This window comes from Condylostylus longicornis, unplaced genomic scaffold (assembly GCF_029603195.1).
Source record: "Condylostylus longicornis isolate FDR11 unplaced genomic scaffold, ASM2960319v2 ptg000010l, whole genome shotgun sequence".
NCBI classification, from domain to species: Eukaryota; Metazoa; Arthropoda; class Insecta; order Diptera; family Dolichopodidae; genus Condylostylus; species Condylostylus longicornis.
Genome location: NW_026577979.1, coordinates 21,505,558 through 21,577,646, shown reverse-complemented (window position 1 = coordinate 21,577,646; position 72,089 = coordinate 21,505,558). Strand labels below are relative to the sequence as shown.

General features: G+C 26.1%; 1 protein-coding gene across 2 annotated transcripts; it reads left to right on the top strand.

Annotated features, from left to right (window-relative positions):
• The first annotated feature begins 23,669 nt into the window (after window positions 1-23,669).
• LOC129619116 (putative mediator of RNA polymerase II transcription subunit 26) lies at window positions 23,670-60,466 on the top strand. 2 transcript variants are annotated; one of them, XM_055534209.1, is made up of 8 exons: window positions 23,670-25,689; window positions 47,015-47,707; window positions 47,769-48,063; window positions 48,126-48,990; window positions 49,049-49,346; window positions 49,410-49,558; window positions 49,625-49,771; window positions 52,999-60,465. In XM_055534209.1, the coding sequence occupies exons 2-8, from the start codon at window positions 47,037-47,039 to the stop codon at window positions 56,415-56,417; spliced, it is 5,844 nt and encodes a 1,947-aa protein (XP_055390184.1). In that variant the 5' UTR covers window positions 23,670-25,689; window positions 47,015-47,036; the 3' UTR covers window positions 56,418-60,465. The 2 variants fall into 2 exon arrangements, with proteins under 2 accessions (XP_055390184.1, XP_055390185.1); XM_055534210.1 differs by lacking the exon at window positions 23,670-25,689 and adding an exon at window positions 42,694-42,850 and having other exon boundaries at window positions 52,999-60,466.
• The last annotated feature ends 11,623 nt before the right edge of the window (window positions 60,467-72,089 follow it).

Sequence of the window (72,089 nt, the reverse complement as noted above, 5' to 3'; positions counted from 1 at the left end):
TATTGTAGTCGTGTGAGTGTGTGTGCTGACAATTGCGAAATAAATTACGAGAGTGAGTGAGATAAGGAAACCCACAAATATTTAACATTTTCTATTTTTCTTCTCTTACTGCTTATTTTTATAATTGCTGACTAACTGGCTGACTGACTGTCTTTTAATTGTCTTTTTTACCTCTTCATACCTATTCTACCTTGAAAAAAAACTTTTTCTCTTATCACATTTACATTTAACTACGAATTTGTTTTGTTAAAAAAAATACTTGTTTGTTAATAAGTGCAAAAATATAATTATACTCGTAATCTGGGCTCGGACAGTGAGAGAATCAAAGAGAAAATAATAACAGTAAAAATTTGCAGTAAATATTTTATGATGACATAAAAAGTGTTAATAATTGCAGAATTTATTTAAAGTTTTATTAGTAATAATGTGTTAGAAAATTTGTGTCGAAACAAATTCGTAAAATTTTTTTTATTAAACAATAAGCGGAAGTATTTCAGCGCGAGATGGGAACTAGTACACAAAATTTTTTGAATATTATAAGGTCTTGCCGCATTGTCAAAGTCTCATTATTTTGTTAAGCTGTCATTATTACCAATAACGCTCATAAACAAGTATAAATGGTGTACCAACACATTTACTACATAAATATAAATATAGTTAATTTAAATACAGATCTATTAATATGTATGTATATATGTATGTATATGCACATATCGCAAAGGTATTCAATACACATTTGCATTTAGAAATGTGGTTTGAATGTTTGATTCAAATTATTTACTTAACACCTAATTGACGTGTAATCGACAAAATTTTATAATAACGGGGTGGTGGTTGCTATGCATAAACAAAAAATACGAAGAGTATGTATGAGTGTACGCAATTCGGAATTATTAAAATAAACCTTTTCCTTCTTTACTTTTGTTACCCATCAATTTTTAATGACTTTGTGGTTTCAATATAATATAAAATTTACTTAACTGTAAAATAAACAAATACTTCATACGTATACTTAATATTTGACACAAATTACAAATTCGTGGGCAATCTCGATAAAAATATAAAATTCGACTAATTATAATTGAAAATATTGTTGCCATGTTATATTGCATTAATTTTACTTGTTCCGTATGGTAATTAAGTAAGCTAAATCATTTTTTTTTCTTTTTACAATTTAGTGAGACGCAATTGTTAAAATAAATCGTTAGACACACAGTGCGTAGCATAAGACATGTCTTTATTAATTTATTTTTCTTTTAATACGAAACTAATTGAAAAGGAATCAAATATTTTAAAAGGAATAACAGTTTTTCTTGGTGAATGTGTAAATAAACTAAGAAAACCTAAAACTATCAGTTTGAAGATCAGATCTTAACTAAAGTAACATTTATAACCAATTTTAATTCGAACGTACGTAGATATTTGTAAATTTTTCAGAGTGTTAAGCCTTATAAATATTTAATTTTTTAATTAAGTTCAATATCTAAGAACATAATATGTAAAGCGATGTGTAAACAAACTATTAGTGAATTAAATTTTTACATATCAATTTAATTTTTAGTTGACAATAAATTTTTAAAATTTATAGTCAACTAAAAATTAAATTACTCATATTGTGTACACTATTAGAAAAAAACTTTTATAAAAGTTGCAAAACGGGGTGATGGTGTAATATGGAAGTAAATTGTACACCTGATAATAGAACTGGCAGACATTCTGCAGTATCGGATCGAGGTAAACTGGAGAAAAAATTCGATAATATTTCTTTGAAACGTAACAGGAGAGACTTGACACAGTTTCAATAGACAGTTCTTTTACTTAATATTTTCATTCTAAAAAATAATGAAGTTAGAGAGCCATTTTAAATATCTTGTCGGACCACTACTAACTGAAAAAGCACTTCAAGAAACTGGGTATATACTTAAGGATTTAAAAAAATTATTAAAAAATCGTGACCTTCATCGGCTGTAATATGCTTTTACAAATCAAGTGATATTCTTTTTTGTTAGTATGTACCACTGAATTATGGATATCACAATAGGTCCATGTTACACACAGTGAATACATTTACTGTTCGACTGTTTTCAGCACAATGATTGGATTCTTAAAATTTGAAATAGTCTTCAGTTGTAACACTTGTTATTTAATAATATTTCAAGTTTATTATTTGAATAAGGCATATCTAACAAATTTCACTATTTCGCATTGGAAAAATACATAATATATATATATATATATATATATATATAAATTTATTTAGCAAGCTGAACAAGCGATTTGTTATCTTTTTTATTGGAATAAGTATAAAGAATGCCGATATCAATTCGAAAAATCAAATAGAATGAAATTAATTTCGATAAAATATATTATGATAAGTATACGTAAATTAATTACAATTTAGAGAAATACAACAATGCTCAACAATGTGAATTTACTCTGAGAAGTGTAGAATTTTTTCAACAACTACAAGTATTTTTTTAACAACTACAGTGTGAATTTACTCTGAAAACTGTAGAATTTTTTTAACAACTACAAGTATTCCAATGAAGTTCTAATGTCAGAAACAAATATCAAGTGGCATTGTTGAAAATTTCTCTTCCTTGGACGTTGGCGAAAATTAAATTTTTATTTAATTTGTTAGACATTAAGGTATATTTTGCAAATTCGGCAGTATATTAAAAAAAATTAATGCCTCTGTTTAGTAAAATTTCTTAAATTTCAAATTCAGGAAAACATTCACAATATCCAAAGGAGTTTTTTTTTAAAGAAGACCTTACGCAATTTAAAAGTTTTGCATCTAATTATTTTCCCAAATTCACATAAACTATATATTTATTTCACATACATGTGTACAATCATATATGTATGTATGTATAATGCATAATTTTCATGATAACCTAACCTAAATGTTCTACATAAATTCGAATATATGCGGGATAAGTAATTAAGTGTTTGATTTTATAATATGTAAAGTGCCTTGTAATAAGTATGCTTATACATATACTTATGTATTATAATAACACATTGAAGAGGTTTTTCATAAAATTTGATAATATAATCTAAATTGGTTTGCATTTATTAATTAACTGTTTATTCTACATATGGAAGTTAGTTTAAGTATATAGGGATATATATATAAGTTGATGACGAATTTAATTAATAATAAGCATAACTAACAAATTATTTTAATAATATGAAAATAAATTAAAATTTAATAAAAAAAACCAAAACCGCATTGGTTGATTTTATAAAAATTCTGCAATAATCAATGCTTGTATTGAATTTAAAGGCCGGAGTAATTTAAGATAGTTTATAAGTATGGTGTTTCGTATGAAAATTTCATTGCAGAAGCGTAGAAAAACTATGCTATTGTCAATTAATTTTCCCCTTCTATATGGCTATGGTGAAGTTTGGAATAAGTTTGGCGCCAATGAAAAATAGAAGTATAATTGTGCAATAAGTATGTTTGTGCATGCGTTTAAATTTAAACGATTGATTCTAAAAAATTATACGCAATTATAAATGAAATTTGAACAAAATTTATTTTTCATAATTATTGTGAAATGCTATTTTATAGTAAATACTATCTATAGTATTACTATACTATTCATCCAATACTATTTTATAGAAATTATCGAATCTTATCAGTTCCACGATGATTATTTTCATTTAAGCTGTGAAAGAAGATGTGAAAGCCATACAGGAAAACTATAAAAATGATATAAATTGTTACGTCGGCGAAACACATATAAACTAATATAAACTAATAAATATACCATTATTGGGTTTAATATACATAGTATATTTTCAAATATTTGCACTCTTTTTGTTTAGCAGCAATCAACAGACTAAACTATGCAATTTTCAGAAGATACATTTTTGACCAACGACTTTATGAATTAGCATTAACGGAACATATGAGACTGTAATTGTGAACTTATGCTCTCAATCAGTTCGTGTTCATATTTGTGAAATTATTTTCTGTTTAGTTTTATGATATATATACATATATACATAAATACATATTTACTTTTTCTGAACTAATGATTATTCAGTGAATTATTAATATTTGCAATTTCATTATAAGTAATAAGCCGAAAATCGAAATTAAAATAAGTAATTAATTATTCGATTATTTTTCACGTGTCTCAACCATATTAAATACGAGTAGTACAATAAGAGATTCAAACCAAAGCAAATTTTTCGAAAATGATTACAACAAGATTTCTATATTTACGCAAAATTTATACCTAAACCTATATATGTATAACGGCAAGTTATCAAAGTAACGGATTTATCAAAGTAAATGCCAGAGCCATATTTATTGGTTATGATCGAGGTACTGGTTCCGGTAGCTGTCATACAACTTCCAAATTTATTTGGCTTTATCTCAGAAACTATAAAAGTTATGGCATTCAAATTTCGCACAAGTAAATGCATTAGTAGGGCCAATGTGTTTGATGAAAGCCGTTGAAATTGCTTGGCTCTTTCTGGTAGCTGCCATACAACTTCAATAGTAGTTTGGCACACACAGTACTGAAATTTTGCATAAAGTAATATGGTAATACGGCAACTTAAAGTCATAGTCTGTCCCATAATAAATTATGGCATATTTACTCGCATATAAGATAACAAATTCGTATTGATATTGCAGAGTCGACACGGTCAACTCTATTTTTTCTCGTTTTATACCGAAATGAAAACTCATACACAATAACTTTTAAGTAAATATATAAATTATTAAGCATATAATTTCAGTAAAACAGTTATTCTAAGTACAAAATTAATTAATGCATATTCCGAGGTTGCGGTGTTCAAATATTTTGGATAAAAACTACGTCATTTTAAAAATTTCTCTCCGCCTCTTCCTCTTAAATATTATTAACAAATTTAAATAGCTCTCCCAAAAACATTTAACTTCAACAATATATTTTTTTAAATAAACCATTTTTAACTACTTATAAGTAATTTTAATTTTAAGAGTTACTCAAGCATTCTAAAATATCACGATTAAATATCAGTCGTTCAAGGTCTTATTTATGTATAAAAATTATGCATTAATTCGTATCATTATTAGCAGTAGCGATGATAACAAATTAACCAACATCGAAAAAATTGATATTTAATTATAGAAAAATCATGATGAATAGAAGAATTAAAAGCGTCCAGCTCTTTGTATTTTCAAATTATATGTAAATTTTGCTTTTGTTTTCTATCAAATATTTAAGTTCAATCGGCATTATTTTTCTAGTATTACGTAATTTAATTGACTGTCGATAATTTGAAAAATTACAATATTTTTATGACACAATAGAAAAAAAATTCAAACAAAAAAAATTGTTTTTAAACTAAATTAGAATTTGCACAAAAAAAAAATTATTACTTAATTTAATTAGATGAATTCGAACAAAAACGGAAATATAAGTACCTAAACTGTGTTTAAGTATATTGCCGTTTTTATACTAAACAAATTTTCTAATATACTAAAACAAATTTTCTTAAACCGGTAAAAATTTCTAATGAAATGTATTCTTCTTCTCAAGTCAAAGTAGTTAACAATTTTGAAATTCGCTTACTTGTGACTGAACATGGTTGCCTTAAAATTTTATTACACTACAATTGTTTAGTACAATTGTTTTAGTACAAGTTTTAATATTCCTGTGGGTGCACAAGCAAGAATATTTTTGTTTTTGTTTTTTAATTCTACGTCAGCTATTTATCTTATCTTTCAACATGACCTGAATATTAATTATGTTGTACTTGCTTATTATACATTGACTTTACATATATAGACACTTAACTTATATAGACACTTAATAACCGACCGCATTGTGTATTGTCTAGTTAAATGAAAGTGTTACAGAATATTATAAAAATGTCTGTTAAATACTTCTTTCCAATTTTTAGGACATTAGTAAGCTTATAGTTAACATACTTAGAAAAATGTAAATTTGGCTCTTAGTAGAGTTTCGCTTTGTGCTACCCGAATTCCCTGAAATGCTCGCCAGTTAGTTTCGGTAACAACCAGAACTCAAATATCATATTTCAAGAAATTCCATCAATTTGTTCTGTGGATATGGTGAAAAATGTAAAATCGGCCCGCAAACCAGTTCTCGAGCCCTGATCTTTCCAAAAAAGTTATATGTTCATTGCTTAAATATGAGGAATTCATATATTAAATTTCAATGAAATCGGTTGATTATTTCTCTTTATATACACAAAAATGTATATTTGGCCCGTAGTAAACGCCCAGTTGCTGATGCCTGATTTCTTCCAAAAGTTAGGAATTTTTGCGTATGATCGAGCAAAGCTTATATATGAAATTTCAAGTAAATCGGTTGAACACTTTCTTCTAAATGTTCATAAATGTGAAACAGGCCCGCTAAAAAGTGCAGTTCCCGAGGCCTGATATATCCCAAAAGTTGATCAATCCGTGCCATGGTGGAAATAAACTTACATATAAAATTTCATCAAAATCGGTTCAGCAGAACTTGAGATACACGCGTGCACACACAGACCGACAGATCGACAGACCGACAGACCGACAAACCGACGGACCGACAGGTTGCTAAAAATAGTTTACTTACACTTCCCTACTATGGAGAAGTGCATTCCCACCGAAAACTCGATATGCAAAATTTGTTGCCATCACATAACCTACCTATTGTTTACACAATACGGTCGGTAAAAATATTTATAAATTATTTATTATAATAATTTGAGCATATTGGATGCTTATTATTTTTAGTAACTATAAATCATATGGATGTTCCATTTTCTTTTCAGTTAATTGTTTCACAGCTTGTTTAATTTCGATTTAAAACTAAACAATGTGCAACCAAACAATAAATTTTAAATATATTTATTAACATATTATCTAATATAATAAAAAACAACAAAAAGCAACGTGTGCATTTAATTATAATGTTATGATAAATATTTGACGCTATAAAAACCATAATATGAATAACTTAATTTACTTACGTAATACATACATATATAACAGAAAATATGCGTATACATATATATAGATAGTTAATAAATAAGCGCTCTGTTTCTTTCTAATCGCTATTATTGCAAATATTTAAAGATACGTAAGCTAAACGGTTATAATTCGGTTTTATGGATACACCCAGTCCTAATGTTGCCTTTTTCAGATAACTTTTAAAAAATCTACATTAAGGTACAAATCAGAATAAAATATTTATGTTTTTAGACATATTTTTTATTATTGAGCTGATTTTTGAGTGTGTGGAACATGAATAGTTCCGGACTTTTGCAGTGAATTTTGTAAATAAAAAATTTTTTATTGTTTTTAACTTAATAAATTCATGTTAGTCAAAATTTGGATTTCAAAATATAAGTAGGTTTAGATTTAATATTTCTGATTTTATGCCTCTTTTCCAAATTGTTTTAATTAATCTGTTTAAAATAATAATAAAATTTCGGAGCGATTCAGAGCATTAAACGGTTCTATAGATTAGAAAACGACTTCCAAATTTTTAAATAACTACTGTCTTAAAATTCACTTAGAGCCATTGGAACATAAGCATTGGAACGTTTTGTTTTGCTCATTTTTTGTTATTTTTTTATTATGTAAATAATTATGTGCAAGGAGGAAATAAGTACATGTATTATCAAATTCTAACATATTATCAAATTGCTAGAGAATTATCATATTCTAAAAAAAAAGCAATAAAAACGTAATATTTCATATTTGTGTCTCTTAAACCCAGCAATTGTTAATTATACACTTAAATCGTTAAAACAATTCGAATTAGAAAGTTCATATTTAATCTTAAAATTTAATAATTTTAACTAAAAATTTATTTAAGTCTAATCAAAACTGAACTAATTTTATAAGAACAAGTTTAACCTTTTCAAATATATAATTGTATATACCTTTCCACGTTTAAATTTGGAAGGATTAAATTGTTAAACTTGTATTTTATGATAGAGTTAAAAAAATAGGTCCAAATTATAGCCTTTTATCTCACCATATTAGATAAAAGATAAATTTACACGTGGCAACTAATAAGAAATTTCAAAAAATATTTAGCTCAATAAGAAAAAAATAAATATATACATATGTACATAAAACTATAAAATTTTATGTCATACTTATAATTTTTAAGGTGGGATTTTCCTTTTGGACAAATTTTTGACACTTTTCCCTTTTCTTATTTAGTACTTAAAAATTTAATCTTATATTATTCTTACAAAACGTTATTCATACAAAAGTGATGTTATACCTTTTATGTGCGTACTACTGCTATAAGTGCAATTAAAGGACTAATCTTGTACATAATGTAGATTGTAGACGTATTTTGAAAAAGAGATATGGAACAAAGCGAGCAGAACCGGAATTTTCGTTATTAAGTGTGAATAATTGGAAATGTCGCATTGTATTTGCAAAAACCCTTAAAGCTTTACCATAATTTGTGATTATCTTACATTAGTCATCAAAACATGCTAATTTAATTCATTATCAAAGCTATTTTCCGCTTTATGTAAACTTCGGGTAATATAATAAAACAGTAAACGTTATCAAATATTATTTCATTTCTTACATCAAGGGCGTTCAAATTAGGTTTCTGAACTTAAGGATCTCTTGATACGTTGACAGGAACAGAAACCAATTCCAGAGAATGTTAAAATTTATAAACTCAAATTTATTTAGTTTGTTTAATTAATTGCAATTTGCATACAAATACGCACTAACATAAATTTCAAATCATCAATACTTAAGTAAAGTTGGTATTTCCAAAGAATCTTCGAAATCAAAAGTTATTGTAAATTGCAAATGCTAAAAAATTTACATATAAGCATTATGACACTTACAGTGAATCAAATAAATTAAAACTACAAAAAAATTTAGCATATTTTTAAAATGAAAGTACTAAGTATTACGAAAATGCAGAGTAATAGTCCGTCATCAAAATATATTTACAGTAAACTGAGGAATTTTCAAAATTCACAAGTAATTTATTTTACATTTTACTTAATGCTTTTCGAATGATTGCATATTTAATTTGCATAATTACGTTAATTTTTTTTATATGTCTATAAAAATTGACGTAAATAAATAATTCATACGTTAAAATTCTTGCTCATTATGTGAATTTTTCGAAATATGAAAGATATTAAATTGATTTCATTTACTTAAAGGTTACAAACGGCAATAAGTAGTTTATTGTTTAAGATTATCAACTAAATTGTATCACACAATAAATAAACTTAAGACTTAATTAAGTATTCGAAAAACTTTGAAAATACGTGATTTGACTATTTGTGCAATCCTTGCTTGTTTACTTTTAAAAAAATTAGGAAACAAAGTGCTTGTTCAAATAATAAGCCCTCGAAAAAATTTTGCTACTAATTTAATTACTTAAATACAAATAGTATCTTATTCAAGTGTGCACAACATACTAAATAAAATTACTTATGTATAAAAGGAATTTATTTCAAAATTATTTTCTGTCTAAATGTTTACTTGATTTCTTCTTGTTTTTTACTTGTGCGCAATAGCAATATATTGAACCTGCAAATTTTTGCTCTTGAAATTTGAAAAAATATTCTTAGTTTTTGAGAAGTGACGGATTCTTAAATATAAACGATCTCAAGTAAAAACTTCAGAACTTATAGGGTTTGGATCAACAATTCAAGTACTTTTTTAGGTCCAAAACGGTAAGAGGCTTTTTAAATTAAACGCTCACAATTTTCTATCTAAACGGATACGTAAGAAAGTATTTAATCTTATGCATATTTCCGAAATGTGAAGACTTTCTGGGGATCTGTTCGCTATTCAATCGGTTAAAATAAAATATGATTTTATACCAACTCAAAAATGGAGATGTTAAACTGGATCAACTAAGTTCATGCTGAAAATAAAAACTTATAAAATTTACAATACTTAATCTTAAAATTTTATTTTTGAATTATATTAGAAATCAAGTGCAAACTTTATAATAACTCTACTTAAAAAATTCGATCGGGTATTTAATATAAAATTAAAAATGATAAAAATTATCTTTAAACAACAATGTAATCAGAATATTTTAAAAATCAAATGGAAAAAAACATTCACTCATAATAAAGTATAATACATACATATATGTATGTATGTGTATATGTATTTATATGACAAATAAGTAAATTTTTAACTCTATCACTTATTATTAACTTCTTTGTATCAAAATGTATACATAAGTACATGGGTGAAAATTTAAAAGTTAGCACATTTGCGTCACAAAAAAGTAAGCTTAAATAAATACTTTTTTAGAAAATAAATCAAATTTTAATTAATAAAATAAAAATTATAAAATCTTTAATTTTAAATAAAAAAAATTTTTAGATTGCAAAAGTAAGTATTTTTGGAAAATTTTGGAAAATTGTCGGAGCGCGTTTTCTGTTTTCATATAAATGAAACTTGTCACAGACCACATTTTTAATTTTCAATTTAAATTTTCATGAACTTCCCCCACAGAAGGATATATTTTAAATTACATTGCAAAATTATTTCATTATTTTTAAATAAAAATCAAAAATTAGTTTTTAAGTTTTAATTTATTTTAATGTAATTTTAACAGAAAAAAAGTGTGTCACTAGAATTGTTCAACTGCGTTACTTCAACTATGTTACATCATAAAATTTTTTAAAATTAATCATTTTTTTAAATATTTTGGCATCATTATTTGTTTTAAAGAATACGCAATAAGTCTGTTCGGGCTAGTGGTGAATGTTGTTCCAAACACATCGCTGGAGATAGTTTGAATTTTTTTTGCCGTGAATGTAAAACGCTTTTTTCAACTGTGTTACGTGGTTTTTGTTTAAATATTTTTTTTAAAAATTCAAAAAAGTGGCATATTATTAAGCAAACCAAGTAAACTAACCAACTGTATACTTTAAAATGCAAAAATATGTTGTAGTTTTATGTTAATATACTTTTTATTTTAAAATATTCTACTGCGTTACTGTTCAACTGTGTTACTAAATTTAAGTAACACTACTGAAGACATGGTAAGAAAGTTGATTGTTAAGGCAGTTGGTGAATAAATTCTTAATAATTTTACATACAAATAGGCGATAACATATTTTATTGATTATTATACAAAATGCCACTATCTATTTATATTTTAAATATGTATATTGTTAAAAATGCAAATGAAAAACTTAACCGAATATATACAACTTCATCGAGAGGAAAAAAGTTAATATCTTAGCATATTAAACAACAGCATGAAATTTACTGTTTTTGTTTTAATTTTTTTTGTTAATATACTGAAGACTGAATCAAATTTTTCAACAGTGTTACTATATTTTCCACTGCGTTACTGTTTTGTCACAAAAAAAATCAAAAAAAAATATTGTTTTAAACTTTTTTCTTCAAATTTAAGCTCTTAATTTTTTTGTTATGGACATTTTTAGAATAAAAAATTAATTTCTAAAGCAGTTATGTAAAAATTCCTGCAAGAAAAAAACTATTAAATAGTTTTATTTTAAAAATAAAAACTTTAAATTTAAAATTAGTAACACAGTTGAAATAACTTATAATTTATTTTTTTATAAAAATGATTTTTCAATATTACAGAATAAATTTATTTATAACTTTAATTACAAATGAGAGTAAAATATGAAAATAATAATTTCCATTGAAGAGATCGAAAAATTTAAGATATTTTTATCGGTAACGTAGTTGAACTAAATTCAAACCTGAGCTTACTTTTTTGGTTATAATTTCTAAAATATTTACAAAACCTCCGGACCACTTGAGGAGATTGTACATTATATATTAGGCAACTATAAAAAAATTATTTTAATAAAAAATTCTAAAAAAATAATTTGGAAAAAAAAAAATTCATTTGTGCAAACTTTTAAATTTTGACCCACATACATAGACTTTTTACTTTTACACATACATGTGTAGTTCGGCAAATCAGTCAGAACTATCTTATGCTGTCGTAAAATAAGTATAAGGTCTAATAAATTAAAATTTTGCTCTTTAAAATTATTGGTAAGCTAGAAATTGTACTCTAGAATCCATATTTTAATGTAAACCTTAAGCTGATAAATAAATTTGAACATAGAATACTTACTCGCTCAATTAGTAATCTAGTGAGCTAGAAATTGTACTCTCTCACTTGAAAAATTAATGATAGTGGATAATTACAGCACTTAAAACCCATAAAAATCAAAAATAATGACAATTTTTTGATTTTATTCGGGCCCTTAAAACCGCGACATTGAAATGGTTTTTACGCCATATCTCCTGTACCGTAAAAGATTTTTCAACGTTTGTGGAATAAAATTTAAGCTGAAGAAAGTGGTCAAAATTGTGGGGATGAAAAAAATTAAAGAAATACAAAATGGAAAAAATGTATGCTTTTCCAAAGTTCGAATGCTTGGTATTTCGAAAGTAAATAAAATACAAAATCAAGTAATATATTGCTTTCAAGACCTTTACCTGCCTTTTCAAACTGTTTACTTCATCTTTTTGGGAATCAAGGCTATAAGAAAAACTGCTTCCTTATCTCATTAAAATCCCTGTATCTCGGAAACCGTTAAGTTTTTAGAATTAGTTCCAAACAAAAATTTTACCCATTTTTGATGCCCTAACCTATGATACATACATATATAATATTGTACTCTTTACTAAAACACCCTGAACACATTTGGTAAAATTTAAAATATACTTATTTACACTTCTTTAAAAAGAATTCCTTAATTTAGCTTGAAATTGGATACCGTTGGCTAACAAATATCTATACTACTTAACTGTTTTTCAAGTGACGTGGCGAAACAAATAAACCGTGACTTCAATAATGCTTTAAAAAAGATTTAAGTACGATATTAATACGGTTGTAGTACCGTCTCAGAGCTTTCAATACCTTTATATTGTAAAAAAAACTACTAAAGCTTTTCATACATTTTGGAATATAAATTTTACCATGTCAATACAACTTTGACGTTTATTTGAAAATTTCATTTTAAAGTTCTGTTCAAATGTTCACTTTTATAAAACGTTACCACATCATTAAAAACATAGCATTTTTATGCTGCATTTTAGGAAAAAAAATTTATAACTAGAACTTTATTGCTGAAAATATATGCCAGTTTATTTTATCGGTTATTTCTGGCAACATTTATATAACAAGGTATGTATAAGAAAAGCGTGCTCGATTTTTTCGATATCCGATTTACTTTAATTTTACATGTCCACTACGTATAAAACGCATTTAGGAAAAGTGTACAATGTCAAGAGCTTTTACTAAACTTTTTGGAATTTGATACTTTGTAAAATTTACGTCGTAAGTACATTATTGAAGTCACGGAAACTTTGAAATTTCATTGAAGAAATCGAGTTAACAATAATTTTTTTAAAATGTGTCTTTTTCAAAAAAAAAAAAAACTTACTTTAAGCCTTCAAAACGCGTAATTGTAATATTAGCTTGTTTCCTATCAAATTACAAGAAAAATTTTTATAACGTATATTAGCAGTCTCAAATGTCATTTTCTTTTAAAATTAAAATATCCAAAAATTGGAAACTGTGAGTTGTGAAAGTGGCATTACAGTTATTATAATTTAACATTTTATTTAAATTGTGAAATTTAGAAAACCTTTCAGAAAAACAAAAGTTTTTATAATGTAGTACTCTTATCTAGGCGTAAAAATCCTTAATCCAACATCGAAAAAAATACTTTTATATTTTCTATGTTAATTTTTGCGTAAATTAAGCTTTTTTTCACAAAAGCAATGCGTTTTTTGTTTAAAAAAAAAAAAATAAGTATGCCAAAAAATCCTAAAAAAATACTACGAATCATTCACAATAAACTTAACATTTTGTTTTTTAAACATATTCTTTTTTGCTGCTAAAAAAATTTTGTGACATTTTGTTTTTTCTTTGCTGTTTTGTCACAAAATTAAAAATACGTTTTTGAGAAAATTTGCTAGCTCATTTCCATATAAAAAATCTGCTATTTCTTATAATACTTAATCCTAGAGCCTATAAGAAATCAGACATAAGCTATATTTATTTGTTAGAATTCCTACTTAATACTTTAAAATAAGAAAAGAAAATCTAGATCTGTAAGAAGAAGTAAAAACGAGAACAGATGGAGTTGGCTGTCTCAACACTGTGATACCCCACTGGGATTAATTGCCGCACTGTTTTACACGTACTCCTATATTTCTATATGTATAGCACTTTTATACATATACAGCAGAAACCTAAAACTTTTATCGAAGACATGACCATATTACTATATTCGTTTATGCAAAATATCACCAATGTGACTTCAATAGTTTCCATAATCGAGTCAAAATTCGACACTGATCAAACACGTACACTTTTGTATTTTTATATCTCAAATCATTATTTGTTAGTGTTACAAAAGGTAAGGTAAATTTATAATACCATTCGAACATACGTTCGTACAAGTAGAAAATGGAAAAAAACAATAATAATAAAAGTGAATCTTTGAAAAGATGCAATTTAACTGGTACATTGTATAATTTTTTATTAAAACCAGTTTTTTTATTTTATATTTTTATTTCAAAAGTAAATATAAGGAAAGAGAGTAAAAATAAAATAAGTTTTTACATTTTTCAATTCTTCTCGATTTACAATTATTCAATAACTTGCATTTCAAAAAATCTATATACTTATATAGGTTTATATAATTACATATTGGGAACTTTTATATGACAAGCGCTTGTGCTGCATAAATTTTGAAAATCAATAAATCTGTTATGTACCCATAAACTATTGTGAAGTAAATCGAGTAAAATCAGTACCTGTGTCTAATGTATTTTAACTCTTATATTAAAACACAAAAATTGAAATGCAAGAATGTATATTTAGGTACGTATTGAAACTGTATGTCGATTTTACACTAAAATTTTCGTTTATATAAATAAGTACTGATGCAGCTCAATCACACCTATATACGTAAAATATAATTTTATATAATAACTAAGCGTTTATATTTTAAAATATATTTGCTTACTCATAATCAAAACAAAATTGAAAAAAAAGCATTAGAACAACGAAAATACAATCCTATTAAAAATTTTTTATTGTGCAAGGTTTCTCCAATTATATGTATGTATATATACATGTATGCATGTGGTACCAACCAAAAAAAATACGAATACATGTAAAAATGAATAGCGACAATTTCACAAAGTAAAAAATAAACAAAATTACAAGTCAATCATAATAAATTATAAAAAATTACTAATATATGTACAGAAATTCACAAACATTAAATATTATATAACACATAAGTGAAACATTTTAAAATTAAGGTAAAAATTAGAAAACACATGATTTTAATATATGTTTTTCTAACATACATATAGGTAAATAAAAAATTTTATTTATTACCATAAAATCCATGACTCTTACGTAATTTACGAAAAATTACACGATTTTCCACTTTGCTTTTTACTTAAGTATATGAAAACAGAAAAATATAAAAATTTAATTCATAGAATTTACTAATAAGTATACTTAATAATATGCCGGTAACTCGTAACAACATAAGTACTTATAATTTTGGAAAATTTTTGTAACTTACCGAGAAAATTCTTATTTCTGAGACAGTAAATTCCAAATAAAAAATATGCGTATACGACATTCATATTTATGCGGTATTCGGATCAGGTTTATTTTACCATAGAATTTATTCTTTTATAAGCAGAGTACTTACAGTAAAATTATTAAACATTATTATGAAAGTGGGGAAATTGATTAAAGTTTTTTCCAATTTTCTGTAACAGAAGGTATTTTTTGATTTGAAAACAAAATCCCAACAAAAATCATATTCAGGATAACGTTCTGATATTTTGAAAAATTTTAAATTTAAACACTTTTCATAACACAAAAAATACTTACTTATTTTTATGAGATCTTTAAAATTAATAAAAAATAAGTAACTTAATAAAGATCTAACATTAAATGAATAACTTTTTAACATGTCCATTAAGTAAATAACTTTTGAAACATAATAATGTATGGTCGTTATAAATTCAAGAGAATCTAAATCTGTTCAAACACTTCATTAAAATTTGTTTCGACTTTGATAAAAAGTTAAACATTTTTTTTCTCTCAGCATCTGTTTTAATTCTGGAAAATATTTCGATTGCAGGAATAGAACGAGTCATATCGTTTGAATTCAAAAATTTACTTATCAAAAGAATGCATAAAATAAAAAATAAATATATAAAAGTTATCTTTAAATTATTTTAAATAATAAAATAAAGCCTTGACAAAAATTCTCGCTTTCCACCCTAAGTAGATGTAAATATCTAATCAAATTAATATACTTATGTATTTAATTGGAATAGCAAACATATGTAATACTTAAATAATTAAATAACTACTTTTAAAAGTTTTAAAAATAAATACTAATAAAGTAAAAGCAAATTTCAAAATTAGAATCGAAATATATCAATATCGCTAGCTCCACAGATCCCACAGTAATACCTCGCTCGATTAATCCCATATAACACGATTTTAATTATCATTTAAATTTCTTTAAATAAATAAATACATATATGGTTTTAATTTCTAACTTCAAAACAAACTTCGTTTTTACAAATACAGTTTGTTTTGTAGCAAAGGTACAAATAGTAAATACTTATATATGCAATATAAATATAATATTATAAATGCAATTTGAAAGTAGAAATTTTATAAGTAAGCATGTACAAAATATTACAATCATTAAAAATATAAATGTAAATTCTCACATTACATACTACACATTAAAACAAATTTGAATAATAACTCGGGCCGAATTCAAAGACATTCGCTTTTTATTGTTCTTGTTATTTGTTTATAGTTCTTTATGATTATAATTTTTGATTATAGAATGATACTTGGCTTTTCTCATTTTACTTATAGACATGACGATCTTGCATAAATGTTTGATAACCCGGTTTTGTTTTTAACCATATTACCTCAAACTGAAAGTATGTCGAAAAATATTTTGCTAAAAAAAAGAGAAGATTTTTGGGGAAATATTTAAGTATTTTTGTTAGCCAAAAAAAGAAGTCAAGATAGAAAAAAATTTTTCTCCACGAAATGGGTTGGAGCCAGTGACCTAACGGGAACATTCTAACCACTAAGCTACAAAGGCATAAAGAATTTATTGAAAAATTGTCCTGCACATCACTATTGTGATAATAATATCCTCAATTACAAGTCATCAAATGAATTGTACATTAATAGAGTATTAACGTAATTTCCAAGTAAGGAAAAGTACATAAGTATGTAGGCCCTTATACAGTAAATATTTATTTAAATGCTACTCCAAATATTCACATATTATATCATATAAGAATAAATATAATTCAGATTATTAGATGTTCCCACACAATTTTTCCAAAATAAAATACATAATTCATACATTTCCAAAAATTTTGATAATACAAGATAAGTGAATAATATAGTCGCACACACATAAATATTACTTTGAATTTTCAATACAAGTAAATTTAGGTAAATAAGTGTTGATATCAAAAATACTTAAAAATATTTACATACAGATATACTTAATGTATGTCAATATATATTTATGTACGTACAATGTACGAATTCGATGACATTTAATTTTTATATTTTTTTGTTATTTTTTTTTTTTGCGTTAATTTTATTTACATACCAGGTGTAATACTGTGTTTACCACTTCACGATTAGTAACTTGTCCAACTTCTATAAGTCCAATTAGAACAGCAAATTTAAGATTGTCATTCATTGACATCCTGACAATCTCTTCGGGACGTTTAATGTCACAAAACGGCGGACTAGTAAGATCCGCCATGTTTACTATTTTTAAGTTTTTTTCTCTTTTCTTATTTTATATGTACGTTTTACCTGTTATTATGTTTGTTTTTTTATTATTATTGTGTAGTATTTTAGTGATTTTTAATACCATAGAATTTTCAATTTGTTTAATTATATTTTTTTAATATTTTTATCATTTTACATTGAATTTTTTTTTAATTTACTCAAATTATTTTTTTTTGTGTTTTACTTTAATGACACGCACACTTAATAAATGAGAAGGTAGGTAGGTAGGTATGTGTATTAATTTCTTTATTTTTATTGCTAATACAACATTAATTTCATTATTTAATTTTAATAAACGAAATTATGAAATTTTTACTCTAATATATTATTATTAAATATTTATGTAATTTTGAATATTTCTTTTGAATGAGTGGTTGTGGTTATTTATTTATTCTTTTATATATACACAAGAATATATATATATATATATATATATATTTATAAATATATATATACAAACATGTACATTATGTACGTACGTATATACTTATTTATATTTAATTGATTTTTTTTAAAGACTTTGTTGTTGGTTATTTTGTATAGGAAAGCATAGAGCAATGAATAACAAACAATCACTACTTCTTATTTATTTAAAATTTAATTTCTTGCACTTACTAAAATTTTTCTTTTTTTAATTATTTTTTAGTATAAATTTAATTTTCGTATTTATTTCTTTCTGATAAAAAAAATGAACAGCAATTTTTTTTTTGGCTTATGATGTAAACATGTAAAGATTTTTATTTAAACATATACATATAAACACAGAGTGATATTTATTTTATTTTTTTTAATTACTTACTTATTTTTATTATTTATTTTTTTACTTTACTTTTTTAATTCAAGAATATTATATTATACAAATTATACTTAATAATATTGTAAATATCTATACACACACAGACGTAAGCCTATATCTGTAGATTTTTAATAATTCTTTTTAATAGTTTTATATTTACTTATGTAGGGTGGTTATTTATTATGCATTTATACTATTCGTATTATTTTTTATATAATAGGTGAGTATATAATATATGTAACTACTTTATATATACATACATAACATACATACATATATAACAAAGGCTATATTTTTTATGTATGTAAGTACTTCATAAAAACTAACTTGATAGTTTTGCACAAATATTTCTATTATATTTATATAATATTATTTCAAATTTGTAATATACGAATAAGTATATATAACCATTATATAGTTATATTTAAATTATTTTATATAACAAACCTAGCAAAAAATCTTCAATATGTGAATAAGAGCCTGGACTGACTAAATGTAAGTATTTTTCAGCCTAATTTAATTGCTGAAAAACATATTAGAGAATGTGTTGCGGTTTTTATATTTTTTATATTTAATTGTTTGTCGCTAATATTGAAGCTATGTATGTAAATATATTTTAGTTTGTGTAATATCTGTCAAATATACATATGTATGAACTTTTCTAAACATATACAAACATGGATATCTTCATATTAAAAATATGTACATATATTTATACAATTTATATAACACTATTTGTGACACTTTTATACGCATATTATTCCAAAAAAATCACATTATTTTTCAGAGCTATATTTTTTTTAAAGAATAATAAAAGAAAATAGCAAGCAACCAAGAAAAAAATTTTTTTTCCCCAGAAGATCCACTTACAGCAGTAACACCACTTTTTCTTTTCTATCTTTCTTAAAGTTATTCTTCACTACTTCACTAATATTTTTTTTCTTATATTTTACACCTTACGAGCACAAAAATATTGAAATCTTTTTTAATATTTTAATAGACGCACATATCACCTTAAATTTAAATTTTTTTTTATAATTTTATTTGCAAAAAACAATTTCAAAAACTTTAATTTTATTCACTTTTTTTTAAATTTCATTTCAGAATTTTATTTTATTTATTATTTTGCTTTTTTACCGTTTTGAAAAATCGATTTTTAGCAAGAAAATATGAAACAAAAAACATAAAATAAATATGAGACAAGGAAAATTTTCTTTTGTTTTATTTTTCCTTTTTTCTTATGTTTTGGAAAAATCTTTCAGATTTTCAACAATTTTTCTTTGACACGAACAACAACGAACGATTTCATGATGTCTTATAACTTTGAATCTCGAACTAACACTGAATAGTAAACTGCTGAAATGAATGACTCTGAGAATTTGAGATTGTGTCTCTCAATTAGCAATATATGTAACATTAATAAAAAAAAATTTACCGAGTCGCCGCTTCTACGGCATTGCTCAATTCAATTTTGGTTTATCTATTAAATTTCTTACAATAAGTATTTTTGTACATTTGTGTGTATCGATGATTATTTTTTGATATTTATATAAAAATGTACATATGAATATGTATATTTGTGTATTTTTTCATAAAATAATATTGATAAATTTGCAAAATAGCATAAAGAGAGCTAAATTTTATTGCTTAATGGTAGTTTCGAATTTTGATTTTTTGTGTGAAAATAAGCCCTCTTTCTTAATACTTAGCGAATATAAGGTACACAAAACATTAACTTTAGCTCTTTTAATAATAATTTCCAATTATACAAATGCACATAACATATCCATCGCATTATATACAAAAAATATCGTAAAAATATAAGTTATTGAGAAAAAAACACAGGTGTTTAAGTATTGTTATCTTTTTTGTATTTATTAATTTTTTTTTTCAAGTGTTCCTATTACTTCTTTTATTTTAACACAAATACTTGTTTAAAATTTCTCAAAAAATATTTATGCATATTGTATTTAAACATGTGTGTGTTTTTCCAATTTGAAAGGCGCATGTGCCAAAACTGGTTTAAATTTGTTTTTGTGTAGTTTTGACATTTCCAATTGGAAACATGCGTATTGTGCAAAAAACACGTTATTTTGTTTTCGTTTCTTTTTTTTATAGTAAAAAGAAAAAATGTAAGTAGCAAATAAAAAGAAAATTTAACAACTATAAAATGACGTCCAAAAAATATGGTTGCACAACAGCCGGTAACAAAATAAACGAAATGTCTCACTCTTGTCTCCTTCTGTTGTCAAACGAAATTGTGATTGAGCTTAAAATGTTGGTAGCATTTGTCATGTTGAGCATCTTGATTATAAGACATCTAGTGTCAATATTGTATATTTCATGTTAAGTTGATAATTATTTTCCTTTAAGATTGAAAACTCTATAGCATTTTTTGAATAGAAAATGATAATTGTAAGTTTGAGTCAAAGCAATATATTAAAGATTCCCTTTTCATAATTACTTACATTTTTATGGTTCGCGTCATATTCAATTTTTATTTAAATAATTTTGACATTTCTCTCGAAATAATTTTTTTCGCTTTGCGAACCATAATTTCAATATTATGGCCTCAAATAGAGGCCATAGTTTCAATATTTGAATTTTATTTATTTTTCAGTAAATATTTCTACAAAAGAGTTAAAAATTTATTTATTTATTCTTAGGTTATTCAAAAGTAGGCGTCACGCGACAAAAATTAAAAATTAACTAACTTTAATTTCAATAAGAAATAAACAGAAAATAAAAAAATATGCGAAAAAAAAGAAACATAAATTTATTGTAAAAGTACAAAATTAATTTTCCTTTTCCTTATATATCCATGTAACATATGTTTTGTAAACGAGGATGTAAAATCATTAAGTCACATGGCGTACGAACACATAGAAAACTTCCATAAAATTAAAATGCAAGTAAAAGATTTGTTAGTTTGTAAGATTACATTTTATTTGTTATTTTACCATTTTTAGCCAAAATAAAGATCAACTCATCAACATTGCACGTCATCAGATGTTTCCGACATCTGGAACCGACTTTCATCTGTTGCCACAACAAGAGAGAGTGTCTTAAAGTATTTTGCGTCCTTAAAAATAGAAGACATTTTAGATAAGGGTGTAGTTGCTCTGGAAAGTTGTACAACATCACCAGTACCACAGCTACCACATTGGAAGAATAATATTGATGTGGATGTTGCATTTGATGTTGATGCTATGGAACCATTAGGAGCAAATGCTGCTCTTCGCCAACGTCTAATTGACAATGAACGCAGTTTTGGTAATATAATTGGACGAATTGAAAAATTTTTTTTCAATTCTAAGTAAGCTTGTATTTCAAAATCTATAAGTACCACACGAGGTTATTATATAAAATTTTTTATAATATTAAAAAACTTCCTGTAGGTGTCTCGCATATTATTTGAGCTGAAAAAGCGAGCGCGGAACAACACGAAACGTCCTATCTGCCAACCATATTTTATTTTGCCTCATTTTTTCCAACAAAAATGTGGCAAAATGAAATATTTTTTCTCGATTTTGCAAAATATGATCATTCGATTTTCAGCCGACTTACTTGAGTCATAAATAATATGCTGTATCATAACTTCAGGTATGCCACCCGTATTACAGTCTTTGAAAACTTCCCTTGAAAGACATTGTTGTAAAGCCGATTTCGATTGCATATTCGCAAAACTTCGTTGGATAAACTTTGTTTAATACCTGCAAAAGCTGATCAAAATATTTGCATTATTCATAATTTATTATAATGTTTACAGTTTTTGTAAAATATGCTTACAGCTTTTAGATATCCTACATTCGCAGCGATGGCTTGTTTCATTCTAGCCACTGCTTGTCGCGCTTCCCTCTTATTTTTGTCGATTGAGTTATGGGTGTGCTGTTACTTTGCCGTCTTTTTCAACTTTAAGGAATGGTTTGCAATAAAATTTTTGCTTTTCTCTGCACCGACAAGCTGTGTAAAATTTTAATGAGCTATTTAGTAAAATCAAACGTGGATTTCATGAAAGAGACTCAATTGTATAAATGTATATTGTTATTATAAACAATAATTATGAAGTACATGTAATATTGTATATATGAATGTTAAGCAAAATTTTTATGAAAATAAGAATTTTTTCACGATTTCACGAAAAAATTTGCTTTTATTACCTTTTTGATTTAATGATTATTAGCTTTTTGATGTATATGTTCATAATCATTATTTTCTAACAGCTTTCCTTTGGTAATAAATCCTTCTTTCACAACCTGACTTATAATGAAAATTGCCTCGAATGAAAGTTTAAAAAAAAAACATAATTATTAAGGTACTAAAAATATTATTTTTTAAATTATTTTTTTAAATAATAAAATTAACAGTTTATAGAAATAATGTTTGTTGTTTGGAATTCCACTTTTATTTCAAATTTTACTTTTAAGCAACTCTTATAACTTTGAGCAATGTCATTAAACTAAAATTTTTAGACATTAAAATGAAATTATTGATTATTGATTGGTAATTGAGTATAGATTGAGCAGTATAGGAAAGGATGATTACATAAAAAAATATATATGTTGTTTGTGCAATGTGCTCTTTTATTATTTTATTTTAATTATAAATAAGATATTATAGAAGAAAATTATAAATAATATATAATAGAGCTAAAAGTAAAATTGGTAACCTACAGTTTTAAGGTATAGTTCTGTATCATTTTTATTTCCCTATTGTGCTTTACATATTCGCCACTAGGATCGCATTAAGTAATATTTTATACCAGAACTATTGACATTTTCCTTATCGTAAAAATATATGACATGCCATGAATTATGTTTACGTTTGATTTGCGTTTGATAATAATCGCAAGCGCTTTTTTGTACATCTATTCAATTATTTGTGGAAATATATATACATATATAGTAGATTAAAATTTTCTATATAAGTGCTTTAAGGATGGCAACACTATGTAGATTTCACAAAAAAAAATATTTTCTTGTCATAAAATTGTTGAAAAAGAATCAGTTAGTGCGAAATAAGTGAATGGTTAAATTGTGCGTAGTTAAAGTAGCAAGGGAAAAAATATCTATTTAACATACATACATACATTAATGCATATAACAATATTTAAATTTTGTTTATACAATAAATATTCATAATTGAAATAAATACATATAAAACACTATAGAATCGAAAAAAAATTTAATAAGAAATATTTAAAATTAAAATTAATTTATGTATAAAATCAAACAATTCAAATAAAGTAAAACGTAAATAATTATATTTTATTGGAAAAATTTTCTAAACAAAAGAAAAAAAATTACCTTAAATCTGCAAAATATGCAGACAGATTGAAGAAAAAAACAACAAGCTAAACGAAAACAAAAAGATTAAAAACAGTGGCATGATATTATTTATTTTTTAAGTATACCTACATTTATACAAAAAAAAAAACAAAGTTTGCAGAAATAGAACGACCAAAACAAAACAAGAAATTAACCAAACCAAACATAAAAACGAAGAACAAGAACGAAAGATAATGTATGTATTCATACATATTTATTCCATTTTAATTCTGCAAGTCTGAAAATACGAAAATTCTGCAAAATATTTTTTTAAAGAAAAGAATTGAATATTAGAACGAGATAGGTATATAGTGCAATTTTTTTTTCAAATACACACACACGTTTATAAATATTAATAGAAAACATCTGTATACTATTGTATAGATTGCTGCTAGTTTGTATGTATATTTATAAGTTTTGCAGAATATCATACACCCATTCACACACATTAAAATTAAATTTAATTCTTTGAATAATATTGTGTTGTGTTACATTTTTTCGTTCGCTTTAGTAGAGAGAAGACAAAGTGCGTTTTGGTTTTAGACGTCATATTTTTTAATTGAACAAAAAGTAAAAAAAATAATAAATAGCTAAAATATATTTAATTTATAATTTTAAGATTTAATGCAATTATTATTTTAGTTTAAAAAATTTAATTTTTATTTTAAATTAAAAAAAAAAACTACGTTTAATTGTAAAGTGATATTAAAAAAATCAATTCTAAGGTTTTTGGTTTTTTAAAACAATTTTTATGTAGGTTAATTTTATTTATTTAACAAATGTAAAGTAATCAAAAAATAAAAACAAAGTGTTTTTGTTAAGTAAAAATTATATTATTATTTGAAATAGTTTTAAAAATTTGGATATTACAAGCAATCACAAAAAATTAATGAAGGGCAGAAAAGTTCATATGAAAAGAAACAAAGGAACAACAACAAAACCATACTAAAAACGGCTGGTAGTCTCAACTCAACAACAAAGTGAAAAAGCTGATCGATTTTTATTTTTCATTCTGTTTTACTTTTTTTTATTCTTTTTATTTTTATTTTTACTTGTTTTGCTTTGAATTGTGTTTTTTTCATTATTATTTTCTTGCAAGAGAAGACAACAAACACTTTAATAATTGAAAGTAGAAACGGTAGAAAAAAACAGCAAGAATACTAGGAATAAAGAGTTCACTTTTAATTTTGTTTTGTTCTCGATTTCGAAAAAATAAAACAAAAAGTAAAAAATTGTGTTCTGCAAATAAAAATAGTTTTTTTACGAAAATATTAATACAAATATTTTGTATAGCTTTTGGAATTGTTTTTCAACAAAAAACATAGGGGACACTTAAAGAAAATTATGACGCAATAATTGTAACTTTTATGTAAAAAACTTTCGATACGAACAGCCAAAGCTAAAAAAACAAAATTGTGAGAATAAAAAAAATATTGAATTTTATTTTTGATTCCTGTTTTGATTAAAAGAAAAACAAACAACAACAACAATAACATATACAGCGCGATAAAATTATAAATTTCATTATCCAAAAAAAAAAAAAAATTGTGTGTGCAGAAAATCAGCAAACATTTTATTTGAATAAAATTTTTTTTGAATTTTAAAAAGCAAATTTATTTAGAATTAAAGAGCCTTTCCATTTTCGTCAGATCATCTGACGAATGGTGATTTTTTATCAAGGATATGTGTAGTGGTTTCGAAATTTCTAAATGTAAGTATTTAATCTTAACACTCAAAATTGCACTCACATACACGTACATATAAACATATATATATTAAAAGTAAACATGCATATGTTATTATTCTCCTCTATATTATATATGGATATATATAGGTACATATTGGTCATTTGCTGCAACAGTGACATAACTCAAAAAAAATACGCTTTCTAAGTTATACAGAAAAAAGAACTTAAAACATTTCTTCATTTTTGTAGAAAAAAGCTTACAATAAATCATTAAATAATGAATTCACTCGTAGAGTTTTACAAATTACGAATATAATTATGATGTAGGTTTTTGACTGATCACAACCAGCAATGACGGTATTATTTTTTGGAGAGTCAAAAGTAGGTATTTTATTCCAACTGTCAAAGTTTATTCATATTTTTTTTTGCTCTTTGAGTAAACAACTTCCATACATATGTATTTTTAAAAAGCGGAATTTTCATTTTTTGAATATTTTTGAAATATGGCAAAAAAATAGCAATACTCGTATGAGTTCAATTTACTTCAGTACAACTACCAGTACTTGAGAAAGACAAAAAAGATGAAAACTCTAAACTAACTCTTATTGGAAAAATGAAATATTCATTAGAAAAACTGAGAATTTTACTGAGAACGTAATTGAGAATTTCAGGGCTACGAACGCAATTCACCACAAACTCTAAACTTAAAAATACGGTTTTGTCAAATATGCAAACTTTGAGTTATTTTAGTGTTGCAGTCAACGAACGATGCATGTACATGTATGTAAATATATCAGCAAAATATAAAATTGTAAAATTGTGCATTAGGTTGCAAATAAAATAATTTTATAAGTGTAAAATTCAAATTTTAGTTATGTAATACATACACGCTTTGTTTTCTTTCGTTAGAATAAACTACTTATTAGTATTTATTAAAAGTCGGTAATTTTCAATTAAAAAATTTTTGAAAAGTTTCCAAATTTATTATACATTACATTATGTAGGTATGAGTTTTTCGCATGAAAATGATCTTAATAAAAATTATATTGTTTACATTTTACGGTAATGTTAACATATACCACAAAATCTACGTTTAAATCTACGTTAAAGCCTGATGACTGCTTAGATATCAAACTGCAATTATATAATAGAACTATAGCTTAATAATTTTGCAGAAAGAATTCTAACCAAAATAAAAATCAGCTGATCGCCGCTTTAAACTTTCACAAAATATTAATTCTCCCCATTTTACTGTTAAAAAATCGAATAGAAAATAGGGAAATTTCTATTACTTCCCATCAGAAAAAGCCTAATGTGAAAAAGTATTTGCAAATACGACTTTCATCAGATTCAGATTAAATCTTATATTTTTCGCATAGGTATTTAAATGGTAACTAATATTTGGGATTTTTGTTCTCCAATATTATGTACATATGTACGTATTTTTCAGTTAAAATATTTTTTCTTATTTACGAGTATATATAAACTTACAATTGTATTGATTATTTTGTTTTGCCAAATTATTTTTATTTACTTTGTTGTTTATTCTATGAATCATTTTTTGAAAAAGAAAACAAACATATACAGAAAGAAAATTATATACATATTGTTATTTTAAACATATACAGAGAAGATACTTCTGCACATTGAATTTTATATGCTCGTCAATATTCCCAATATTTTCTAATACTATTGCGTTATACACATATACTATATAACTGAGAATTGTATAGATATACACTGTATCTATACAATTATATGTATTTATTATTGTTTGTGAAATTGTCAAAGAATATATGATTTTTTATTTATAAACTGAAATCATACACAAATGCAATATTTATTTCTAATATTTTAAGGGAAAACAAAGCGAATTACAAAAATAAAATTACACTCTGGTTTATTTCAGCTAGTTTATTTTAAAATTATGTAAATAACTTTTTTAAACCACCATTATTAGGTTTGGGGAAACGCCTTAAAAGCTTCTGATTTTTTTTGTATTCTCAGCTTGTTATGAGTTGAATGTATATAAACAAATGTATGAATAATATGATAGTTCTTATTTTACAAGTACTCGTATGTACATACATATAGCTTTTCAATCTGCATTTCTAAGTCACAAATTATTTTTTTTATTGAATTAGTCTTCCTAATATCGCAAATGTCTTAGGGACGTCTCGTACACAATGTCTTATTTTCAAAACCGTCAAATGAAAGCCCGAAAAGCTTTCGACATTGTCGCACGATCAAAATTCGTTTTACAATGTATTCGCGTATCCAGAATTTTTTAAATACAATTTTAATTTTTTGAACGTGGGCTGCTTTTAAAAGGTTAGAATTAACACAAAGTGCTAAAACAGTACTTCTTTTGGCACAAATTGTATTGCTTTTGTAAAATAATGCTAAATTAAGCAGAACATCATTGTGAAATTGCGAAATAGTTTTTTTATTTTTCAAAACAAGTGTTTTTTTTAGAAAAATTAAATGACTGAAAATTTCTAAGTAATCAAAAACCAAAAACCAAAAAAGAATACCAAATAAACCAAATTGTTTCTATTCCCTCATAAAATTTAAATCCAGTACTTCATGAACGAATGATATTGCTTCTGCTAGGTATGCATTACAGCACATTAAAACTAAGTGATAGATAACTACAGTCGTTTAATCAGCTAAGTATTCGGTGAGAATCCTTTGTGAAATTAACACACAGTCTTCGAAGAAAATAAATAAAATACGAGGAAAAATAGAGTTGACCTTGTCAACTCTGTGATACCCGTACGAATTTCTTATCCTATGTACGAATAAATATGCCATAACTGACTATGGGACAGACTATGACTTTAAGTTGCCGTATTGCCATATTAATTTATGCTAAATTTCAGTGCTGTGTTTTCAATATTATCTAAAAAATGGCCAAACTATTACTGAAGTTGTATGGGAGCTACCAGAAGGAGCCAAGAGATTTCAACGACTTTTATCAAACATATTGGCCCTACTAATACATATATTCGCTTGTGTGAAATTTCAATACCATAGCTTCTATAGTTTCTGAGATATAGCCAAATAACTTTTGAAATTGTATGGCAGGTACCAAAAGGAGCCAAGTAATTTCAACGACTTTTATCAGACACATTAGCCCTACTAATATATTCGTTTGTGTGAAATTTCAATACCATAGCTATTATAGTTTCTGAGATATATCCAAATAACTTTTGAAGTTGTATGGCAGGTATCAGAAGGAGCCAAGTAATTTTAACGACTTTTATCAAACACATTGACCCTACCAATATATTCTTTTGTGCGAAATTTCAATACCGCAGCTTTTATAGTTTCTGAGATATAGCCAAATAAATTTTTAAGTTGTATACTGGCACTTACTACAACAAATCATTTGTGAAAATTTGGTGAGCTTAGCTCAATTAGTTTTTGAGTTATCGTTGGGACAAAGCTAAATCAACTCAGAATTCGACGCTGATCAAAAACATACACTTGAGTCTATATCTAAGACCGTTATTTCTTAGCGTTACAAACGGTAAGGCAAATTTAGTATACGCTTCGAACATACGTTCGTACGGGTATAATGACTGTTGGAATATATTTTAACGTCCCTGGATTGGAGTGTATCATTTTGTCTTAATTAACCCATCATAGAATTTAAATTCTTTCATAGACATTACATTCATATTCTTTACATTCATAGACATTACATTCATGTTACATGTATTTTTATATCTCTTTTCTTTTACAAACAACAACCTTGTTTTTGAAAATAGATGAAATTCATTTTAGCAGAAACAGAAAAATAATTTGGAATTTAAAAACCTACACCGAAAAAGACAACATTTTTGATTTTCGTTATATGAAATTCATTATATCCTACATTTATTTTCACATAAAGAGCTGGTTTTTTTGAAAGTGGTATAAGTCCATTTTTGCATATATTGAGATATTTCAGATTTTGCATTTGAATCAATTTAAAAATATTGACCATAATAACATATTTTGTTTGTTTTATGTTTAAGCAGAACTCTATTGAAATTGTGATTGTAACTGTGGAGATAAGGTGTCTAAAGATCATCAAAATCACCATTAACTTAGTCTTTTTAAAAAGTGGACTTATACCACTTTCAAAAAAACCAACTCAAATATTGTAGATTTTTTCAAAATTTTACGTTAAATTATGAAAGCATAAAAATAAAAAAGTTACTGGCTTTAAAAAAGTGACTTAAAGTGTAACAACACAATTACAATTTTTCATTATTTATATAATTATATGTAAGTACTTATGTACTTTCATATGTGCATACATATGATGAAGAAGAGGTATCACTAAAGTTCAGTCATTGGATTGCATTTGGTCATTGAGAGAAGAAGAGATATTAAAAAAAATATAACAATCTATACAGAAAAAATTAAATTACTGCAATATTTCGAAATATATATTGCTTATACGCATAACTTATAAACTATGGAATGTAACAACAAAAATTATTTATAAACGCGAGCGCAAAATCAATTTCAATGTTAAACTTGAAATGTGATGTTTTCGAACTAGATAAGTACTTGTTTAAAATTAAATTTAAAGAAAATTTTTCAAACTTTTTGGAATTCAGATTAAAATTGAAACAATTGCACGAAATACATGCAATTGGACGTGACAAAATATTATTTTTAAGTTATTAAACAGGCGAATAATTTTTTCGAAGCTTTAAAAAAATTTCATTAGTTGCAGTACGAGTATAATGTAAAGCTCTTTATTTTTTTGGAATATTTTATGTTACCATATTTCATGTCTTATAGTTATTTACCTTAAGCAAAATATATGTCACATTGCCACAAAAACTTCTTTTTTATTGTCAGCAATAACCCTTTCTCTAATTTGCATGCATGCACTAGATACTGCAGTAATTTTGAAATGAGAAAAAGTCTGCTCGAAAGCTAAAGGTCGATGCACCGATGTACCGAAACTCGAAAAAAAAATTAATTTAAAGAAAAAAACAGGATGGTACAAATAGGAGGAAACGTTGTATAAATGAAAGCTGGTCCAAAGATATTTATCCTATAAGTACAGAATCCATATTCGCTTTTTACATAGATCTAGATTTTTTACCAAATTGATTTGAAATAGACCATCATGGTGAAATTAACTGCAGTCAGAAGTAAAACTCCTTTACTAGTAAAACAAAATTGATTTTATACATTTCTCTATTTTTTCTTGGCAATTTACACTCTTATAAGCACATCGGATTGAAGTTTTATAAGCTTATATTTACAAAATTTTATTAATTTCAGCTAAAATGCAATTCTAACTTTACAGTGAACAAAATTAAACTTCTTTTTGCAATTTTTGCCAAATTACGTACATACATAAGTAGAAAATTCGTTCAAAAGCAAAATTTATTCTTATAACTGAATTGAATTTTGTAAATAGGCAAAAACTCTAAATATTTTTTTAAACTTAACAATACAAAAACAAAATAAACAGTAACTTTGAAAAGAAAACACTATCAAATTTTTTCAGGAAGACTGTAAAATCGAAATCCAACTAAATATCGAAGCCTAGTTATTAAACCAATGTCACGGTTTAAATGTTTTGTAACGATAAAATGCCAAATATTTATAAGTACTAACACAAGAATTCAGAAATACAAATACATATATATTCTACAAAAATATATGTTGGAAAATAAGAATAATGTTAATAATAAATTATTATGCTAATACAATTTGAATACAATTTTTAAGTTTTAGAAACATGGTTTTTAAAAAAAAGTGCATATTAATTTCACTCTGTCCGCCCGTCCATCCGTGGACATATTTACAAAACTTCTACACCCTTGAAGATAGAAAACTGAAATTTTATATTATTATTATGTACATTGATCTTTACTAGAGACTTATTTCCGTAGAACAAAATTTTTACCTATCTCCCCTCCCCCTCTAGAAGTTATACCCCCTCAAAACCCTAAAATGCCATTTTTTAACTATTTGTTAATAAATGCAAACGCAGAAAGGCAGTGGCTTGCTTCTCCTATCGCGGCATACTATAGTTAAATTTTAAAAAGAAAAAATGGCCGTTCAAATTTACCGTTATCTAAAATCCGTTTTTTCAAACTTGTGATGTTGTTTTTCTTCTATACTCCCGGTTGTGGGAGCCTGAAATTTTACCATCTTTTAGACATTAACTAATAGTTCATTTCGTTTGAAAAAAATTTTTTTCCAGCTCCGACCCCTCTCAAGTTATCCGCTCTCGAAATTTGTAAAATTTTAATTTTTGATGCCTTATATTTCCGAAACCGCAAACTTTTTCAAATTTCTATAAACGTAAAAAGCTAACGGTAAATTCCATGACATTAAAAAATATAATTACTTTTTCTTAACTCACACAATTAACCCTTAAAATCGAGCATTATAGTTTTGTACTCGTATATGAATGAAAATAATTTTAATAGTGTGATAGGTATACATAGACTGTATTTAAAAGCAGAATTTTCACTTGTTGAAGGGAAAAGTGCTACAATACAAACCATTTGTTTGACTCAACTTTATTAAAAATTGTATTCACTTGCTGAAGGGGAAGGTGCTACACTACAAACCATTGGTTTGACACAACTTTATTTATTTTGGTTTCATTGTAATTGTTGCTTTTATGCAAGTGGAATTTTGTCCTATAAATTCAAAGAATATCGTTAATTTTCAAATAAAAAAATGCTGAACCCTTAAACAACTTTTATAACTAAAAAATAGGATTAAATATGCTCGGCTTAAATATTCGACACGTATAAAAAAACAGTAGAACATAAAATGTAAATTTCCATACAATTTGTGTAAAATTTCCTTAAAGCAAATATATTATTAGGGCTGTTTGTGTGTGACGGAAAGCGTTGAAATTTCTTGACTTCTTGTGGTAGCAGCCGTAGAACTTCAATAGTAGTTTGGTCATATCTTAGAAAATATTGAAATCATAATACTGAAATTTTACGTAAATTATTATGGTATTACGGCAACTTAAAGTCATAGTCTGTCTCATAGTCAGTTATGGGATATTCATAACTCGCACATAGGATAACAAATTCGTACATTCATCACAGAGTTGACACGACCAACTCTATTTTTTCTTGTTTTATCATTAAAATCGTAATATTTTATGTACCACACATTTTTTATTCTGTCACTTGTTTATTAATCTGTGGTGTAACTAGTTTTGCTTGTAAGTTCCGACGTTTATAAAAAGAACAAGTTTCGAAACTAAATAATATATCAAAAAAAAAATGATAGAAAATCAAACTCAAAAAGATTTGTATTTTGTAGTTTACAATTTCCACCCTAAAGAAAATATACAAATTGCAAAAGAAAATATATTGACAGATATTAAGAACACAATATGGAAAGTTTGTTATGGTGAATATGAGTAAATTCCTTAAATTCACAATATCATTAAATTAACGAACCTATAATTTGATTAAAAGAACTCTTATTTCAATTTAATTAAGATAGTTTTTCTGAGTTATCTTTGTCAACACACGGTGACTTCATTAAATGCGATGAATTTATTTCTGATTCTTCAAATAATATATTCAAACTAGGCCACTTCATTTTAATTATTCAATATTGCAAAAACGGTGCTAGCGAATTGTAAACGTTATTTTGTGGTTAAATTTAAAATTTTATTTAAAAACAAATTATAATAAATTCAACACGTTGTAATAACGTGTATATTGCAGCTTTCAGTTCAAATTTATTTAAAGCCAACACAAATGGAATAATTAATTAGTTTTTGAGGTAAAAATCCCATTGTTTCTTACAAATTAAAATTTTTATCATTCATTTAAAAAGCTTCGTAACTTTTATAATTTGCTATTTAATTGTTTTTAGCAACATATGGAGGTGGCCCTGTATTCGTCAAATCAAAACATATTTTATATCAAACGATTTTCTTAAATTGAACATTTGGAAATCAAATCAATTACTGAATGACACTGATTTCAATTATAAAGAATTGAGTATGATTAGCATTTGTAATCTGCATGGAGTGAATTTTAAGCAATATTGCAAATTTTTTTGAAAAAAATGTAGCAGATTTTTCTATAAGTATGTATGTTTTATGGAGAAACATAATATATTAAATATGAAATATTAGAAAAAAATTTTCTCTATTTTATTCTTGCGGTCGTTGTGCTTATTCCTGCTTATTCCAGTTCAATATACTCGTATCTAAAAAATTCCTTAATCGTAATATAACGGCATTTTGGGAATTTAATATATTTTGATTTTTGACGATAATGATTAATGAATAATATTTTGGTGAATCACAATTTTTTTTTATTGTAAGATATGTAGCAAATCTGCAACCGTTACTTTCAAAATTTGTAAGTCTTGGTTCTAAATAGGTAACTAATGGCACCTTTAAATTTCTAGAGAGGCCAGCCATGAGAGTCTTTTCACTGACAGTACAGAATAAAGTAGTTTCTATTGCTAACAACAAAATTGCTAACACAAAATCGAATGTAGCAAAAGGTCAAAACTAGAAACTAGTTGATGAACAAGCCAGCAATTACTCTATGTGAACGCCATAACTCCAAATTAAGTAGTAGCAACATCTTCCGAGGGAGGAATTTTCTGAAGATTGAATTAACGATTTACCACGCAAAGCGAACTCATATGTATATGTATCTTTTTTGAGCCGCTTCTAGACGACATCGACAGCATAATGCGATGGTCAGAGCACATGTATATTCAAAGGGTTTAACATAAGGTGATGAAAATGTTTGTCATCGCACGGATCTCCAAATTCCCTTTCTGACTGGCAAGGATTTCACTTTAGTAGAGTTACCATTATTTATGGCCATATCATATTAAGGTGCGCAAAGATCCAAAAACGGAAAATTCGTTCGGCAGTTAACATTTGTCAATATTAAGTACTAACCAATCATCAACCTACATAATAAACTGAAACTGTTCGAATCAATTTGTAACAAAAAACAATCGTCCAAAGCGCCCACCGTTATGCAAGCACAAAATTCATTACAGAACTAAAATGCAGTTTTAATATTTATATCGGCTTAAAATATAATTTTATGAGAGCTTGATAAATAAGAGTAGCAAATGATAAAGTGAAATGATAAGTGAACAGAAATGTGATAATTCCATTTGATTGATATGATCGAATCTATAACTAGCTGTCACGCGTAAGTCCTATCCAGAGTTTACTATTTTTATGCGGAATAGTTTCCGAAGAAATGGACTGTCAAACAGAAGTACTATGTCAGTATGAGATGTCAACATTTTTATTGTTTTAATAAGCCAAAATAGTCTTCTCAATTTGAAAGAAATTCCAAATTAATTGCCTGTACCAAGTTGTAAGAATAAAGTATAAATTCTTCAGCTGTTTTAATAATATAATTACAGCTGATTATTTTTGTACGTTATTAAGTTTATGTAAAGGTATATGTATGTATGTATGAACTTAGGTTTCAGTAGAATTTCTGAGCATATAAGTAAATAAAATTGTATGTATGTATATACATAGATATTTATAAATAATATACATAATATGTTTTCTTGAAAATTGTTTCTATTTATACTTAAAAACGAGAAAAATATAGAATGAAGCAAAACGAAAAATAAAATTAATTTTTAAAGTTTTCTTATAAAGCTACTTGTGTGTATGTGACTATTATTCTGTTTTACTGTGTGTGCACGTAAATATTTATATACATATACAACCTGTTTGAATCGCTTATAACATTATATGTTGACCTTGAGCGCCTTCTGGTTATTTGTAAATGACTCGGTTTCTCTGTTTTTGCCAAAAAGTTTATTTCATTTATATTCGCTTTATTTTGTGCTTTGTTTTGAATACTTTTTTAATTTAATTAAGTTTGTTTCTAAAATTTTATTATACTTAGAATTCTTTTGGGTTAAAAAAAATATTAAACTTAATATAAACTTATTTTAAAAAAAAATGTATATTTCGATAAAAGTGTAGGAAATTGTAGAAACTTTTGATTTTTGATTTTTGATCAACCCAAAAATTCAGTCTGTATGATGACTCGGTTGAATACAGTTGACAATTTCGATCCTTGTAATATGTTACAATTTTACTTATGTTCTTTGTCAATCTGTGAATTTGACAAGAAGTGTAGTCACCTAATGATAATCTTGCATAGTAAGCAAAATAATCAATGGCCCGTTCAATGAATGCTTGACAGCTGTCACGACTTTTTAATCTAGTTTACTTGGAAAATTAAATGCAATAATTTTATTTTAAGGAAATCGTCTTCACTTCTCTGTTCTGTCTTTCTGAAGCGATATGTAATTATAATCCAAAGTATAAGTAACTGCCGTACTTGCAAGAATATAGAAATATATGGATGTAAATAATGTATGTAGGTACATATTTAACATACAAAAAATATAAGTTAGCAAAAGCCTAATTAAAATACGAAATAAGTAATAGAAACAAAAAAAATCTGAAATAAACCAGTTCATTCATTTATTAGGTAAACCAGTTGAATAAATGTAGTGTCTCTTTTATTTTGTAGTTGTAGAATTTTATGCAAACGTAACATAAATAAGTACTGATTTTATATCTTTGTGTACTTATGTATATATTTTTGACAGTAATTGTATCAACAAACTTGCAGAAATCGAATTACCTTTAAACAAAGAAAATTTGTTGAATATTTTTAAATGAATATTCAAAATAAAATTCGCTTATTATTCATAGTAATTTACAATTGGGTACAAATTTTTGTTCCATGATTACTGCTAAAAAAGAAAATGGACTATCTACAATATTGGCTCTTTTGCAATGATGTAAAAAATACATTGTAAATATATTTCTTTCGATCGGGAAATCTAAACAATAAAACTGTTTCACCATCGAATTTATTCAAAATTCTATTAGACTACATTTATCAACTACTAGAAGTAAAACTTTGATTTTTATAAATGATTAATTGCAATTTCAGAAAAAGTGAGTTCCTGATATTTAAGCCGGCATGATGCATTATTGAATTTTTTTAATTTCGATATTTTAAGGTACTACGTTTGCGTTTCAAATTTATAATTTAGCATTGAAATTTTAACTTAAGTTTAGTTTAATTTTTTTCTTAAAATTTTCTAAAACTCCACACTCCCGAAACTTACCGGCTAGAAGAAAAACGATACCAAAAATTTGAAAACTCGATTTTACCATTTTAATATCTGACTATACTGTATTACAGTAGAAGAAATGAGTTACATCTTTTCTGCGCTTACAAAATTTAAACTATTACTTTTAGTCTTTAGACCTGTGGAGATATATAAAAATTTTCTTCCAGTGAAACAAGTTTCTGGTCAAGATCTATTTGTACACAAAATATTAGCTTTTTCTCTCAAGGGATATAGAATTTTTGTGAACAGACACACATACAATAGGACAGAGTGAGCACCTTTTCCCAATTTTGATCTGACCTATAATAAATAATATAATGTACTTACTATAAAATAAAGTTGTAGCAATAATATAAAAATCTGATGTGGGCGGCACATAACCGACCGCAATATGTATGAAACAAACTTTTGAACATTTCCTTTCAATTTTAAAGAAGTTAGCAAGCTTTTGGTTAACATACCTAGAAAAGTGTAAGTTTGACTCTTAGCAGAATTTCATTTTGTGCCATCCGAATTCCTTGAAAATTCGCCAGTTAGTTCCGATAAGAACCAGAACTCAAATATCAAATTTCAAGAAATTCTATCAAACCGTTCCGTAAATATGTAAAAAATTTAAAGTTAGCCTCCAGTTCGGTTTCCGATCCACCTCGATAATTTTTTTAACACCTCGAATTTAAATATTCATTTTCAAGGAAATTGGTTTATATTTTTTCTTTTAATACGCAACATTGTAAAATTGGTCCGCGAAAAGGCCCACTTTCCGAGGTCAGCTATATTTCAAAAGTTGATCAATCTGTATCATAGCCAAAATAAACTGATACATAAAATTTCATCAAAATCTGTTCAGTGGAACTTGAGACATGCGTGCACACAGAGATCGACAGACCGACATCTCTCTATAAAAATATTTTATTTACGTTTCACTACTATGGGAGAAGTGCGTTCCCACTAAAAATTTGGAACCATCACATAACCTGCTTGTTGTACAAAAGTAACCGCAAGTATTTTAAACAGTAGCTGAAAGTTGCATTCAACAAATTCTCTCCGGCAAAAGAAACCGAGAGGCATCTCAATGATATTCCATTCTACACGTAATTGTATCAAATTTACTTCAAATTGACTGAAGAGGTTACTACTAATAATGAATAATATTATACTCGTAAGAGATAATTAAAATGCGAAATTATATTAATAAATATTTATATACCCATAAGTTTAATAAAAAGTAACTAAACTAACTAGATCAATAAAAGTTACTAAAAGTAACTTTTCTTTGCCGAATTAAGTAGAAACTAGCTTTAACAAATTTTTTTTATAAACCTTTTTAACGAGAAGCTCTTCCTAATAGCATGTATAATATATTAAGTATACATAATTTTGATAAGCAATTACGTTTTTGTGCGGCTCTTAATTGTCTCTTACTAATTTTTAAATAATTGAATTAATTAGTTGAAATTCATAGTATATTTTCTAAATTTTTGTACATACATTGTATATTCTATTATATAAACGTAAATGTGTATGTTATATATGTATGTAAACTATGATATATATAGGTACATACTATCGTAAACAAACACAAATATATGTATATTGTGCAAATCAACTATCGTAATTATTTTTAAAACAACTATTACTATAAAATAAATAACAAATATTTGAAAATTAAATCAGGCTTGATAAACTTCCTTTTGAGTATTCTATAAACTATTTTCTTTATTCTATATAGAAAGGCCTAAATGTAATGTAGATCTTACTTATTTGGCGGCCTGTTCTATTTCAAAAGAAAATTTTCGCAACCACAACGTGTCTTTAGTGGGAATTTTAAGTTGAAGGCATCATCGGACCATTCTTTTTCGAAAATGCAGCTGGTAGACAGTAACGATTAATGTACTGTATACTATATAAATCAATAAAAAATCTGCAATTTTCGAATATAAACCTGTGCATCCTATAAAAATTACTTCTTGGGTAAATTTTGGGACACAAAATACATGCTGCATACATGTTTACATAATATGTGTATAAATTTTTATTCTATTATTTTTTTTAAATATATATTATATCTATATTAAAGAGGCTTATATCTATATTAAAGAGGCTTATATCGGGTCTTATATCGAATTTATTTTTACTATAGTAAGTTCGAAATTTTTGGTACTAGAAAGCAATGAAAATTTGTGAATAGTTATAACTGGAGTTGGCAAACAGCAAAATAAATTAACTGAACCGCCAAAAGATTTTACAAGTGAATTGTTTTTATGAGAGCACTTTTAATTGTATATAAATAAGTTCATTTTCGCGATCATAGTATATTTGACTTAAACGAAATTGCTTTTTCTGTACTTAAGAGATATTAAGTTCTCTTTTATCAAAGATATTTGTTTTACGACCGTTTCGGAAATATTTTTTTATAAATATTCATAATAAATATTTGCAGTTACTATACAAATTTCTCTCCAGACTCATAAAACTTCCAATTTTTTTTGTGTCTGTAAAAATAAATTTGCATAAGCAAAACGATATTTTTTTTCTAGGCGATTGCACATTTCCGTTCAAGACTGTTTTGCAACAGAATAAATAATAAAATATACCATTCCTTTGTTTATAAAATAATAAAAATATATAATAGAAGAAACTACACTACAAATAAAATCTACATATTACGTAGGTATATAAAAAGGTACTAATATGTTTATGCATGCACACTTTTACAAAAAAAAAATAAATGGAGTTGTGTAGGTTAGAATAGAAAAAATTAATATTTTGTGTAGAATACAACAAATCCACAAGACTCGATTTTAAGCAAAATAGCGCTGAAACTCAGTAAAATAATTAAACAACAAATCAACCAATAAGTTGTGTAATATGAAAATATTTAGCTATTTTGTTTTTCAAAACAAATCTCAGCTGATCATGTTTCTTGTTTGAAAGAAAAACACTATAAAAAATAAATCAACAACTACCCTTATAATATAAGGTAGATGTACATATGTATGCACCAATACTAAAATAAAGTGAGAATGTGTTTGTATTTCTGCAATGTTTTAAATTTCTAGTGTATTTTATAAAATTTGTCAACAAATAAAAATTTTATTCCAGAATGACAGCACATAAAAAGAGTTCACGTATGTATAGTTACAGAGGACATTCGATTATTTTTATTGTCTGGTCTAGATCTGAACGTTTAGACATAGCGGGAGGAAAATAATTTAATCTAACATAACAAAACGTTTCATGAAAGTAGAATTACATACATATGTATATGTATGTTTTTCAATAAAAAAAAATTTTTTACTTTCATTCCAAAATTCTAAAAATAATTTTTGAGTTATTTTAAATTAAAATGGCATATTTTAACAATATATTTTTTCAATATTTAACCGTCAAAACTATTAACTTTCTTGTATGTACTTCTATCTAATTAACTTTTCTAGTTTTTAATGGCGAGAATTTTGCGAAAACCAATTCTCGTAAAAGTTAAAAGAAAAAAATGCTGTAATTAAATACTATATTTAAAACTAGATAATATTATGTTCAAACAATTTTCAATAAGAAATGATTCTATTCATTTGAGCTGATGTTCTTTCGCCCTTTTAACTTGCCGAGCTTATCAGTAGTTCAACTAATTAACACCTAAATAATCTGCAAAATTCATAAATATTCATATCTCTTGCGTTTTGTTAAGAGATAATAGTTTAATCAGGGCAAATTTGTTCAAAAAATGGAAGTAAACTTTTATTTAAAAAAGTTTTATGCTTTTATGTATTCATCCCGTCAATAAAACATATAGTTGGTTTACCTCGTGTTTGGTCTAACACCTCCACACCGGTAGCAAATTTATAAATTTGTTAAAGTTAGTGTTTTACAATCAAGATGGTATGCTTTAACAATAATTTTTAACAATATATCGTTATTTAATAGTTAACATAGCATGAGTTAAAAAATCTTATTTTTTAAAATTCCGTTTTGATGTGAATACGTAAGTTAAGCGGATCAATTATTGTGGAACTCGAGAAAACTATTCAATAACTTCATTTATTGTGGAAACTGGAATGCGTCGCTTTTTGAGTTCAATTAAATGCTGTCACAAAAGCTTTTAATTATTAAAAGTGCTTTTAAGCATGATTCAGTTAATTAGTGAATCAAATTCAGTAATGAAATATTAGGTAATGAATTTCCATAATACAGGGTGTTAATAATCAGTGCCTTAACACATACTATCGTTTAGGATATCAAAAATTGCTAAAAGTTTTGTTCAGAACTAGGTGTAAAGTCTCAACTGTTTCCGAAATACAGGGATTTTAATGAATTTTCATAAAATTTCAATTTGATCAGAAGTTTTTGCTTATAATTCTCGTTCTGAGAAAGATATAAGTTTCAAGCAAATAATTTTTAGAAGTGCTAGTAAAAGACTTGGAATCAACAGATTATTAAAGTTTGTATTTTATGTACTTTTGGAATACCAAGTATTCTAGCTTTAGAAAAAATCACAATTTTTAACTTTTTATTTTTTTTTTCGATTTCTCTAACCCGATAATTTCGTACGAAATTTTTAAAAATTATTTTTTGCAGAATTTTGTACTTTTGTAGTTCTTTTGCACAAGAGATTAAATTTAAGTTATTGAAATATAAAAATTGTTTTATGGTACAGCTGATATAGCAAAAAAATCATTTGTATTTTAAGATTTTAAAGATCTGTGTAAACAAAAAATTCGTATATTCTATATAAATTGAAGACCTTAATAAAATGTAAAATATTAATCAATTCGATAAAAATTACAATAATTAAATAAGAAAAATTTTTATTTTTTTATTTCTTTCGAACTTATTTTCACAATTTACCTTGTAAGGGGCACTGTGGACAAGATAGGCGCTTTGACAACAGTTGAAAGTTGGCTCTCTACCGCATTTCTAAAGACGTCGAATTTATTTTGCTCACAGCATCTCTGGAAAAATTCCCTAAACTATGATATATTTCAAGGCATTGATTACTGAATCACCCTGTATAATAAAAATGTAAATTACAATAAAATAACAATATAAGTTTAAATCAAAGAATATGTTAATGTTATAAAAAAAATGTGCCTGTTATAGTTTCACTCTGCCAATTTGTCTGTCCCTCAGTCCGTATGTCCAAATAAATGAACTTTATAAATAAATCATCTTTCAAATAATATTTTACTATCATATTGTAGTTAATTAATATTAATAGTTAAATAACTATCATATTGTAGTTAATAATAACTTCTTCTATCATAAGAAATTATAAGCAACTATCGGACTGACAAATTGTTTTTGTTGGAGCAATTCCTCACGGCAACTCAAATTATACTTCATCCCCCTCTCGAGTTATTACTGTCAAAGTTTGCAAAATATCAGTTTTCGGTCTTCTTTTTCTCCAGTCTTATAACTATCTCTGAGATTTCCTATAAATTTACGTAAATTTAATTCATTAAGTATAAGAAAATTATTTTATCAGAGCATTAATTTGTTTTTACTTAAAGTTAAGACTCTAGAAATAAATTGTTAAAGAATTTCATAGTTATGCACAATCCATGATTTGCAAAATTGTGCTTAATATAATTTACTATAATATATTAGCAAAAAAAAATTGAATAGTGCAGATTTTTTTTGTGGGTAACTAACACATACTTTGAACATAGTTGAGTTATCAAGGGTTAAGAGCTTTTTCTTTTTTAAAAATATTTAAAAGTATATTCAGAAAAATGCTTTATTTTTTTTATTCATTATGTCAATGACGAGAAGAATATTTTTTATGAAGCAATATAAAAATATTAAGTTTTCGCAGTTTTTAGTAATAATAGAAAATTGAATGAAATAAAAAGTATTATCGGTCGCTCGCGTCTAGAAGGAAGAAATAATTAAATTTTTTAAAATTTATTTTTAATAATAAATATTTTTAAAATAATTTATCACACTAAATATTAAAAAGTATTGGAAATTTAAAATTAAAATAAATTATGTGAAAAGATTCATTTTATTTTGTAATGTGTTTGTTTATAAGGTGAATTGAAAATATGAATTAAAATTCATTAAAATAATTTTATTTTGTAATAAGTTTGTTTAAAGGAGCATATGCGCAGAGGCAGAAAAATTTCAAAATCTTACATTATATGTGTTTTTTTTTATTAATTTCATATTACTGTGTAAGACTTATTTTTATAATGTATATATATAGTACATAAAAGAAGAGTAAATATGTACTTATTATTTATATTATAATATTAGTGAAATATTAATTTATGCATTTGTATAGTAGAGCACAAGTATCGAGAATAATAAGCTACATACATATTTATTTCCTTTGTTACTATTTTTGGTACATATATATTTCAATATGCAAAATGTATATATATATATATATATATATATATAATCATAGCTTTCATAGATGAGTTCACTTTTCTTTTATTTTCAAGTTCAATATTAAGGTGAAAGCGAGTGTTGTCATATGTTTTAAAATTTTGAGAAAATGGAAATAATATACATTTAATAAAGCGGTAGTTTACTAAAAGTTTTCCCTTAAATTTATTATCTATTTGTATTGAAATATAATTACACAATGTTTACGTATATTTATATTCAAAATGAAATCTTGTATTCATTTAAGTACTTGCACAGTAAAAAAACAGTAAATTATGTTTGACTGTAGGTACAATTTATAAAATTAAGGCAAACAACTGATTCTTCAAATTTAAGAAAGTAGTTTTTGAAAAAAATAAGTATGAGTATGTAATACAATATGTACTTATGCAATATATACTTATAGTATGTGAAAACGTAATTTAATAAAAATAATTGATATCAAAATTTTGTTATATTGTTTATTTATTAGTTGTTCTAAGCCACAAATAAAATATAAAACAAAGCGTTTGATATTAAATTTGTTGTTTCCAGATCTAGGAATTTACGCAACATTAAAAAAAGGTATAAAAACGGTGTTGATATAAAACTAGTGCCAAATTATTCTAACAGTCCATTTTAATAAAATATGAGTGTACGTCGAAGATTATTTTTCATATTTATTTTAAAGTTGAATTTTAGTATTAAGTTATTTTGAAATGTAATAATTATGTATATATACTCTATACGAGCAAGTTGCTCTTATGAGAAATAAATGAATTGAATTGAAAATTATCTTACATTTTTTACAAAATCAACTCATTTTATTCCAAATAAATTGAATTAATATTATATTCACATTAAATTTTCAAATTAGTTATGTATGTTTTTCTATTTTTGTAAATATGGCAACATTTTTGAATTTTATAAGCTTTATTTTTATCACGTATTATTATACTTTGCTGAAAGTCCAAAACAAAATAAGAGAATTTTTTTTCTCTTTTTATTACTCAATTATTTACGTATGATATTTTATTCTTTTTGTTCAAGGACTTATGGATTTGTCGTCACTTCTGTTGCGTTCCCCTAAATATTAGACACAGCTGTATTGAGTTTTTGCTTTGGTTCAACTTTTTTATTTAGAAAATGACAATTTTCAAAAAGGCATACAGAATTTATTTTCCAATCGTAATGTGAAGAACTATGAAAATCGGTATTCAGAATTTATTTAATGAAGTAAAGAGAATAATCCATGAATGATAACTAAAAGATGAGTTTAGATTGAGAATTGCTGCAAAAGTATAGAAAAGGAGAAAGGAAATTTCTGGGATCTTGTAAAAATTTTGGAAAAAACAAACAACTTTAAAAACAACTATTACTGTTGTATAGGACATATTCTGAATGGTATAAGCCTGCTAGGTTTAGCAAAACAAATCTCTATAGATAGATAAAAATTTTAACTGCTTGTCTTAGTTTTTAATAATATACATTTCAAATGATTTTAAAAATGACTATTCCGACCAATATATTAAAAGTATAATTATTATGAATTTTGATTATATACTGATATTTTAACATCATATTTTTTTATAAGATCAAAACTTTTTAGGAACAGAAAAAACAAAACTCCCTATTTGTTTTCCATAAAAACAGAATTTCAATAAAAATATGTGCCTAATATTTTAATCTCACCTAACATAAAAATTAACGTATGTCTGCATGTATGCACGGTGGTTGAAAAAGGAAAGATTTTAAATAATATAACAAAAATACTACATTTTGATAATAATCTTCACAAAGAAGATAATTTTTGTTTGAACATATGGCTCTTAAATTTAAATCAGCTCTTCTTGACAAGGTCAAAACAACACTGTATCGAGTTCTGTCATAAAGCATGTTATCAAACAATAACAAACTGTCTCATAATATTTACTTTCAATCAATAATATTGTTCTTAATACTGAAGTTGTCATACCGAAAGAATTTAATTTTTGTCAACTTTTTTAGATTCCTTCTTAAAATGCGTATTAATATTTTTAAAAAATTTTGCGTTTTATTGTAAACAAAAATGTTTTTGAATTTTCATATCAAAATATTACTGGTATTTTGCTTGTATTTTACTATTTTCAATAAAATATTTGCTCTGACATTTTAACATATTCGAAATTATTACGTGTTTCATTCAAATTGCAAGACAAACATTATGTTTACTGAAACAGAATTTTTTAAAAGTGAAGGTATGAACAAAACGGTTTAGGAGCGTTTTCACATACGATTTTTAGAAATTTTTTGTACAATATTAGCGAAAATTTTTTTAGACAATGTAATGGTTATTTTACTCATTATTATTACTTATATTATTTTTCGTAATTAACAACACATGATTTGACATTAAAATTACATATGATCGAACAATATACAAAATATTGATATTTGATTAGATGCTGCCGAGATTATTTTTAACAACATATATGGTAGATGTAATGATAAAACAAATAAATGCAGTAACATCTGTCAAAAAATTTTACAAATTAACAATAAAGTAATTATTATTTGATTATGTTTGACAAAGAGTAATCGCAACTGATAAAAATTATAATTATGCTGTTACAAAAAAGATACCCCAAATGAACATGTGTATGTATTTTGAAGATAAATACAAGTGACGAACAATCAAATTTTATCCGCTAAATTAATTGATAATTAACTCCCAATATGGTTTTCAGTAACAGTTTAAAATCTTTTAGCACTGTTGTTACCTATATTCAGCCTTATTTGACGTTGCAACCTATATTCAATTAGTTAAAAAAAGTATGTATGGATTGTATTTTTTGATTTTGAAAAGGCTTTTGATTTTATTGGTCGAAGCTATTCAGAATACTATTTAAAAAAGAAATTACAGAAAAAGCACATGTAATTGTTTTGAAAGTTACCATAAGTATTATAGAACAATCTTCTGAGTACTCTAGAGCTTAACAACAAAAAACAAAACAAAAAACAGCAATTTTTATGCAAAAGGTTTTGTAACCAATTTTATGTTTAGAAGCTATTACTCGAAAACTCTGACATCAACCACACTGTTATATAAGTCTCTTACATGATAAAAAAATCCGTCAATAACATATTGCTCTAGCGTCACCAGCTTTCAAAATTTTTGAATATTTGTTAGACAGAATTTTTTTAATCCCAAATTTTTGACTTTAAAAACACCTGGAATCTTTTCCCCAGAGAATATTAGTTCTAGCCCACCCCGTATATTATGATTCGGGAGCTGCACGTAACAACACTACTAAGTTAAAATATATTGAATACTGTTTCTTATTCGATTGTTGTCTGCTAGTATAAATTAAATGGCCATAATGTATTTTTTAAAATACCCCAGAAGGTTTGAAAACAATTTCTTTTTAATTTAAATAAGTCGGGTGTTTTGCATATGAGTGGCATCAAAAGCGAAACTAAATACGCAATATGAAAAATATAAATTGGGTTTAAATGAATTAATTTGTGATAATTCAAGATGATTCAATAGTTTATGAAATATTTTGTATTAAAATTAAAGATTTAAAAGATTAAAAATATAAAAATTTTATTTTTAATAAGACATAAAATGCTCTTTATCATTTTGTTCAAGAATGTACGAATGTATTTAATGAACAAAAAATGTTCATTAAATATACAAATACAAATGAACGATTATAGAAATTATGAGATTGTTGAACTTTAAGAAATGCTTATAACGAATCATATATTTTATCACATACTTTGCAAAAAATTAAAAATTATTAATAACTTAATTATTTGTTTTTTCTTTTCAACTTTTTTTCAGACATTGAGCTTCGTTGTCAGATATGTCAGCAGATTCTCCACGACGTGCCGCTCGAGGAGTACCAGCCATTGTACCGCCTCAAGTTGTAAGTGATCGCTCGATAATTGATAATGTAGCTGGTTTCATAAATGATGTTGCATTAACAAATCAACCACAAGGAGACCCCAAAGATACTATTGCATGGGCTAGATTTGAACAGTCTGCTGATATTAGTGATCCAACGTTTGGTGATGATTGGGAAATCGATGGCAACATATCTCCACCTTTATTATTAATACTAGGATATGGTTTAGGAGTTCAAGTGTGGGCCATACCTGCGAATGGTGAAGCTATTGAAGTTTTGTCATGGCGCCATGGCCATGTTTCGACATTACGCATATTACCGACTCCATTTACATCAGACGATGAAATGGCAAATGAACCAATAGATAACTATGTCGACAAGAGACCATTAATGGCAATTTGTGATGGATCAGCTTCTATTTCTGGTTCAGTTCAAACGTGCTATTCCGTAAATTTTGTTTCACTAAAAACTGGAGCACAAGTAAAAACCATTAAATTTAAATATGCCGTGCTTGATGTGTTGGCAAATCGAACATCTGTTGTAATTACGTTTCCTGAACGTATTGCCGTTTTCGATGCAAGAACTTTAGAAGATAGACTGTCAGTTACCACATGTTATCCCAGTCCTGGGTATGTTATGATTGTGGGCCGCTATGGTTTGCATTCTGAATAAATGTTAATATAATTGTAGAATCAATCCCAATCCTGTTGCCCTTGGACCTAGATGGATGGCATATGCGGAAAACAAAGTACTTCATTCAAAACGAAGTGGAGGGGGCTGTGATGGAGATGGAGTTTCAAGTTACACAGCGACTGTTTTGAATGCAGCAAAAAGTTTTGGAAAAGGTTTAAGAGAATTAGGAGAACAAGTGGCGGCAGGGTTAACCGGATCTACTCCAACAGGTTTGTCATCGAAATCTGGAAGTTTTGATTCTGGAAGTGGTGACGTTAAGCAGGCTGGAATAATAACAATTTTAGATATAAAGGTAAAATATGTTACATTTTTATTTATTTAATCTATGCAAAATTTTTATATTAAAATATTTAGAATCCTATTAAAGACGTTAGTCCAACAACCGGAGCTCCTATCTCAATAAACGGGTCTGACCCATTCATTGCACATTTTATTGCTCACTCTGAAGCAGTTGTTGCTATGGAGTTTGACTACTCAGGAATGCTTCTAATAACAGCTGATCGCCGAGGGCATGATTTTCATGTATTTCGAATTCAACCCCATCCAGCTGGTTCTCACTTAGCCGCAGTCCATCATCTTTATATCTTGCATAGAGGTGATACAACTGCAAAAGTTCAAAACATCACTTTTGCATTAGATTCAAGATGGGTGGCTATATCAACCTTACGTGGAACAACACATGTTTTTCCAATAACACCGTACGGTGGCCCTTACGGTGTTCGCACACATTCTAGTTTACATGTTGTTAACAAATTATCTCGATTTCATCGTTCAGCTGGTTTGTCAGGCGATAATCGTTCAAATAGTCCGATATCACATTCGGAAAGTATGACTTTTAATCAATTGAGTATGCCATATCATAATCCGACAATGCCGCCATTCCCCCGGCCTCATACAATACTTCCATTAGCCCAGTTACGTCAGCCATCAGTCTTAGCATCGCCACCGGGAAGCGCACAAAACTTATCATATCAAAAGTCTATAGTTGGTGGGACGACCTCAAACCGACAAAGATTGTCATCACTATCTGATGACAGTGGGAAACCTTTAAGCGTTTGTGCCGTATTTTCAAAAGGAAGATCATGGCTATTAGACCCGCCAAATGTTGCACGTGAAGCTCCTGCTCATAAATTACAACGTAAAGCAGTTGATTCCTTGTTTATAATGGCAGGGCATGGTGCATTAATCCAATATGATTTGGATACAAAACTCGCCTCAAGTATAATAATAATAATTTTTGATCTTTCAAACCCATTTAATGTCGAGAATATTTTTAGATGTTGCCAAAGAAAAAATATGTGATGATACACCAATCGAATTAGAAGTAGAAGCAAAAGCTCAGTGGAATTTAGGACGCAGAGAAAGCTTTTTGGAAATTCAGCCACCTTTAACATCAGATAATTGGTTGGTTAAAGATCGTAATTCTTTTATTGGTGTAGATGCCCAATATGAGGATTGTGATGATCGTAGCGAAAGATGGCTTTCCCAAGTTGAAATAATAACGCACGCCGGGCCACATAGGAGGCTGTGGATGGGTCCCCAATTTGTTTTTAAAACATATAATACGCCTAGCGGGTATGAGTTTAAATTAATTTGTCGAGCTCTTTAGTGTTTATGTATTTTAAAATTTTGTCATAGATCAAGCTTAAGTCATATTGATAGTGAAGCTATAGAAATAGGGATTACACCTAATACCAATAAACCAGGACGCTCAAGTCCAATGAATATGCCGTTAGGCAATTCAGGTCGTTCAGCTGTTCCAGTCTTGATAGAATCTGGATCTTATAGTAGGGCATTTTTCTATTACCTCATTAATAAAATATTCAGTTAATAAAATATGCTTTTTATTTTAGGTAGCATAGAACAAAGTCCAAAACTGATGGACCGTTTTAAACATGATCATATGGATTCAGACTTTACACTTACTCAGGGTGAATCTCGACTGAAGGAAGATTTAGCAGATGCAATGAGGGAATCGCCATCAGTTCATAAAGATACTGGTAAGTATTTATTATATAAAATTGTATTATAATATTGCCAATGGGTGTTTTTTTTTCGGTTTTAGCAGTTTTTTATTTTGCCTTTTTTCACATTATTTCTGTCATTATTTTCATAAACTATAAAACCATTTCTGTAATTTTTACATATATAATTTATTTGAGCACAGTTAAATTATCTGTCCTATGCGCAATTTTTTTCATTTTACTTTTTTCATAGAGTTGGAGCTAAAATATTCTTTAAAAAAATTGAATTAAAAATTGCCATTGTTTATTAAATTTAATACACATACGTGGTTGCAAAAATATTTTTCAAGTTTTACTATGTGCGATAATGGTAAAAGTTAAATAAGTTAAATTTATGATGTTATAATGGTGAAATCTCTTTATCTATAGTTACCTTATTAGTTTTCCTTAAACCAACTTGTTTTTTTTAAGTTTTAACAATTCATTTAAGCCATATTAATATTTAAAAAAAAACTTGTGTTTTGTTAGGTATTAGAATTAGAAATTTGGGTTTTCCGATGTTGCATGATAATGTCTCAACAAAACACTCACAAAAAATTTGGTTTTATTGAAATGTTTTTTATGTCTACAAAAAAGAAAATAAATAAACTGCTTACAAATAAGTTAGTTAATAAAACAACATTTAAATTTTTTATGCAAATGAATGCCATATGAAAATTATTCATTAAATATATTTTTAAGACAAAAATCTTTGGATGTAATTTTAATAAATTTAAAATCACGCAAATCATTGTTATTAATTAGTATATTCACTGTAGAGCTTGTAATAATAAGATTTACAAAATAAAGAATATATTAATAAGTATACAAGTTTAGACTATAAAATTTCAATTTTTACAAGCTATTAAAAAATACAATTTTTACAAGCTATTAGTTTCAAAGAGTTATAAAATTGTGTGTTTTTTATTAATTTCCTTTTCATTTAGCTATTAAATTGCTTTTCATTCAGCTACTGTAATAATAGTAATTCCCAGCAGAAAATCACTTCGATATGGAAAATTCGACATAAGTTTCTAAAAATTTAAATACCATTTCCTCACTTTAAGTCATTTAAACCTCGCTAAAGTAATCTTTTTTTTTGTTATATAACTATTTTTTTTTTTAATTGTAGAATTAAATTTTTTTATATAAAAATTAGGAATGAACTTCGCGTTGAGTTATTTCGGTTCAAGTCGTAATCGAATGGAATTACTATATTTTACTATCTTTATTTAAATAAAACATAAAAGTACGATTTCTGCAAGTTCCTGCTGTGTCTTATTATTGCGGCAACTGTGTCTTATAAACTAGCAAATTTTCAGTGTAAAATTTATGCAGTTACATAATAAATTTTCATATTATTCTGTAAAATAATAATTAATTTCATGAAATATATGTAAATTCAATTAATATACAAACATTTAATATTTATTCATCTCTGTTATTTTCAATAAATTGAAAATAAACAGAAAATAACAATTAAAAAAATCAAATTAATTTGAAAAAAATTATATCTTGACATGATAGACATGCGAATGTCTGATAATCTTGTTGATTTTGTACAATACAGTTTAATAGACTATTAAGTTTAATAAAAACCATTCATTTAAGCTTCCTTCATTTTTGTTAATAAACACTTGGAAACTACAACTCGGAATTATTCAAGACTGATTTTATTATTGACAGTTTCTTTGTCTGTTTGACAATGTTTTGTATTAACTCATTTTAGCTAAAGGAAATCAAAAACATTGCCTTTTTTTAATAACGTTATGATAAAAATGCTAGTCATTTATGTATATTATTTTTAATTAATTTACCCTTTTTTTAATTATTGATTAAATTATAATTTTCTTTTAAGTTAACAGAGAAAATTTTTATGAAAAATTTTTTTGAGTTTAAATTTTTGTTTCTCAATTTTTTAATTGAGACGACTGTTTGTCTTTCACTTTTGTTAATTCGAAGCGTAGAAGTAGATGCGTGTAGTTCAGAAATGCATTTACATTGTACGCAAAGTGAAAAAAATAAAAGCCCTTTAATAAAACGTTTCAGGGGATCAAAACTAATATACTATTTTTTTTTTAATTAACGAAACTAAAGCTGTCAAAATTTTTGAGCCGTTAGGAGAATAATCGAAAAGACAAGTCAAAGGCAGAACAAAAAACTTTTTTGAATTTTAATATTTAATAATTATTTTGAAGGTTTTGATTTAGAAGAAACCAATTTATTTGTATATTAAAATAAGTTAATTTAATAATATTAACTAATTATATAATATGTACTTTAAATATTTTTTTTTCTTTATGCAAATTCATAGTTATTTTAATATAAATATATATATATTTATATATATATATATATATATATATATATATATATATATATATGTATATATATATATAAATAAATTTATATGTATTTGGTTATATTTTTGTTTAAACAACTAAAGTATACATTGTAAAAACATAAATGTTAATCCATTTTTCAAAAACTTTATTTCACTTCACTTACACTTAGAATTGTCAGTTTAAAACAGAGTATTGGAAAATTATTTATAAACTTCTGAATTTTTCAAAAATATTCTACGTGTACATACATATATACATACATAGTGGGCAAATTTTCTAAATAGCATGGTTTTTTGTTGCAATGTATACCTTAATTGTTTCACTTGTGTTTTCTGATCAAAAATATTGCCTTTCATTAAAAAGATTTTTATTTTGTTCCTGAAGATTAATTGAAAACTTTGTAAATTTTTAGTTCAGTTGTAGTTTCTGAATTCATTTTAAAATTTCCTGGTATTCACCTGGATTACACTCAACTTAAATTTTATTTATATAGTACGTAAATTTTATAACACAAAAAAAATTTTAATTTTCAAACTTTATTGCTTTCTAACTAATTTATGGCATGCAAAAGAACTTTAAGTGAATTTCAGAAATTTTTATTTAATAATTTAATGATTTTTGTTTTAATTTTGCGTTGGATAAAAAAAAATTAGCTTGTAAATATATAATGAAATTTTCTTTTTACTCACTACTATCTTATTACATACATATTATATAAGTACTTGAAAGAGCGTTTTAATGGAACAAAAAAATGTTAAACACGATTTTAAGATTTTTTTTTCTGAATATTTCCATATTTGTTTTTTTTTTTTTTGACTATTACAACAGATTATTAACAAAACTGCCTTTGGCTTTCTTTTCTCTCTTTCTCTATTGAAGGTTATACACCTATGTCAACTACCGCTAGTAATATCACTAATGTTTCCACGAGCCGAAAATTACGGGAAAATACTGCCAGTGTGCAACCCTCCTACACTAATGCTTCTACGTCTTTTAGTACTACATCTTTTGGTGGCAATATTACCACACAAATAAGAAAAATTTCCAAAAATACAAATTTATCATCTTCAATGACTTCATCTTTGACTATACCAGAAGAAGATGATATTGAAACTTCATCTGAATCTGCATGTATTTCAATTGAAAAAATTGTTAATCCACTAGGAACCGTTACAACTATAACCAGATCTCCAAGTGATACTGATATTGAAAAAACTACATATGATCCAGCTGATCATGTAATTTTAGAAAATTGTGATGAATCATTATTTCGGCCAGTTGTTACAATATTCTGTGATGAAAAGAATACAACTCCTAGAAGTGGAGAAAATAGTAATAGTAGTAAAAGTAAAAATGTTAAAAATTTTGATAAAAACTGTAGTAGTAATAAAATGGAAGGAAGTGATTATTTTAAGAAACCACCTGAACCAATCGGTACTAAATTGGTGGTACCAGTCATTGAAAAATCAATAAAAATTGAGTCAGCTACTGATAATGAATTTAACAATACAAATAGAAACCTAATAAAAAATAATAAAGACAGTAGCGTAAGTACTGTAGAAAAAGGTAATATTAAGCAAAAAGTAGATAAAACTGAAGAAAATATGAATAAAGTATACAAGCCGGTTAACAGTAAAGACAATAAAATTGAGGACACAATTGTGGGGGCTGTAGGAAAAATTAAAAGTGAAAAACCGATGAATCAAAAGAGTTGTAAAGTTAGTGATATTAAAGTTGAAAAAAATGAAACAGACAATTCTCAAAGACATGAAAAAGCTCAATCTTCGCATGCAATTAGTGAATTAAATTTGAAAAAATTACATAATCAGAAGAATTCTAAAAAGGAAAGTGATGATTCTGATGAAAATAGTAGTAAAACTATTGTTACTGTAGAAGGAAATCGAAAGGGTAATAGTGAATCTTACAAAGAAACAAATTCAAAACAAAATTATGATATTCAGGAAAAAAATGTGGATATTAACAAAAGGACAGTAGAGGTTGAAATAAAAATAAAGAACAAAGAAAAGCTTAATGATGAAATGTTTGTGGAAACCAACGATTCAACAAAAAATAATATGTCCGCAAAAACTGCCGATGAGGCAAAAAATTTAGTTTGTAGAAAATCTAGTAAAGATGAAGATTCTGAAAGTTATGAAAGTTTGGAAAATATAGACGAATACGAAAAATCTTTAGAATCAAAACAAAGAAAATTAAGCGATAACTTTGACTCGGCTGAAGATTGTCATCATGAAAGTGACTTGTCTTCGGGAAATACAAGCAAAAAATGGGAAATAAACGAGGAATCAAAAGCTGACAAGCAAACAAAAGCAAAAAAACAAGAAACAATAAATCAAATAATGAATTCGAGTAGTTCAAACTCGATTGAAGTTACAATCACATTGCCAAAGAAAGGTAAAAATATTAAAAAAAACGATCAAACTAAATTAAAAATAAAGAAGGAGTTTAACGATGAACTACAGAAAAATGAAATCGCTAAAAGTTCTGGTTTAGAGTTTTTCGATAAATTTTCACATACTGACGACAAACATTTAAAGGAAAAAACTAAAACTGTTAAAGACAATCTAAAATTTTCGCCCCCAGATTTGGATGTTATTTTAAGACCATTAAGTCCAGAATCTGAAAGTTTAATGGAAGACGAACTAAAAAAAGAGAAAAGTTTGGAAAAGACAAATCAAAATACTTGTACAGAATCAAATTACTCTAATAAAATTAATACCGATAATTTAAATGTTGATCTATCTGTAACAACTAGCAAAAAAAAGTTGAAGAAAATGAAATTACCATTAAGTATTAAATTAAAAGAAGATAAAAAAGAGTCCTCATCAACAAAAAATGAAAAAAATGCAAACGATATACTACCTGCTATATATACAACCACTTCAAATTTTCTTGAAAATGATCTTGATTTTCCTGCACTTCCAGCATTTGATAACTTTAGTAATGATTTTAAAGAAACTTTCTTACCTCCTTTATCACCACTTGGAATATTTGAAACAAAATTTGATGAGTTCCAAAATAATGATTCTAAAAAATCTGATGACCATTTCAGTTTGATTAATTTTGAAAGTCCAGAAAGTCCGAAAAATACCCCCAAAAAATTAAGTGCAATAACATCAATCGAACCAAAACCAAGAGGATTTACTCAGGATACTCTAATTTTTGCTCTCTGTGGTAGTCTTCATTATGAAGATGAAAATGAAGTCGAAAATATGAATATTTCTACTGATTCATCTGAAATTATATCAAAAAAAGATTCTGATTCCTCTAATCTTTTGACTTCGAAAACAAAAGAAGAATTGGTCGCCAAATTAACACTTGAAGAAGAGTTATTGGAAAAAAATAGTAATACCCCCACTTTAACGAAACGTAAAAATAAGAAAAAAGAAAAAAATTTATCTAAAGCAAGTTTGCAGGTTTCTACAGTAGCTGCAACTTCATCTTCAACCTCATCTTCGGAAGAAACAGAGGAATCTTCTTCATCAGCTGCTTGTAATAAACGTCAGAAAAATATTATTGGTGATGAGGAGGAGCTTCGACCACTTATAGATGTATCAATGAGTCAATCAATTAGCTGCGGCACCGGTAGCAGTTTAAGCGAAATTTCTTCGGGTGGAGGTAAACCATCAACAACAAAAAATGTGTCGAAAAAAACAAAAACTATGAGTCAAATTTTAAAAGGTGAAATTGATGACGAAGAAGATGATTGCGATACTGATGCAGATAAAAGAAATAAATCCACTAAATGCGCGAATGTTGATGTTTCTGAAACTATAATCCCCTCGATTGTAAACAAGGAATTCGATTGTGATGACAACTCTGTGTCAACTACTATAACACTGTCAATACCAAATCCAAAAAGAGGAGCAACAGCAACGAAAAAATCTAAAACTTCACTGCCTGATGTTAACAGCCAAAGCGATTCATCAACAACAAGCGATCAAGTAAAAACTTCTGAGGAACAAGTATGTAGTGATTCATCGGATGAACAACAGTTGATTTCATTGAAAAAAATTAATTCAAGAAATAATAAAAATTCATCTTCCACCACCATCATTACTTCTGATATTCCCATTAATGAAGATTCAAGTGAATCGGATACCAAAATTAGTAACGTTGAAGCGGTTAGTACCGGAAATGATAGTGGTAGTGGTGGTGGTGGTAATGGTAGCAATAATATTAATAATTCAATTATAAACAAAAGTAATAACAATAATAGTAATAGTAGTAATAATACAAATCAAAACAATAAAAAAAAATTAAAAAAGAAAAAAAGATAAAAATTATTAATTTGTTTGATTTGTACTTTTTGTCTAACAACAATATGCTATTTTTATTATTTTTAATTATGAAAAATTAAAAAACAATATATTAAACTTGGCAAAAGTTAAAAAAAATTTATATAAAAATAAAAATTGGGGTAATCACAATTGATAAAAAGTTAAAGTGAATTCAAATAATTCTTTTCATGTTTAATTCACCTTGAATTATCGATAATAAGCATTTCAAAAGTTTTTCATGACGCTTCCAAATTCTAGTTCCCCTTTAAATAAGTTTTTTTTAGCAATTTGATAATATATAAATAAATTTAAGAACTAAGGTTCTTTTTTCATAATCTTTTATAAAGTAACTTATATCGAAAGTTCAAGTGAAAGTTCACTGATTGTCTTTTGTGAATACTCCAAAAAAAAAAAAAAAAAAAAAAAAAAAAAGAAAAAAAAAGAAAAAAAAGAGGAAAACTAAAAACTGAAAAAAAAATTTAAAATTTATTTAGCTTAAATTTTTTCTCAAAATATTTAAAGAAACTTTAATGCCCTTTAGGTAAATACAAAACTATTCTAATTTTTGAAGAATATTAATTTTTGTTAATGTTACGCGATGTTCTATTCGATATGTGGGGTGTGTTAGGAATTTGTCTGACAGCCTTCGTAGATCAAAATGGGTAGAATTTCCGACAACTGTTTTTAATATAGTTAGTTCTTATAGCAGTCTATGGCTTCTCTTAATACTTCTTGTTAGACAGTTATTGAAGTTTAGAAAGAAGACTTGGAAATTTTATTTTAAAATATTAGACAGTTTGTGTTTTAGTTTAGCAAAGATCCGTTTTTAGCTTTTATAAAATTTTTATTATTTTATTATTTTATTATTTTGACTAAGATTGTCAACATTATTTTTTTCTATTTCATTTTAATTCAATTGAAAAAATTTTACGCTAAAAAAAATTCAATTATATTTCTTAAGGGCACGAATTCTTTAAATACTTATGATTTTTTTTAAGAAGTCCCACATGTATGCGTGCATTATTGAATAATTTGCAAATCAAAAATAAAAGATATTTTAAATTGAATTAGAAATAAATTTTTATAATAATGCGATACTGTAGGTTAACTTTTTCGTCTTAGTCAATTACCAACTTTAGTGTACTTTGTTTTAATGATTTTTTTTTGGCCTTATTAATTTTTTATAGAAAGACGATAAGTAAACTTAAAGTAAAAACTAAAGATCTGCACGGTTTTAGTTTGTATTTTACAAAAACAAAAAATTATTATTTGCTTGTAAAACTTACAATTATTGCAGGGTAATAGGCGTGAAGGAATTAAAAAATATTCCAATTAATTATTTATTATCATGATTTGCAAATTGATCAGTAAGCAATAATGAAATTGATGGGTTGTTTATATATCAAAACTAAGTATACTAGAATTGTAAAATTACATTGGGTGATTTTCGAAAATTCAGATATGCACTGAAAGTTCTAAATTTAATCTTGAAAGTCTTTCTACACATGTGTACTTACAAACTGCAGAAACTGATTATTTTACTTTTGTAGATTTGTAACATATTTTAGTGATTCTTCTGACATACTTCAGCAAAACTATCATTTTCCAATATGCTATTTTTGTAGTTTTCCAGTTTTAGTTTATCTACCGAAGTTTCAACTGAATTATCGAATATCCCTTTGTTAAACATAATTTCACCTAAATGCGATTAGTTTCATTAAATAAGCTTATATAAATTAATTGAACCCACATGATTTATATAAATTTATAAAATTTATAAGATACAAAAACAAAATGGATAACATTGAAAATCCGTATAATTTTGTTTATTTCGTATAATTTTGTGAAAGTTATTTTTTGCTTCTTTTTTTTTACAAAAACTGCAAATCAAACAAATTCTTTAAAATAAGAAATAAATTTTTTAATAAGTAAATATGTAATACATAATGTTATGTAGTAGCAAATTACTAAATATAGATTGTTAATTGGTATCGTTAAAATTAAGTTAAAATTTAATTAAAAAAATGATCCTAAATACACAAGCAAGGAATTTAATTAAAAAAAAATTCCTATACCGACTTTTCGATACAAAACACAAGATTATATATGCTTTTTTTCGGTTTGTTTATTTCTAATTTCATAATTATTGTATGAGGAAATTGTACTACTAATTTCATAATTAATTACGAAGAGTTTTTTAATTTATATTTATTATACAAAAAACATAAAGTTGATACAATTACATATTTGAAATATCTGAGGTTGACACGTGTCAATTATTGGCGTCAAAACGACCGGAATATTGAAACATGTGAAAACCTCAAGCACGCTTTGGTTTTTGAGGTTATTTTTTTTCCAATGAAAATTTTTCTTTTGAATTATTTAATTTTATTTTAAATAAACAATTTTTGCCACCACATTGCACACAAATCAACAATACAACAAAACTGCCTTCTTTAAAATTTGAAAGAAGTATTTAAAGAACATTTTCACAAATTTCTGTAACACTCTCGCCAAATACAAAAACATATTTAGCAGTTGGATATGTTCTAATCACATCTGAATTTTTTGAATTGTACTTAATTTTTCAAAATTTTATAAATTTTAATAATATTATCCTCATTAGCATATTCAATATGTATTTTCATTATAAATATTTTTTTTTTCAATTGTGAAGGTCCTGAATGAGAACTAAATTACGTCTTCTTCTTGTATTAAAAAAATACAATATATAATGATTTATATAACTTGTCATTATTCGTTTATTATTCTAAATGCATAATATTTAGAATATCTTATTATGAAGATTATGTAACGCGCATCGGTATTTTCTAAGACGCATTATATAACGTAATGACAAGGATATTATTCAAACAGATTTTGATTTTCCGAATAAAATCTGTATTAAAATTTGAATTAATAAATGAAAAAAAGAGTTGTTAGTTTTTAGAAAAGGTTTGTCGTACACCTCCAAATTATATACTACTTCTAGACAAAATAAAATTGCCGTGTTAAATCAAAATGCACATATACATTAAATGTCCAAAAGTAAAACATAACATCAGAAAGATTTTCATTAAATTTGTTCATTAAAGATTGTGGCATTGGCAAATGTGATAATAATTAGAAATACATCAAAAATTCATGATACAATAATAATTAGAACTTTTGGAATTTATTTGACTACTTAAGATTAAAGTTTTGTTTATAATTGCAAAATACTTTGTATTATATATAGTATGTATGTATATATATGTATATATAATTAAGTACTTCGTAATTTTACATTTAAGTTTTAAATTTGAGATTTAATTTTGAATTTATTTTATTTGGTTATAATTATTCAAATATCATATTATATTGCTAAAGGATCAAAAACTAAAAAAAAATTGCTTAGTTTTTAGTATATTTTTGATATATTTATAAAAAGTTCTACTAATGTTTAATGGTTTCACAATTTTTGTCTTTTTTTTTGTATTTTACTCAATTTTTGTACTCTTTTGCTTTAGAAAATGAAATTTTTCTTTAAAATCCAAGTAAATTTTGTTAAGAAAATCTCTTATTTCTGTAAAATACATGCGATGCAGAACTTGAGTTTAACAATTTTTAAATATAAATGTCATTTTTATTCTTAACTTAACTCTGAAAACCGAATCAAAAAGAATATTGCGAAAGAAACACAAAACTAATTAATATACGAAAGATTTGTGTCCTATTACAATACATTTTTTAAACTTTTACGATAAATAACAATATCATTTAGTGATTCGCTTCTCAGAATAAGTAAGCTACGTTATTTAAGTGTTCTTTTTCTTTTAACCAATTTGTTAAACATTTTTTATTCACGTCTTTAAAATAAATAGTTGTTAATGTTATAATTCATTCTTTACAAATCATTCGTTTATTATAAAAATATTTAATTGTTTATTTTAATTATAAAAATAAATTACCGTAATTATAAATTGCAAATATTATTAAAAATTCTCAAAATTACGATGAAAAAAAAAATTGGTTCGTTTTGTTTTGGTTTGTAAATAAAGTCAAAAAAGAAAAATAATTTTTTAAATAAAATTAAAAAAAAAGTTAAATAAAAGTATTAAACAAAATAAAATATTCATAAAAATAAATTATTTATAATTTTTAAAATTAGATAAAAAGAAGAACAAAATTCTTTATTTGTTGATACAAAATGATTTTTTCTTTTAGGTTACTTTTCAAAAATCTAGATCTTTCCGAAAATTGTGAAATATCTTTTATATATATAATTGTGCATTATTTAATTTTTATTAAAAAATAGAGATAAAAAAAAGAATAAATAGATTTTAGCATTAAACATTAATAATAAACAATAAAAAATAGCACATGCAAAATGTATATAACGTAAAAAAAATTTATAAAGGACAAAACAAAAAAAATATTGTTATCTTGTTAAATTGTTTGTGTTGATTTTATATAAATTTAAGATGTAAATCATTAATATTTACATTTTAAGTTTATTTGTATTATATAGAGTTGCTTTACAAGAACAAGGAATTTTCTCGAAAACAACATTTAAAATTAATTTTAGTTGAAATTAGTTATTTTTCAGCAGCTTTTTCAAGTTTATCACATACTTTAATACGTATACTTTAATGCGTAACGTAACGGGAAGTAACGAATCATATTGTAAAATAACGTATTTCGTAACCAAGAATTACGTATCGTGAGTTAACCTTAAGTTAAACAGATCATACTGTTCCAAATCAGTTGGCTGCATTTAAAGAAAAACATAATTCAATATATACATATATTATGTATGCACACAATATTTGTACATTTTCGTACGCATCGAACATTTTCCTAATAAAAATTGGTCATAAAATATTTTGTTATATTCTTAGCATATAAATAATTTTTAAAATGCTTATGGTGCACAATTTTATTTTTAAGTGAGGATGACGCAAGCTATTGTTACAAAAAATTTCATAACTTCTTTAAAAACGCAAAAAGTTCGTCCAGGCTGTTAAATAATTAAGCGTACAGTTAATGTACATATGTACATTACTTATGAAAACGTATGTAATATTTGGAAGAAATTATAACTACATTTTCTATTTTAATATAAAATAATTTGCAAAAATCGTGTAACATAGGAAATATAAAATAAAAAATGTATGTAAATGGAACAATATTGAAAACACAAAAATTTTAACAAGATAAAATTATTTTTAAAGAGATGTTTAAATTTCAAATTAATATTATCAAAATAACAGTAATTTTTAACGGTAAAATATTAAAAAAAAAATTAGTATTATTGTAAAATTATTATTAAAAAACAAAAAATTTTGTTGATTTTTTTTCATTTAAATTATTTAGAAAATTATACAAAAAAATAAAAATTAAAAAAAAGTAACAAAAATAAGAAAAAAACTTCAAATAAAAAAAAGATAAAACTTAAAATTTGAATATTTTCGTTTAAAGTCTGTGCCTGATTTTGGTACGTTATTCCTAAGAGAGATGTCATGTTAGCGGGTATTGCGTACAATTAATTTGTATCTTTGCGGAAAACAAAGGAGGGCATAAAAAACAACAAAAGTTGCAACCGTTCTAATACTCATAATATGTATTAGAAATAAAAACCATTAAGTAGTTTGAGACCGGGCCAATTATAAAAGTTCATAACTGAGTTTTGAATATTAATAAAAGTTTCATTGGATGATTGTATTTTAAAAGTTTATTTGCCTAAATTATTAGTCTTCTTAGAGTTTAACTGGATATTTTTTGACTTTAAGCTAAAATAGAAAATCTTAAAAAAGTTAAAAAGATTTTAGTGTAATTCAAAATTTATATAAGAGTTAAGGTATAAAATTCAAAAAAATTAAAGTTAACCAATGGTTAAAATTAAAGTTCATGATAAAATTAATTTTCAGTATGTATTTGAAAATTTGTCGTTTTCAAATTCGAATAAACTTTGAAGCAACAATACTTTTGAAATTAATTGTTCTATATCAATTAAATTTTCACAATAGCGCGATTTTTTTGAGTACACTTTTTAAAAAATTATTCCATCGATTTTCTCGAAAAGCTTTCATAATTGACATTATATTAGGAGTGTTTAACCATTTTCAATTAAATTGGCCATTTTGTTGTAATTTTTGAAATAAAATCATATTTTAGCTGTAAACACATAACAATATTTTTGTTAAATATTGCAGAATTGGTTTTATAAAAAAAACGAAATAATGTTGTATTTTTGTTTAAGTTCGTTGTCACGTAGTTATATTATTTTTGCATAGGCCCTTATTATGATCGGTGAAGCGAATGGAATTTTTGGCTTATATGACTTTTTGGTATTATAATTAGCGAATTCTAAATTTTAGGCGAATGAGCTTTGAAATCTGTCGAATGAAAATTCTGTGTGGCAAGCTTGACGAGTGAAACCAAAAATCAAAATAATACATAAGTGTTTTTTTACATGATATTATACGAGTAGCATTTATAGTGATATAATGGAAAAATCTAAACTATCTGTAGAGTAAGTTCATAAAATTCTACAAATTGTTGTAAAAAATATTGATTGTTTAATGTTAACTTAAGCGTAGAAACAATGAATCAATAGCAGTTTGAGCATTTAATTAAATTAATGGTGAACAACCCCGACATTGCATAAGTGATAGGAAAATTTAATTGTTTTTACAAAAAAGCAAGAAAGAATGTACATATGTGTGGTGTTAACCTTATTACTTTTGGTAGGTTTTTTGATGTTTTGCGGTAGCAATATCTTAGACCTGGCGAATGAAAGCATTCGTCGATCATAGTTTAAAATGTCATTTGATTCGCCTAGTCCATTCGACTGGCCTAGCCATTCGCTACGCCGATCATAATAAGTGTAATAATTTACGTATTTCAATTTCCTGTAATTTTATATTAATTCTAACGTTTGTGTAATTTTTTCAATTTTTCATTGCTTTCATTATTTCAGTCATTATTACGTTATTTTAACATGATAGTCACATAATTTTCTTTTCATCTGTAAATTTAAAGATCGTTATTATATTATCTTAATATTTTACAATGTTGCAATAAAATTTTTAAAATTATACGCATTTATATAAATCACTATTATATAAATATGTAGCTATTGTTCTTAGCAAAATTCGAATAGAAGAAAGTTTTCCGAAAAATAAATTACTTATGGAAAATCTTTTTGTTGTTAAAAATTTGAAGTTTTAAAAATTATTGTTCCAGTTATTTATTTGCACAAAATAAATTGAGCCTCATAAATATATAAATTGAGCTTTTCTATAAATTTAGATATGCACTGAAACTTCTAAAACAAATTTTAAAAAGTTTTTTCACACATATTTATAATACTGCAGATTCTGAATGTTTTACTTTTGCAGATGTAACATACATACCAGAGTAATTCTTAATATTTAATAGATTCTTTTGGCTCTTTTGTGCAATATTAATTTGCTTGGTACTTTGATGCTTGGCCTAAGCAAATCGTTTGATTATTATAAGAATATTATGCTTCTATTTCAATTTATATCTTCAGTAGTTATAAAAAAAAACTTAAAAATTTCTTTAGAACTTTAAGCACAACAGTCATCTTTGAACATGCTATTTTTCAGTTTTGTGTTCATCAAACGTGCTTTATGTTAAGGTCTAAGCTAGAACTGATCAAAAATACCCTTTTACAAGATTTGAATGTAAATTATTTTTAAAGTTAAAGTTAAAAGAAATGTGTAAATGAAAGAGAAATAACATTCATGTTTTTCTTTATCAACGAAAAACAGTTTTTTTTTTATGAGAGGAAGCGCAGATTTTATCAACAAAGAAATCGAGTAATTATAAAATTACAGCAACTTGCAATATTTTTGCTCTAAAGAATAAAGTATGAATGAATTTAAAATTGAACGAAAATCTTAAATTTACAGATTTTTTGCTTGCTTGTGTTGATTCTCATTATGTAAAGCAAAAAATATTTATTAAATAACGCTCTCATTTTCATCAATTTTGAACATTAACCGAAATATTTTTTCTTTTCTCTTTTTCTATATTACAAACATAAAATATATTTTATTCCTTTATAAATTTAATTTTTTTTATGAAAAATTTATTTACGAAAAAGTTTGTTTTTAAAACATTTTCTTTTAAATTACAAAAAAAAAAAAAAACAAAAACACAATTGAAAATATTGGTACAGATTGTATTGGCGGCAGCGGTGAATTTCCAAAAAGAGCTATTGATTCCAGTAATAGTCGTAGTAGCGATCAAATTGATGGCGGTGGTGGTTCTAGTATTGGTGAAACCGGTGGCGGTCAATCAACTACAGGTAACGTAGATGCAACTGATGAAATAATGAGTTCAAGTAGTATAAGCTCAGCTAGTCGAGTATCATTTGACCCACCGTCTTCTTCACCTCCAGTTAATGGTGAGAATTTTTTGCATTTTCCAGAAGATTCTAGTGGCTCATTATAAGTAAGAACTTAAAATGAATATTTATATATAGTTTATAATATAGATAAAACTTACTATGACTATTTTATATAATATAAATTTAATAATATGCTATTTTTAAAAAAGAAAACAAAAAAAAAGTTAAAACAGAATGAATAGAAAATCTTCTCTTCCTGGAAAGAAGTAAATTATTATTATTGGCTATATATTTAAAGTTGATGGTAGTTAGAAATTTGTTTAAGATGAAATATGTGAATAGTTTAATCAAGGTTTTTTCATTTTTATACTTAAAAATCAAAAAAAGAAAAACAAATAGTGCAGTAATGTTAATATAATAAGAAAAAACCATAAACAAAGAAACAAAAATATAATTTATATAAATTTAGGTAATTTTCACATTTGTAGTATAATAATTAGAAAGAACTTCAGTTGTCAAAAATCAAACAATCACAAAATTTATAACAGCTGTTTCATAAAATGCAGGATGTTCTCTAAAGCAGTACATTGATATAATTATTGCACCAAATGAACTACCAATAAAACAATCAAAAAGCAATTATTCTGTAAAAAGACGCGGTACGACTTGGTATATCGATAGATAGTTTTAGTTTTGGGTTATCCATATTTTGAAAATTCTGAAAAACTGAAAAAATAAAACACGAAAAAATTTTAAAATTTTTTATGTTATATAAAAACACGAAAAATTTTTCAAAATGTCATTTTTTAAAAGGTTGTGGTTGTAAAAACCGATGAACGTTTCATTAATTTCTTATAATTGATTCTCGAACTCTTGTATTAGTAATGTTGTATACCGATGATGAACTCTATTTTCTACTAATTGTTTTATTCTTTCAAGTCTTTTATTCATTAATAAGTATGTTTGCCAATAAGTAGATAAATTATAATATACAAAAATTTTCCAATCAGTTTCAATCAGATGACTGTTTACCAAATGATTCAGTTGTGATTAACTTTGTAACTTGAAAAGGAGTTGAAACATTTTGACATAATGCTAATAAAGGAAGAAATAGGATGGTTACTATTATAAACATAGTTGTACTGAACGATGAATTGTATTTGATTCTTTTTTTGCGACGTTTTATCTATCGGCTTTTTATTTCGTTTTTCTGATGCTTTACTAGATGTTATGTTTTCTTCATTTGGAATTTCTATTGGTAAAGGTGCTAAGTTGTGTAGTGCACGTTTCGGAATGCCGCTACCAGTTTTGATTTTTGCAACTCGTACTAACCCGTCTGAACCTTTATGCACTTCTTCAGTTCTTCCTATACGCCATTTTAACGGAGGAGCATTCTCATATTTTAAAATGACCATCATTCCACGCCCTATATTTTATAAAATTCGTTCGATTGATATCTTTGCTGAAGTTGTATAAGATATTCCTTGCACCATCTTTTGCAAAATAAGTGAAACCAACTTCCATCTAGATAGTAATGCTAACTTCCTTTTCTCTTGATCTGGTTCCGGAATTGCTGTTAATGGCTCTCCTATTAAAAAATGTCGTGGTGTAAGAGCAGCATAATCATTAGCATTAGATGATAATGGTGTAAGCATTACAGTCGATAATTTTTCAAACGTTAATGAAGCTGATTTTAACCTTTGTTGTAATAATTTTTTAGTCGATTTTAAAGCGGCTTCGCATAAGCCACCAAAGTGAAGTGATCGAGGAGGAGCAAAGTGAAATTGAACATTATTGTCACTACAGTTTTTCATTATTTTCTCTCGTTTTTCAAATAAATTTTTAAATTCTTCCAGTTTGTTTTTCGCACATACAAAATTAGTTCCGTTGTCACAAAATATATTTTGGCATAAACCTCTTCTACTAATAAATCTTTTAAGTGTTCCAAAAAAAGATTCTGTTGTTAAATCGGACACAGTTTCTAAATGAACCGCTTTTGTAGTGAAACAGCAAAAAACTGCTATGTAACTTTTGTGAGGTTTTTTACATCTTACATGATAATGTGTTTAAATTGGACCACAAAAATCAACACCAGTATTTAAAAATGGTACCTGCAGGACCATACTCTTTCCATAGGTAAATTACCCATTAACTGCTGTAGCAATTGAGGCTTGGCTTTTGCACAGTCAACACAATGATTTACCGTTGTCTTTGCTAATGATCTGCCATTAATTATCCAGAATTAATTAAGTAGAATTATTAATTTAGAAATGGAATCGTTGCCTGGAAGTAACATAGGATACTTGGAATTATATGAAATAGCTGCGTTGTCTAGTCTTCCACCAACTCTAAGTACACTTTTCAAATATAAAAATGATGACAATGATTTTATTTTACTATTTTTGGCTACTGGATAATCCTTTTTTAATTGTTGAATTTCTGCTTTAATATATATATATATACGTTGAGTTTCTTTTATTATTTCTGTTAATGCATTATTTATTTCTTTTGTTGATAATGCTACATTATTGTAATCTGCTATACTCTTCTTTTTTGTTTTATTTACAAATCTTAATACGTATGCCATTACATTAGAATTAATGTGAACGAATTGCGATGATTTATTTTATGAATAGGATGATCTTTACTTTCTTCACAGTAAGAGTTAGTGTTGTATGTTTTTCTTCTTCTATAAGTCTTATTAGATTCATTTTTCTTTCTGGCCACTTAGATTCTTGTAACCGTAAAAATGCAGGTCCAAGAAACCAAAGCTCTGAAGAGTTGATATTTTCTGGTGATAAGCCTCTTGAAAGACAAACTGCTGGATTATTTTTACTATTAACATAATTCCATTGTTCTGATAATGATGTTTTATGTATTAGAGATACTCTATAAGCAAAAGTTTTGAATGTTGAAGGATCACTCTTGATCCACGGCAATACTATTTGCGAGTCACTCCATAAATATACTTCATCAAAATTACATTTAAGACTATCTTGCGCTTTTGCTATCAGTTTGGATGCAAATGAGCAGCAAAAAATTCTAACCTTGGAAGTGTTATGAATTTAATTGGTGCTACTTTTGATTTCGAACATAATAGTTTACATATAATTCTATTATTTGCATCTTATATATGCTCCGAATGTTCATTCGATGCATCACAGAAGACATGTTACGCTGTTCGTATAATTTGTGTTTGATTAAGGAAATTTTCCCACTATTAAAGTTGCTCAAATCTTGTTGACATTCCGTCCATTCAGTTCTCAACTTATTATCTAATTTGTCATACCAATCAAATTTTAAATTCCATAATTTTTGGATGAGCATCTTTGCTATAACAACGACTGGACTTACTAAGTTTAATGGAACAAGCAATCAGGAAACTTCAGATATTATTTTTTTTTTTGTTACTTTTTCTTCTATGTCTGGCTATTTTGTAAAAGAAAAAACGTCTTGAGATGGTTGACAACATAATCCTAGAGTTTTTGTATAACCTAAATCGTCATTTCCCTTGCTGGTTCTTCGATATCTGATAATAGTCTTGGATCATTACATCCCCATTTGTGTAATTTTAATTGAGCAGAATTTAACATTCCAATTAGTTGTCTTTTTAATTCGATAGTTTCAGCAAAAGTGTTACTACCAGATATAATATCATCAAGAGAGAAATCTTTTATAGCTCTTGCTGCTATAGGGTATTTTGTTTCTTCATCTAATGCTAGTTGACTTAGACACCTTGTTGTCAAATCTTGTCCCATAAGTTACAGTATTCAACTGATAGTAGTGCATTTTATCTTGCGGATTTGTACGCCACATAATTAACTGTAAATTTCGATCTTCTTCTGAAACTTCCATTTGTCTGTACATTTGTTTTATATCTGCAGTTATAACGTATTTGTACATTCGAAATCTCAATAGGATATTAAAGAGATCATATTAAATTTTCGGTCCTTTCATCATAATATGGTTTAATGAAATGCCAAATGTTGTTTTATATGACGCGTCGAAAACAACTCTTAATTTAGTTGAACTACTAGCTTCACGAATAATCCCATGATGTGGGAGAAAGTAATGCGAACTTGGAATATCCCTTAATTCGATTTCGCTCATACGACCCAATTATAAGTATTCTTTAAGAAACAAGGTATATTCTTTTTCATTTCTCTGTTTTTTGATAGCTTCTTTTCAAGATTGAGAATGAATGTTATCTCTATCATGCAAAGCAAGGGTAGAGTAACGCAATGGTAAGTTATATATCATCTTTAACATTTTATTTTGCAAGACTTGAAGTTCTAGTAGGTATTGGCGCACTTACCTCAAACTGGTACGCCGTAAAAAATTATGGGTTGAAAAACTATCTTAAAGATAATTAACTTATTTTTTTTCGCTTACTTTAGATTTACTATTAATAAAAGGATAAAGAGTCCGTATGGTAAAATTTAGTTTGTCTAATATAAATGAACCATTATTTTTGAAAATTAACTTTTTATCAAATATGATACCCAAATATTTAATTTGATCGGACTATTCAATAGGTGTATTATGAATCTTTAATTTAGTTGGGGGTAAGAAGCAAGCCTTTCTCTTCTTGTTAATAAATATAGCTTGTGTTTTTAGCGGATTTATTAATATTTTCCACTTTTCAAAGTAATTTGAAAGAATATCAATTGAACGTTGAATATTATTTATAATATCAGTAGCCAATAATCCTGATGTGAATATTGCAGTATCGTCTGCGAAAATTGAGGATTCATAATTTGTGAGTGGAGGGAAATCATGAGTGTAAATATTATAAAGCAAAGGAGCTAAAGCTGATCCCTGCGGGACACCAGCATTTATACGTTTTTTGATGGATTTTTCACTACCAACAGCGACGCGAAAAAATCTATCACACAGAAAGGACTCTATAATTTTAATTAAAGGTATGGGAAAATTCAAATTTATGAGCTTAAATAGCAAACCTTCATGCCAGACGGAATCAAATGCAGACTTGATGTCTTGTATCGCCTAGCTGCCCACGTATAAATTGTGATAGCCTTGTCAGAGGATGAATATAGTACTGTGACATGACCTAAATCCGAATTGCTGATCCGGTAGAATGTTGTTTTCAGATAGGTGGTTTTCGATTTTGGGTTTAATTACTTTTTCTAATATTTTCCTGAATGTACAGAGCAGGCTTATAGGTATAATTTGAAGGATCGTGTGAGGATTTGTGGGATTGGGGAATAGGTTTAACTTCAGAAGTTTTCCCGTAATCCGGGAAATAACATAATTTGAGACAGGAATTAATTATTAAAGTTAAGTAAGTTGTGCCAGATTTGGAAAGCTGTTTAACAAATTTATTTCTTATCATAACCGGATGCCTTTCGATCCTTGAGTGAACGAACTATTTCAACAATGTCCCCTGATACTAAAGAGGTTATTGTTATTATTCGACATACTATTGTTAATAGTGTTAGTGTTATTTAGAACAGAATTATTATTATATGATAATATATTGCTGTAAGTATTAGCCTGATTTAGTTGATTGATTATTTGCGTTGTTATTAGAATCCGGTTGTTGATAGCACATGTTTTCATAATTATTAGTTTGTATAACAGGAAAATTTTTATTGCAAAAGTCTGCAACGTTAATTTTTTTTTATCTGGAACTTTATTTTTAGTTGAAAAATTATTTTTTATTTCAAGATAATTAGTTCTATATTAGCATTCACAAGAAGAAGCTTTAGGTTGACCACTGCAATTCGCGCATTTTCGATAAATTTTAAAAATTATTTTAATGATTGAATTTCCTTCGGGTGTTTTAAAGACAATTCATACAAAGAATCTCTCTATCTAGCTTCTTGTAGATGATTTGTAATAATAGAGGATCCCAATTATCTTTAACCTGGAATCCCATATTCTCTAGAGATAGAATACATTCGTTTGTTATGTCGAACATCTGCTTTAATGATTTTGATGAACCAGCTGCTAAATTTGGTTGACTGAAAAATTTGTCTTTCTACTGCTTCAATATTAGAAGTATTGCCTTCTGTTTCTTCAGTTGTTGTATGAATTACAACTTTTGTGGATTTCTCAAGGCTTTGTATTTTATTGTCAAACTCATCTTTTAGTTTAATATACTCTGCCGCAACTAGACCGTAAAGATCTTGTGTGAAATACAGATGATTAATTTCTTTTTCATACTGTATTCTTATTGCTTCATCGTTTCTTTCAAATGATTGCCATAATTGATTTAGTTTCTCAATTCTGTTACTGATTAGCTTTATGCTTTTTCTTTTCTCTGCAAGTTAATTATGTGCCAACTATAGAGCCTCTAGTTGTTTTTTCAGAATAAGTTATGTTCATTAACTATCTCATCCATTGTGGTGTTCATTTCTGTACGAGTTTGATGAGTGTTTGATGAAACGCTTGACTAGTATGTTGCTTCTGAGAACGTCAAGTGAGAATGCTGTTTTTCTCTTGTTTGATACTTCTGAGAATGCTAACTGATTGTGATTCTGTAAGATCACGTCGGTGTCACCAATGTAAAAACCGTTGAATATATCTGGAAGATAATTGCTCTTTCTTGGTTTTTTTGAGTTGAATTGATATCGTCGATATTATAAAAAGTTATTGTTAATAAGAAATGAAAACACGTGTTGTAATGTTAAACTGAAGACTCTTCGATCTGTTGTTGATGACTTTTCAAATTGTTCTTTCTTTTTATTAGAAAATGTCATGGTTTATATACAATATTTTTACTTAAATTATATCTCTACTTTAATTTAATTTTATGTTATATTATTTTTTGATACTCAAACACAAAACCCAAATTTCATATTTATATTTTCACTCTAATCAATTATCAGTAAGGATATTTCCAAAGGAAAATATCCTCGTTGTTATTTTTAATCATGTTGCAGCATGGTCTTATTATTTTTATTGTTATATGGCTTGCACATGTAAGACAAGGAACTAGTTTGTTTATGATGGTTTTATTTTGTTTTATTTTACGCATAGTACCTAGACGCTAATGTGTCTATAATCATAATTCGAAGAATACCTAAATAAACATTGCAATCTGAATATTATTTTTGAGTACCAAAAATAGTTTTATTTTATGTCAATAGTATTAATATTCAAAAAATTTTATTAAACTTCAAAAAATATTAAAAAAGATTAAATTTAAATAAACAATAAATAAATTTTAAATTTTTTTACAATCTATAATAAATGTATTTGAACATCAACAAAATGTTTAAACTGAAGTTTAAACAGTGGTATCTAAATTAAAACTGTTACTAGATACGTAGTACGCAACGAAATCAATA

Bases quoted from the DNA above. Each gene is read 5' to 3' on its own strand.
- LOC129619116 (XM_055534210.1), top strand. From the start codon at position 47,037: ATGTCAGCAGATTCTCCACGACGTGCCGCTCGAGGAGTACCAGCCATT. The intron at 48,064-48,125 runs GTAAAATATGTT...TAAAATATTTAG, and splicing joins TAACAATTTTAGATATAAAG to AATCCTATTAAAGACGTTAG. The intron at 49,772-52,998 runs GTAAGTATTTAT...TCTCTATTGAAG, and splicing joins ATCAGTTCATAAAGATACTG to GTTATACACCTATGTCAACT.